The sequence below is a fragment of the Macadamia integrifolia genome, chromosome 10, assembly GCF_013358625.1.
Source record: "Macadamia integrifolia cultivar HAES 741 chromosome 10, SCU_Mint_v3, whole genome shotgun sequence".
Taxonomy (NCBI): Eukaryota; Viridiplantae; Streptophyta; class Magnoliopsida; order Proteales; family Proteaceae; genus Macadamia; species Macadamia integrifolia.
This window is the reverse complement of record NC_056566.1, coordinates 24,957,114-25,029,202: the sequence shown is the minus strand read 5'-3', so window position 1 is coordinate 25,029,202 and position 72,089 is coordinate 24,957,114. Positions and strand designations below refer to the sequence as shown.

The following is a 72,089-nucleotide window of genomic DNA, read 5'->3' as shown; positions in this document are numbered from 1 at the left end:
TTGTGAGTCATGTTTATGAAATCTATCACTATTGAGGCAACATCATTGGCCCATGCAGGTTTGCCAAACTTTTCCCAACATTTTTCAGAAATGTGATTGGTTCTATCACAATAAATACCTAGACGGTTTACCAGAGGGTTGGTTGTTCAACCTCTACTGCAACCTCCCCCTGAATCTCGAACCCAACCCCAAGAGGTGGCCCCTCTAGCACAACCAGCTGTAAAGACAAGAGCATAATTCCCCTTAAAATTTTCTGACGTGGGAGTAGTAGATAAGAGAACATCAACATGTTTCAGTCTAGCAATATGCATTGCTCATAGAAGGAAAGTTATAACTTATCAACATCTGTGATTTCTCACTCATTTGAACACAGAATTCAGTCCAGAGAGGAATTTAGCATTCAAAAATAAGCCATTTGCTTCCTGAGAACATCGATATTAGCAGTAAGTGGATGATAATGAATTAGTTCTTCCCACTTGCCTTTTAAAGCACTATAACATTCAGTAAATGATTTATCACCATTTGTCCAGATTTAAATTGTGTTCATTAATCTGGTACACACAAGAAATATTCTGGTCTTGACTAAAACTCTCATGTACAACATCCTAAATCTCTTTAGCAGTTAAATTAAACATAAATTTGGCAATAACAGATTTTTCCATACTATTCCAAAGCCAGCATTTAAGCAAATAATCATCTTTACTATGAGAAGGGTCAAAGCTTGTTCCCACAGTAAGAAATTTTATGAATTTAATTTCATAGAGGTAATCTAAAATGTAATGGCATCACTGAGAATTTTTCCCTCCCTACTATTACCCATCCTTCTAATTCAATCAACAAAAAAGATAAAGCAGAAACAACTCACCATTACGAACTTGCAGATATCAAACAGAAATCTTCTAATACCCAAAACACGCTCTGTCGACAATAACTAGCCACAATCAGCTTCAATGTTACTAAGTTAAAACAGCAAGAAGGGAAGATTGAACAGTTAACGATCATGAATCAATGGATTCGGTTTAAAATATGAGAGAAGAGAGAGAAAAAAAAAATGCACACCAGAACACAAACTAGGGCAGAAACTGAGGAGGAAGAGAGAGACGTGGGACGAGAGAGAGAGAGAGTGACCGATAAGGAGGGAAATCCAACCCTCGCCAATCTGGATTCTGTTTAGATATCTATTTCACTTACACAAAAATTCAGATGACAATTATGCCCCTATGTAAATTGGAACTGATTCTCTACTTCTCACTTCCCTGCAAGGTAATATAGCTCATGGAAAGGATTCCCAAAAAGGCGTTGTGGTTCTTATGCTAATATTGAGCCAATGGGACCATGCCCTGATGCATTAATAGTTGTAGGATTTCCATCTTTTTCATGAAGGGTTGGGCTATCATTTCTCCCTCCCTTATGTTGCCTTTTCCGCTTCTCTTTCCCTATAACTCACTCAACATGATCCAAATATGTTTGAATAGTGATTCATTGTTTCTCAACAAGCCAAAATAACTACGAGCAAATGATCATTGCCTGATCATGTAGCCTTGCAACAACATGAGGGAGAATGAGAGCACACAGGGCATCAATATGGACGGAATATTTTATTTCATGAGAGGTGGAATGATAATTTCACTTGCCCCTATGTTTGTATCTGGGTGCAAGAGCCTTTTTTTCCTTTTTCTTTTTGTTAATCAAAGTGTCAAGAAAGTTTGAAATTAGTGCAAGAGCAACTTGATCAGGCAACCCTTCCCCCCCCCCCTAACTATAAGTGAAAAAAAATGCTACTCGACAATATCCATCCATTGTGACCTCTCACGTGGAGGCATTAAAATGACCACCCTACCCCTCCACTTAGATGGCGCCCTTCCATTCTCCCATTGGCGCCTTCGTGTTAGAAGAGGGCCATGCAACCTAGCAACAAACTGAATGTTTTTCCACTATTAAACACGACCTAAATGTAAACTATCAAAGAAATCCAAATGCAAAATCATAATGATACCAAGCTCCTCTAGCTTAATTGTCATGGAGACTTTCATATTTGGTTGAAAATTTTGTATTTCACAAGGGTAGAGTTGTCATTTTGCCTCTTTCTGTGTTTCGACTTAGGGCCATGTGGCCAGGTAGTATTCTTTTCCCTTTACAAACAATTCCAAAAATGTATTCCAAACTCAGCTTTATTCTATTCATTAATCGCTATAGAAGATGAACAGAGATGACATCAATGTTGAAAAACAAATAAAACTCAGTTTTCAGTCTTCACCCCATGATTTTTAAGAATTGGAGTGGGATCGGCTTAATCGAATTGGCAGAGATTGACACCTGGTTTATACATCTAGGCCAGAGGTAGGGTCGAACCAGGTTTGGGTTGATGTCTCAGACTGAGCCTGTCCGGTTTTATGTATATATAATTATAGGAGAAAAGAAGTCTACCACTCTAGTATTCCCTATGTTTAGACATGATTGGGTGTGAAAAGACCTGACTACCCCTTGTATCTAGGTGTGCAATGCTAGACTCGCAAGGTTTTCATGCCCATAAATATATAATGGAATTGAGTTTGCTATAAGGCTATTTAGAGTACACTAGCATCTCCTTGTGTCTATCTTTCTCCTCTCACAATAAGGGCAAATATGTCATTTCAAGTTGAGAAGAAGAGATAGACATAGAGAGGTGTTAGTATACTTTTTTTTTTTTTTTTGCTAATGATGGGTATCCAAGCTTTAGGCCTGATTAGTCCTGTGAACCCATACTAACCCCACAACTGCATGGACCAAGTCATACTGGGGTTGAATGAGAGTCATTCATCCATTCAACTTTCATTGAAAGCAGTGAAGAACCCTAAACACCCCCGTGTGAGTGGCTTAAGATGTACATAGTGGGAGTCAAACTCAAGATGTCCAAGTTTACAGCTAGCATACATTTACACAGCCTATCAGCTTCGTTTTTCCCTATATATAATTATCATCCATATAGTCAAGCAAATAGGGCTATTATGAATTGCAAAATTAAATTGTCAAGGTCAATCCGAGCCCATCAAGGTCAATCATAACCAAGCTAAGCTTAGGCTATGATATTCCAACCCAACCTCGTGCAAGGCCAAGTCTAGGTCAAATGTAAAAAACCCGGCCCATCCACGTCAGATTGCACCCTAACAACTAGGTATTGGTTAGCGTGGGGCTATTATATATTGACAACCAACTCCCAACAAAAAAATATAAAGTTTATAGGTTTCAACTCCCCTTTCACCGTGCTTTCCTCTCCACTCTACATAGACTTTTGAGGTGACTGACCTCTACATAAACAAATTGAAGTTTGAAAATTTTTGAGATAGATCCAAAAGAAAGAGAGAGAGAGAGAGAGAGTTATTGATTCCTTGCAATTGACTGTGTTATAAAGGACTGACCCCATCTCCACCCTTTATTAGAGGATTCTTGGATTTGTTCCTTCTTCGTCTTTTCCTTATAGTGGAGAATAATTATTATACACAACTTTTCTTTATGGGGTCATAATAGAATAGACTTAATGTTCATGGTCCACCTGTATAGGACGATAGAAAATACCCCCAAGTTTCATGTAAATATGTCAAATGGTCGGTTTGGTTTGATTGGGTTTTGATCATTATTTCTTTTAGGTTTTACTGGATTAGAATAAAATTGGACCAAATATTTGTTCTATGAAACTAAAATGAACCATGAAAATTTCTTTTAATGGTCTTATCAATTTATTATTGGTGCAGTCTTGACTTATTATATATTAAAAAAAAACATAAATAATATATTGATTTTTTTTTTTTGGGATTTTTTTTTAATTACTATCAAACAATTGATTTTGGTCATTCTTATTGGTCAATATAATCGATTTTAATCTTTTAATGGTTTTTAAAAAGAAAAAGACGAACTTATAAGAGTACAATCAATCAATTTTAATTCAGTTCAAATTAAAGTTGATTTAATCGTGTTAGTATTCTTTTTGACACCCATAAAAGTAACGATCATTTACCAATAATGTTTTACCACTTTTGATCAGGTTACATGATTATTTTTCTCTTTTGATAAGACTAATATCATTCATCATAAAAGGAAACGTGAATAAGAAATCGCCCCTAGTAGAACAAAGTTAAGCCAAGGGTCATTACATAAAAATTCAATTACAATAGACGAATATAGGGCTCTGTGTAAAAGGTAGTGAACAATATTTTTTGTTCGTTAGTCACTAAAATAGAAGTTGCACTCCACAAAATAGCTCCAGAAAAGAGAGAAAGATGTCCATCATTATGGGTAAAGGCAATTTTCCTTTACCAACAATTCCATCATAGATATCTATCATTGTCAAGACCCCTTAGGATGGATGTCAAAAGGTAGGAAAAGTTATTTTTGTTAAAGATGAATCTCTGAAACTTGCTCAATTTTGCCTAATGGCAGAACCCAGTTATATACAATTACACCTAACCCGTATAATAGATCAGTATTGGGAATAGAAAACATAGGTATGTGTCATATTATCAATTCCAAAAAAAGACAAGATTTCAAAACTAACACAAAATGGAAAACCCAAAGAGAGAACTTAGTTTACAACCCTCTATATCTTAAAATTAAGAAATCGCGAGTTCAACTCTCTTTGTAAATATCAAAAAAATATATATATATATATATTGAAAAAAATTATTTTTTATTTTAAATTTATATTATTATTATTTCAGGGTCTACAACAACACAAATGGGCATTGGATCTATTGGACCATGGAATAAAGATGACTTAGGAAAGTAGAGGTCCTACACTTTTTTAATGGATGATATTTTAAAAAACTCTTCCCTGGCCCTTTCTTTAAGAAGCTAGCATTGCCCTTGTTTTAATTATCTTAAAATTAAAGAAGAACCTAATGACCTGGGAAGCAAAGCATAAATTAAAAGGCAAATGTCCCATCTCAAGCAACATGATTTTGAAGTTAGAACCCTTCTCTCATCTATATTCTCTCTGTACCTTATAAAGAAAGAGAATAAAAAAAAAATCAGAAAGAATCTTTTGAATTGGTCATCTATAATCCTTTCCTTAGTACTTTAAATAAAAAAATAAAAAATGAGATTACCTTTGGATTTGCTTTAGGTAAAGAATAATTTTAAATTTTAATATTCTTAAAATAAATTAAAGAAATAATCAAATTGGGACATGTTCTAATGTTCCTATTATGGAAATTATTATGGAAAACAGGTGGATTATCATGAAATGCCTCATGAATGAGGACATGTTGTTAATAGTTATTGCTACTCACACATATCTTAAAGTACCTAAAGACATATCTTAGACAGAATAACTTGCACTGTGGATTTTTTTATTTTCAATAATTAAATCTATAGTGCATAGGTTAGGAGACTAAATGTCTAAGATCTGGAGAGAAAATGCATGTTTATCCTAGGACTCAAATGTTTTTTTTTTTGGTAAGGATCCTAGGACTAAAATGATTACAAGAGAAGCGAGGATTTTTAATAGAGCTAATTGGAGAAAAAGAATCCATGTAATCAATCTCATTTAGTTAAAATATGATTGAATTGAGTACTTTGTATTATTAATAATTAAAAAAAAATTAAATATTATTATTATTATTATTATTATTTTGTAACCATGGTATCCTAGTCAGCTTACGCGCACCTCGAATAAATTATTTTATTGTAAATATTGCAAATAACTTCGAATAAGGGAGAAAATTGTCCACATCTAATCTAGGGTTTTAAGAATCAAAATCAATCGTTTGATCTAATGTCGATCTAGACTAATCCTAGTCGAATGCAATTTGATCTTATCCCAATTCCTTGTTTCAAAACACATAAGCAAGGTTTCAGGTATCAGGGTTGGATTGGCCATTTCGATATGACCATGATCGACACCAATATAAATAGAATTGAACAAAATGTGATTTTTTTTTAAAAAATTTACAACCTATTCAAACCTATAATATGTATCTAAGGTTTCAAAATACAGAATAAAGAATCAAATTGATCACTATCAATTCTAATCCAAATCAAATCGAAATCAAAATCAACCGAGAACGTAGCAGAATTGGTGCATTGATAACAACTGCTTCACTTATTCTTAATAGTATGTAGGAATCAGTATGATATGGTCAGACGTATAAAAATCATTTGCGATGAAGCAATGAACGGCAATTAGAATCTAACGACTGAATTGCTGGGGCCTTTTCAACCGTTGGATCTTACTATCACTCACCGCGTAGGATTTTAACTCATGTCCATACACAGTTGGGTCTGCATGAGAAAAAGACAAGAAAACAAAAGCCCAATATAGTTGGGAATTTGACAGAAATATCCTTCCTCGATAATAGGACAATGAAAAAAGTTAAATAGCTTGTAGGTCATTTTAGGCAATTCAGTTAGGTAGGTGGAAGGTAGGATCCTTTATTAGGCGCCTTTTATCAGAAGGGCCTAACGTAACATGAATCATCAGGATATCTTCCAAACGTCAAATTGGAATCTGAAAGTTTCTTGTGGGGCCCATATGTGGATAAAGCATCCAAATCATTATAACGTCGTTAGGAAGCGGTGAGCGAAAGATGAGACGACAAGATCAAAGTAAACGGAAAAAAAACGATTTCCGTTAAAAAAAAGAAAAAGCCGCGTGGACCACAACAGCAGTGGAAGACTCAGTCAGGTCGTTCCATCCTATGGTCCTACGAGGCGGCACACGGTCATCCTTCTCTGTCCACTCTGTGTCTCCGACTTCTCTTATCTTTATTTTATGGAAAAATTACGTTCCTTCTCTTATAATTTACTAAAATTACACATAGATCCAAAGATTTAAACAAATTATGTTATATTCTCCTAGATTTTATAAAATTATTACAATTAAATCCAATCCGTTAATCTCTATTAAATTGGGACTGTTAGTTGGTGATATCACCTAATAGCATAACATTTAATATCCAAAATGCCCTTACTATGTTGAGATTACCTCTATACCCTTTTGATTAAAAGGGAAGGGTGGGAGCCAAACTTGGGGTCGACTATACGATCTCACTCCCTCAGGCTCCGAGCTTCGGAGCAAGGTGGAGCCACGGGAGAAGCTTCGGTGCTCTCTCCAAAAACATGATGATGAATGTGTTCGGGAGGAGTTACGATTTCAAGAAGGGTGGAGACGTGGTTGAACTTGAGAAACTCATCAATGAAGGTTATGAATTGCTTGGGATCTTTAAACTGGAATGGATTAGACCCTTCTTGAGCATTTAAGGGTTTTAATTGTTTGATTGTTTATCATTTACCCCATTGATTGAATATATCCTTTCTGCAATTTTTTTCTTTGAGATAGTATTAAGAGGGACCGGTACAGTAGCCATTCTTCTGGAGTAGATTATTGTAAGAATGGTGCTGCACTCAGAAAGAACAAAATAGAACACCGCAATCAATCTTATAATTGAAAAAAATTAACGATCTCGAAATCCAAACTTCAGTTTCGAAAAATTAAATTTCCCACCAAATCAAAAGCAAATAAACAAAATCCCACACTCAATCAGAGTCTCCGACTAATAACCCAAAATATGAATTCGTACATTCCACCCAACACAGCTTCTAATTTTGAAAATCATACTCAGAAAAGAGAAGCTGAACAAAACCCATTAGAGATAAAGAAGGGGACTCTTCCAAGGCCTGCAAACTCGGAACCTAAATCGAGGTTCTGCAAAACCACTTGAGTACCAAAACTTAGTATTAGGGACCCTTCTGAGGCCTGCTATCCACAACAACGATCTCTCATGGAGCGAATCTTCAACCTTATCCGAACTTGAAACTGTTGAATCTTCAACCCTAACTATACGCTTAGAACATAGAGACGTTCTAGCCTCCAATGCAACACCTGAAGCCCTCTTTGAGCTGAGGTTGGAAAGGGATGTGGCTAGGGTTGAAACCCTGATGACCATGGCAACTAGTTCAAGAAATGCCACCCTCGCTCTCCCACAGGACTTCAGTAGCTCCATTGTCAGTGCCAAGGTCCAGGGTTTTGGGGTATTTAGGTAGAAGAAGAGCAAACGGTTAAAATAGTTTTTCAACGTTTAGTCTTTAGGTTAAATGGTAAAATAATCATTTCATTTTTTAAATTAACAGCAGGCTAACACCGTCAGACGCAGGGAGGGGGACGTAATTCCTTTAGATTCACGTTTAATTTCAGCAAACTATAGGGAGGGCACGTAATTTTCCCTTATTTTATTATTCCTCAACGACCTTTTATTCTTCTCCTCTTCCCTATAAAACCTCGGCGTCGGAGCATCCCGGAAACCTAACTTGCAGAGCGAAGAAAGTAAAGAGAAATCACGTTTCAATTCATCTTTAGTTTTTAGATTTTTTATAACGAGATGGGAACGGAGGTTTTGCATCCTCAACATTGGCTAACCGAACGGATGAGAGTAGGTCCGGCGGTTTTTCCTCGCCGGAAGTCTTACTACGGCGGTAACCCTAAGCCTTCCCGGAAACAGGTTACTCGTCCTGAACCTAGAAAGCGTTCTCCCTCACAATCAGAGCCTTCGGTTTCTAGAAAATGGTCCGGAAACGGAAACGGAAACGGAAACGGAGGCGGAAACAGCTCCGATGATTCTTCGAAATCATCCTCTAAGAATTTCTTCACGGGACAGGTGACCATCTTAAAGCGCGGTGAGTCTCTCGATTCTTCGAAGAGATCGTGGACGAGGAACAACAACCACAACGCCGCTTCTTCTTCTTCTTCTTCTTCTTCTAATTCAACTAGTGTGGATCTGATTGTCTCAGGCACGGAGCGACTGGGACCAGATCCTGAGATGGTTCCCAAGCAGATCCGGGTAGCGGATCTCAAGGTGATTCTATCTCCCGTGGCCGTACGGTCCGACATGTATGCCGGAGCTGCTTTCTCTCTTTCCCCTTCTCCTAGTAGCCTCCCGCTGCCGTCGTTTTCGATGAAGAAAGATGGTCTGGCGATCGTCGATTACTCCGCCACCAAAGATCTGAGGCGTCTGCTCCGTCTTGATTAGAAATGAATTAATTATTCCGATATTAAACTGGTGTAGAATATAGATCTAGATCTGGATCTAGGTCTAAAAGAGTTCTGCTTTTCTCGGTTTCGTCTCTCTCTCTTCTCATAGTTCTTCAAATCTGTTCTCCATGGCCTATTTTTTTCGTGCACATGAGATGAAGATCCGAATTATGAGATCAAAAGTAAGGGCGAAGCAGAAATATAGTACATCTCTCTATCATCTATCTTATCTTCAGAAACATTTGGGCTATGTGGATTGGTCAAAAGTAAGGAATGTGTAGTTCTTGGGGGTTGAGTATTGAATGTGAATCTTCTGCTATGCTGTTAGGGTCTGTAATCTTCTTCTGTAATTATCTTTAAAGTTATAAAGGAGGGAGATAAACTGGGGAGGGTCTATCCTCAGTTTATCCTTTGTATTAGCTTATAATTAGCTTTTAGATTCTGTAATAACTGGGTTTCGTTGGCTGATAGAATTTGTAAGCTTTTCTTTTGATTTCTGGATTCTGGAAAGAGGTGAAGTTATAGAAGAATCGTCTCTGACAGATCCCTTTTTTAGATTTTTGTGGTTGTAATAGCATAGACGTAATCGAACTGTAACTGTAGATGTTTATGCTATAGAACTATAGATCTTCATTTCTGTTGACTTCTCTTCTTTCCTGTATTTGTGTGGTTGGATGGATTTGATTATTTGAAGTTGCAGACTCTCTTCATCAACTTCCAGAAAAACAGTGATTTTCATGCGTTGGGTTCGACTCCATGTCCAGGTAGGTCGCGAGCTGTACAAGCTCTACCATGGCGGCTTAATCTCTGATCTTGATATGAAAATTTCCCTTGGTTTGAATTTCAGCATAGATTTGGAATTTGGAGTTCTTGTGAAGAACTCCAGTTGTGGAGACGAATTATAGAAACCAACCAACACTAACACTGATATCTCTCCTCCGGAGAAATTGAGCTTCTTATAATATCGCTCTATGCTTCCAGTGGTGACACAGTCAACATAGCGTGCGTTGGGCCAGAGCTTGAGCAAGATCCTGTTCCATTGCTTTGCTTCAAGGATAGCTCGAATTGGATTAGAAAGATGAGGTTTTGCTGAATCATGTTAGATTATTTTTTTGTGTTGTATCAAAGCAAAGTTCAGTATATCATCACTGGGGAAAAGTCATACATCGTGTGAGGAACTTTTGCTCACATATGGGGTTTGCTATCGCAAGGTTTTCTGGTATTGTAGAGATAGATTTTTCTCTTTTGGTATAGATCTTGCAAGTTCTAGCAAAGATAAACTATGATCAGCTTTGTTGAGATTGATGTGGGCGCAAAGGGTAGAGATCGGGTAAATTGAATGAGGTGAAGGATTCAAGCTTCCTATGGAACGTTTTAATGGCCATTTTGTGGCAACAATTAGTGAAGAAATCATGTTTTTACACGGGAAGGGACAATCAAGGTTCTTAGGAAGAAATTAAATATGTTGGAAAGACAGAAGAAAGATGAGTGGCTAGAGTTGAAGGATTTAAAAAACAATACAATCCAGTTATAAAGGCCTTGTCCTCATCAATCTTTGACACATCTAGATCCTACAATTCCATCAATATCATGTTGAATTCATCCAAATCCATCTCAAATTTTGCTCCCTTTAGTCCAAGGGGTGTCAAGTATATGCCTACTCCTTAGGCCAACATAGGGTCGGATAGGGAAAGCATAAAACCAGCCTGACCCATTCATTAAACGTGGGGTTCAATCTTGGCCCAATTAACATTTGGTGGTTCTCGATTCAAGTGTGCTATCCGATTGGGATTGACCAATTAATAATTCGACTAAGCCTGAACTGTTTAGAGCCCACTTAAAAGTTGGATTTCTTAGCCCGACATGTTTAAAGCTAAATGTTTCATGTTTACTTTAGCTTGATTAAAGACTAGTACCCTATCGACAAATAATAAATGGGGCCATCTCTAGCCTATAAGGACCAATTACTTAAATGGACCGGTCACGATGCAGGGTCTTAAAGTGGTGGACCGATTAGACCCGATTGAAACTAGCTTAGTCCGACTGATTGACACTCCTACCTCTAGAAGTCATATAAATGCTTCTTAAAAAACAATTGATTTGTAAATAGCCTAGACTTGTACCTCGCTCTCTAGCTTTGCCTAGACTTCTTCTGGATCTACCAAAATTGATGGTCTCACGAAGAGTGTTATTCACAAAATTCTTTTGTTGGCTTGTTTACTTTCTTCATTTGATTGTATTATGACCATAGTTAGCAAATTCGGATTCGGGAATTATTCGGACGGAGAATTATTCGGAATAATTCGGACGATTAATTTAAGGATTCGGTCAAAAAAGCGGTCAAAAAATCTTATTGGGGTTTTTTTTTAAAAAAAATTGTTTTTTTTTTTTTTTTTTTATTTTTTATTTTTGGTTTTTTTTTTAAAATAATGTTTAAATGGACCGAATAATTCGGTTTAATTCGGATTCGGTCCGAATTATTCGCGAATTATATTCATTTTTGAAAAAGTCGCGAATTTTAAAGAATTTTATTTTTAATTCGGATTCGGTCCGAATTTTTGATAAAATTCTTTAAAATTCGGTTCGGCCGAATAATTCGCGAATTATTCGGCCGAATTGCTAACTATGGTCTCAATCAATAAAAGGTCAGCATGTTAAAGATTGAGTTGAGCAGCTTATGGTCAATGGTGGAGCAATGAGGTCAGCAAGCACTATGGCCCACCCTATGAAGTCAGCAACCAATATTGATTTGTCCTAGGTTTGTTACAAGGTCTCTGTTGAATTGGAAAAATACAACTTGCATCAATAATGGACACAAGCCTCTCTATTAATGATGAAATAAACCCTTAAGGGGGGCTTAAGGGTCCGTTTGGATAATACCCCTAAAACCCACTATTACAATAATCAATTATTCAAACACTCTCCCTCAAGTTGGTGCATGAATATAACACATGCCCAACTTGCTCAAAATAAAATGAAAAACTTTACTGCTAAGACCCTTTGTGAGTATATTAGCTAACTGATCTTCACTACGCACAAAAGGACGGCATATAAGCCCTTGCTCCAACTTCTCCTTGATGTAATGCATATCAATCTCGACATGCTTAGTATGATCATGCTGAACTGGAATATGGGCAATAATGATGGCTGACTTATTGTCACAATATAACATCATAGGCAACTGAACATCTACACCCAAGTCTTGAAGGAGACCTCTAAGCCATAACAGGTCACAAATACAATGAGCCATTGCACGGAACTCAGCCTCAACACTAGACCTAGCAACCGTTGTCTGCTTCTTACTATGCCATATAATCAAGTACAAATGCACAGTAGCCTGAAGTAGATCGACGATCATCTAGAAAACCAGTCCAATTAGCATCAATATAGGCATCTATCCTCGTGTGTTATTGTGTTATGAAGGGGAGAATAAGATACCATTTCCTAGAGTAGTCTTCAAATAACGAAGAATACGAAACACAGGTTCCATATGAGAGGATTGAGGATCATGCATATATTAACTCACAAGGCTCACTACATGAGCTATGTCAGGTCGAGTGTGAGACAGATAGATCAATCTCCCAACTAACCTCTAATATCAACCCTTATCAGCTGGTTCACCTTCCTTGTTCTTGAGATGGGAATTTCCCTCAATAGGTGCATCTGAAGGCTTACACCCTAACATGCCAATCTCTAAAAGAAGTTCCAAGGTGTATTTCCTCTGAGACAGAACAACACCCTTGGTAGACCGAGCCACCTCAATCACAAACTCGAGTCTTCCAAAGTCTTTAATCTCAAACTCCTTACCAAAATAGACCTTAAGCTTAGAGATCTCAGCATATCATCCACAGTAGTAACAATGTCGTCCATATAAACAATTAGAACAGTAACCCAAGCAACCACCCTTTTAATGAATTGGGCATGATTAGTTTTACTCTGAGTAAAGCCAGCTGCAACCATAGCTTTTGGAAACCGACCAAACCAGGCCCTTGGAGACTACTACAACCCATATAGTGCCTTTTTTAGTTTGCGGACCTTCCCTTGAGTTTTTGAGTTGGAATAACCTGGTGGAACATCCATATACACCTCCTCAGTCAGCTCACCGTGAAAAAAAAATGCGTTCTTGACATCAAACTATTGTAGCTTCCAGCCATGGTTTACTGCACAAGAGATAATCATCCTGATTGTACTCATCTTTGCAACAAAAGCAAAGGTCTCCTGGTAATCAATCCCATAGGCCTGAGTAAAACCCCTAGCCCCAGTCTTGCTTTGCATCTGTATATAGTCTCATCTACATTTTGTCTGACTGGAACACCCACTTATAACCTATTAAATGATTCCGCCGAGGAAGGTCAACCAAGTCCCGTGTACCATTTTTATAGAGTGCCCCCTCATCTCCTCATTCATTGCATATACATTTTATTTGACTGGAACACCCACTTACAACCTATTAAATGATTCTGCCGAGAAAGGTCAACCAAGTCCCATGTACCATTTTTATAGAGTGCCCTCATCTCCTCATTCATTGCATCCTTCCACCTAGGTTTTGCAATCACCTCCTGCCATGTTTGAGACAGAAACAAAAGACAAGGAAGAACAAAGGCATGATAGGAAGGAGATAAAGCACTATATGACACAACATTTGAAATATGATGTTGAGTACAAGGCCTACTTCCTTTCCTACAAGCAATAGGGACACCAAGGGACTGATAAAAAGAAAGGGGAAACTGGATATTGGAAGGGTAGACTCAAGATCAGAGGGCAGTAGTGAAGTAGTGATAATGCGAGTGGTGGTGCCCATTCTCCATTTCTTGCGAGAGAATACATGTAATTTGGGACCCTACATTTTCTGTTGTTGAACATATGGCTTCCCCTGAATAGGTTCTTCTGCAACCCTATCACATCAGTATCCACAGGTTCTAAAGAAACATCAAATAAAGGAATCAATGGAACCTCTTCACATCTAGAAGACTCTCCCTGAAGATGTGAGTAATAAGGCTCCGTCTCACGGAAAAATCACATCCATGGAAACAAACAAATGTCTGGAAGGGGGTGATACCACTTGTAGTCCTTCTGTGTGGGAGAATAATCTATAAAGATACACCGGAGACCCCTAAGGTCAAGCTTGGTCTACATATGATGATTCTAAACAAAGCAACATAACCAAACACCTTAGGGGGAACAACATAGCTATGATCACCACAAAGCATCTCAACGGGATACTGAAATTCCAGCATATGAGACGGCATCCTATTGATAAGATAGGCAACAGTAAGTACAGGTCTCACTCCAATAGGGAGCAGGAACATCCATCTCAAACATAAGCAAACGGGCAACCTCTAACAAATGTTTGTTCCCACGTTCTGCAACTCCATTCTGTTCTGGTGTAACTTCACAGCTGGTCTAATGAACAATCCCATAGTCTACAAGGTAGGATTGGAAAAAAAAAACCCTCCATGTATTACTTATCATTGTCAGAACGCAAGATTTTAACCTTAGCATCATATTGAGTTCGAACCAGACAATGAAAATCCTTGAAATAGTTAAACACCTCATTCTTATAATGCAATAAGTAAACCCAAGTAAGACAAGTATAGCAATCAGTAAATTTAACAAACCATCTATAGCCGGAAACAAAAGCATGACTGGTAGGGCCCCAAACATCAGAGTGAATCACAGAAAAATGAATAATACTTCTATGATCAGAAGTAGGACAAATTCCATGTTTGTTTAAAAAAAAAAAAAAAAAAAAAAAAAAATCTTATTACATTGTTTAACTAAAGCTGGAAATAATCGAGATAAAGCCCCCCAGGAAGGATGTCTTAAGCGGCAATGCCAATTGTAAAGCTCTGAAAGGGCTATCTCTGAAGCTGTATGATAAGCCTGTGTAGATCCACCATCCAGGTAATAAAGACCACCACTTATTCTATCACTGTCAACCGTTGCCCCCATCACCAAGTCATGAAACACATAGGAAAAAAAGTAACTTCGCAGTTGAGATCCTTAGTAATAGTACCAATTGATAACAAATTAGTAGAGAACTAAGGAACAGGGAGGAAAAGCACTAAATGGTACACATCCCTGCAATAGGAGAGAGGGACTTGTCAACAACTTGAACCTTTGTTTTACCTGATGATGGATAATATGTAGAAATGGAGGTGTGTGACCCAGTCATATGATCAATGGCCCCGAGTCAATGATCCAAGTCTGAGGGGGAAAAGAACTATGACCACAAAAAAACAGTACCTAACTAAGTAGAGTGGGAGGAAGATGCAGAGGAGGATCCCATCTGAGTCATCATCCAATGAAGCTTAGCCATATCAGTAGAGCAGGATCCTATAGTACTAGAGCAATCAGAGTTGTTTGTTGTCTTAGATTGATTATCCTAAGTTTTCTTTTCACAACCCTGATTACCTCCACCAGACTTGGTTAGGCGCCCATGAAGCTTCCAACAAGTCTCCCTAGTGCGATGCTCCTTACCACAATACTCACAATTGACAATTGGCCTATTTATGAGGTCACAGTAGGCTGAACTAATGGATAGACCAACAAAACCCTAAGCAGAGATTAGGGCAGAGCGATCCTGAGAAGTAAGCTGAAACATCTCAGATAGACATTTCTCTTCTACATAAATCAAAGAAAGGCCTGCTCCAGGGTGGGAAACAATTCACGATTAAGCACTCTGGCCCTAATCGGATCAAAATTCACATTCAGGCCTGCAAGAAAATCATATACACGGAGCTCTTCCTCTCGCTTCTTAAAACCTACAACATCAATATCACAAACAGGTTAATAGGTCTCATAATAATCAATTTTGTTCCACATTCCTTACAGTTCAAAATAATATTATGAAGTTTCTTTCTCAGTTCAAAGCACTGGGCACTCTTGCCCACCTGAGAATACGCTCCCTACATGGCTTCCCAGATCTTGGCAACAGAATCAATCAACAAATATGCCCTAACAATAGAAGGGAACATAGAGTTGATAAAGTAGGGCACTACCATATAATTGGCAGTGTCCCATTTATCTTGAGGGGAACCAGCAGTAGTGGGGTGTACTGAAGTACCTGCGAGAAGTCCAGCATAACCACAGCCAACAATAGACAGGTAGTAGGAAAGAGACCATACCAGATAGTTGCTCCCATCCAACTTAATGGAGCTAGTAGGGAAGGTAGGGTAGCTGCTATTAGGGGGACGACTCCCTCCCTCTTGGCGAACTGATGTCTCAGAGTCTTCAAACACTATAAGTGCTAATCCTAATCAAATGATAAATTGATGGAGCTAATAGGGATTTGGGAAAAGATAGGGTTCCAGATGAGGAGAAACCCCCGGTGGGAAGAAACTCATCACCAAGGGAAGATCCCTAGGTGAACGACTCTCTGCAGGAGAAGACTGAGTTTAGTAAGCATCTAGATGGGAATGCGGTCACAAGTGAGTTTATCTCTGAGGAGGAGGACCAAAGTCGGACAGTAGAGAGAACTCGACGTGAGGCTATTCTCAAAGATAATCCTGTGGATGCACCTATGGAGGGTGATCATTTTGAGATGTTGAAGAGGGGAACCAAAACAAGGAGAAACTCTCCCTAGGAGAAAGGAAGAGAGAAAACTGTGAGAAGAGAGAGAGAGAGAGAAAGAGAGAGAACCACAGGAAGGAGAAGCCACGAGAGGAGGAAGGAGGCGCAAGGAGAAAGGGTCCCGTGAAGACAGAAAGAAGCGAGAAAGGAGAGAGGAGAGAGAGAGAGGCGCAAGTGGGTGGTGCCGTGGTGGTCCGTGGAGGCAACGGTGGTCGACGGCTTAGGCTAGGGAAGATGGCGGTTCTCATAAAAGGAGAGAGGCGGCAGTGGTGGTGAGGCGCGAGTGAGAGAGAGGAAGAGAGGTTAGGGAGACAGGCTCTGATACCATGTTAAAATGGGAAAATATGACTTGTGTTATGGACACAAGTCTCTCTATTTATAATGAAATAAAACCCTAAAGTGGGCTTAAGAGTTTGTTTGTATAATACCCCTAAAACCCATTATTACAATAATCAATTATTCCAACAGTCTCTTTGCTGGACAGAAGCTATTGAAGATGTAGGTTAAAGAAAAAGAAAAAAAGAGAGCAGATTTCTGGTTTTGATACAAAACAACAGCAGTAGAGATAATAACTCAATAGCAAGGCTCCATGGTTGATGAGTCAGCAAGCCCTTCTTGAAATCCCACGCAGAGAGGGGACTGATCTACGACCACCCTTGGTCGGGAGGACAGCCCCCATTCTGTATAAAAGAGAATAAGTAGTGGCACGGGTTGATGTTCAGATTGAGGTGCAATAAGTGTGTAGAGCATATGGAAGCATGTTGTGCCAGTCCTTGTATGTCACTACCATTTTTTTTATAATCCTCTCTAAGTTCTTATTTGCAGCTTCAACAGCACCATTCATTTTTGGGCCATATGGAGGAGTTGCGGTGAGTGATTTTGAACTGTTCACAAATCTCCCTCATTTGCTTGTTCTTCAAATATATCGCATTATCTGTGATTATTTCATTGGGGAGGCTGTATTGGCAGATGATGTTATGCTTTATGAATTTCTGCACGTGCGTGATGTTGGCCTATGATGCTGCCTCTACCCATTTTGTGAAAGAATCTATCGCCGCTAGAATGAAAGGGTGTCCGTTGGAAGTGTTAGGAGTGATCGGCCCAATGACGTCTATACCCCATACCGAAAAGGGCAATGGAGTAGTGATATAATGTAGCTCGATGGCAGGAGCATTGATCTTATCTGGTAAATTTGACATAAATGAAACTTCCGGACATGTTGGCAGCAGTCGTTTCCCATTGTTGACCAATCCAATAGAAGCCCATACGCAGAACACCATTAAGTCGGAATTTTATCTGAAGGAGTTTCAGTTGTTCTCTATGCATGAACAGTCCCCAACATGATGAGGTGGCAGAAATAAAAGATCATTATACGCAAGATACAAGGGAATTTTACAGAAAATGATTTTCAAGGCCATGTGTCAACATCCTATTAGTTTCTACTGTTCAATAGGAGTTTAAGAAGTATAAATCTTATTGGATCTCTTTCTTGCGTGAACAGGTACTGCCTGAGTACGGTAGAAAAAAAACAGGGAATTTCAGATTTGAGCCCAAGATAAAATAAGAAGTTGTAGTCCAAGATTTCCTTTGAAAGATATTGTACGGATATCAAAGAAGTCGGCTACCAACTTACCTTCTCGAGTTGGAAAAATAGAGGGCTGTACATACATTAAAAAAAAAAAATGGGAGCAGAATCATGTTGTACCTCTCCAAGCCGCAACTGAGAGAAGAAATTGCAGATGAGAAAGGGGTGCGAAATTGAGATAAAAGGAGGGTTACTGCCCCCAAGAAAATGAAGGGCAAAGAGAGAAGAAGAAGAAGAAGATGTTTATGTATTGCATTCCTATGCTTCCTTGAGTGTGTACTCTACTGCTCTATCCAAGGTTCGAAATCTCGTTTCGTTTCTCTGTTTCGGTGGGTTCAGAAACATCAACTCAGCGAGATCTCGACCGAGTTCGTGTATTTTTTTTTCTTCTTTCGGTTGACTATTTCGGTGGTCAAACGACCATATTTTGACTTAAAACTTGGTGGGTAGTTTATTCTAAGGTTAATAAACATGCTTAGAACATAAAAATGCAAAAATATTAGAACATGACATTGTTTTAGAGTTGCACCTTTGTTTGGCAGCAACCGTCGAACTGTTCTGGAGATTTTACCTGCTTCATTGCTAGAATAAGATATAGTACCAAAACACTTTAATATTAATCTCCCATTTTTATTTTATTTTAAAAATCAAAACAGAATATTTTTTCCTATTTTTAAAATTATTTTCAATTATTGATCTATTTGTCATATTTTTCGAAAATTAAAATAAATAATTACCGGCTGAAAAAAATTTTCATTCCGATAGAGTCATAGAATAGCCATTGGTGACTAACATATATATAGTCATAGTTTTTAAGGCACTGCTAAGGCGTCGCCTTACTAGCGCCTTGTCGCTGATGCAGTCTAGAGATGGTAAGGCAGTGCTCCGCCTTATGTGAAGTGGCGCCTTATGGGTTTTTTTTTTTTAAACATATTTTAAAATTACTTGATGAAGATTCCAAATATAGATTTTTTATTGGTAGGTGTATGGTTTTGTTAACACTTGAGATGTATGGGATCAACTTTACTCCACCAAAAATAACCAAAACCAACAAATCAAAAACACGATTCACAAATAGGGTTTAGATTTTGTCAATGGTTTTAAGAAAGGGCTTTGAGAAGAAATCAAGGAACAAGAAAGAACCACTGATCTAGGCGACCATTTTGCTCTGGCAGCAGTGAGCTTACTCCGGCAGCGGTGAGCTTTCATTCTTCTTTGACAGGAGTAAAAATATAGTAGATGACCTTAGGGCTTAGGCGTTTCCATGTTGGTTTAGGCTATTAAAATTCTGGGGGGAGAATATTCGAAATCCAAGTAACAGGTAGAAAGACCAGTTTACCGGGCGAGGTGTGTGCCTAACACCTTCCCACTCTCGTAACTTAACATGGACCTGTATCCCTGATAAGCAGACCATATGAAGTCAAACTCGGGGATTTGATCTCTCAATTGGAATCAAACCCTTAATCTGATCTTGATCCCCTAGCCGGAATTGGGCTCCACAGCAGGGTCCTACACCCTAAAGACTAATGAAGACTCCAAAAATTATGCTCTCTCCATCCCCCGTAGTCGCCAGAAAGGTTTGTAGACATCACCCTACAAGGCAGACAGCTGAGAGGAAATAAACAAGAACATAACATTCCCAGGAACCCTAGGGAATGAAGAAGAAAAGGGGGGAGGGTAACCTCTCTCTCTCTCCATCCAATCCCATCCGTCCCCCTTACACCTGCATTACAAGGTCAAATAGATCTCACCTAAGAAATTCCATTTGGATTTTTAAAGATGTCAGAAGAATGAGAAATATATGATGATATGCATAAAAATGAACATCAACTCAGGCAGAGAGTGAAAATTTTGTGATGTAATCCAACAATTCATCACAATCCACTCAATGGGTTGAAGTGTTGTGGACCTGTGGTGATGTTTAACAATTCATCATAATACACTCAAAGAGTTAAGAGATATGATGATAGTCTAACTAATCATCATGTCCACTCAAAACTAAAATAGATGTGATAATGTATAACTACTCATCATGTCTAACTACCCAATAAGGGGAAGAAGAAAACCAAAAGAGGAGTGGTGATGTCTAACAACATGCCATACTAAATTGGTTGAAAAAGAAAATTGAAAGGGAGTTGATCTTAATTATTGATGCGATATAGTGTAACGATCTTCGTATCTATTTTCCCAACAAGGGGAAACTCACTTTTCATTATCTTAAGGGGAGTTTGAAGCCGAACAAAGTTTTAAACTCTTAAATAGTAATTCTTGTCATATTTTGTATGCCAACATTTTGCAAGAAATCTCACATTGAGGGGGAACTATTGCTTCTCACATCATCATGTTTTATCATCTTCGAAAAAGAGTTACTGAACTCAAAAGGTTCTATATTTTGACTACGTGTTTTGGATATGAAAACCTTGACTGATGTGTGTTTGGGTATTCTAACATGTTTAATGTCATATAAGAAAGAAAGAACTCAATGCACTAAGGTGGACCTATGAAGACAGAGAAAGAATGTTGCGTGTTGATGGAGAATTGCTGATGAGCGACAGTCGATTGTGACCACGAGAGACAAAGAACTTCAAAGAAGATCGGATTATTTGTGCTTGTAATCTTGATGTATGGATCTCCACAAGATTGGAAAGCCCATAAGAGATAAAGGGACCTAAAAGGAAACGCAAAGAACTACTGACTTAGAAAACTTGAATGGCCTTGTTGTTCATGGTCTTCCGTGATAAGCTGCAGTCGTCCATGTTTCAATGAGATATTATAAGTAAAACCCAACGAACTCATAGACAATCTTCTATTAAAAACAGAAGTAGTGAGTTTTCGGGTCCTTTGTTTCACAGTTCTCCGTGGTGGTGCGCAAACTTCCGTGACATAAACATTTAATGATCTAAACTCAGCAAATTGTAATCATTTATTGATCTTTGAATGCAAGACTTCGACTCTAACCAACTATGATGAACTGTATGCATCTCAATTGGTGTTAATGAGCTCCAAACGGTTAGTTCTTCTTGGAACTTAGGAAAGCCTTGGTTATAGAGAATAATTAACACTTTGCATTATCGGTTTGAACTCAAAATTTGAATATCTTAAGTAAAACCAAGTTTGACTCTAAACAGCTAGTTTGTTGCCTATAAGAAGGCTTGAGTCATTCAAACGAGGCAATACTACATAGAGGTAGTATTCTTTCACAAGAGGTGGTCATAATGAAGATATATTTTTTAAAGAGGGCAAAGGAAAGTTCTTGTGAGATTCAGATAAGCTTCAATAGTACAGTTCCAGACTTGTAAGAAAGTCAAAAGTTCCAAAGTAGTGTGAGCTTAGAGTGAGTATACTTGGTGTACAATGAAGGAAATTCTTGGCCATGGTGGTCTAGATGCTCAATCCGAAGGAGAGTGATTGAGTTGAAGGAAATCCTTGGCCAAAGTGGTCTAAGGTGGTGTCAACCTGAAGGACTGTAGTTGGTTGCCAATCCGAAGGACTAAGACTATTGTAACTCAAGGCGTTGGAGGGTTGCCTAAGCGCTTAGGTGACATGCAACGCAATAAGGCGACAGTCGCCTAGGCCCCAAGCAAACCGCCTGAACGCCAAGTCGGTGCCTTGGCAACTATGTCCATTGCCAGGTTCAGATTGCATAGGTTCTTCCCAGCTTGTGTGTTGATTATTGAACCAGTCTTTGGGGAGGATTCAATATGCCTGAGGGTTGGGAAGTTATTCCTAGAACCCTGGTTCAACCGTTCAAGGTGGTCCTTAGGTGAGAGATCTCTCCTTCCCACAAGAGAGCTCACCTCCGCTAAAACTTCTTGTGAAGAGGTTGAAGACCTGACTTCTTGGGTTTAATTCCTTTTTTTCTTTACTTCCCAATATGCCCCTCTTTAATCCCTTAATTCCCTCCTACCCTTTATTTTTTTATTTCAAGACTGTACCTTACCTTTAAATGCTAATTACCTCCATATCCCTCTCTTATATTAGCCACCTAATCTATCTCTTCTTAATCAGAAATGCTCTACTTGCCATATTGCTTGTTTGTTCCTAAAACCCCCTTTAAAATTCTCATCATTTACACTTTTACCATTCCATTCAATTGTCGAACCAAGTGATAATTGGGTGGGCCCATAAGCGATCCGAATCAAGTTTTGGAACATCACTACCCTTTTTAGTTGCTTTATTTATTAGCATTGAATGCTTACCTTTCTTTGCAAGTAGTTGATTACTGAGAGCCAAGCAAGATTAGTTGGAAGAACCCCAAGGGGGAAGCTCAGTTGGCAAAGACCAACTCCTCACAATAAAGAGGTCAAGAGCTCAACTCTCCCAGGGGCCCATCTATCAAAAAAAAAAAGATTAGTTGGAATACATTCAATCCGAAATCAACACCTTCCATTGGTTGTGAGTTTGATCCCTCAAAAGTGTTTGAGTTCCACCCCCCCTTGGGTTTTGCCATTCGATCCAACATTTCTACATCTCTATCTCTTTGTTTTTGTTTATACCTTGCATCCATCGGTTGGGTTGGGTTTATGTTTTTAATTAGAAAGCTTTAATTTCATATTACCCAATTCACCACACTCTTAGGTTGCCACTGGTCTTACAAATCCCACCAGTTGGCTCCAGTTACTTTATGAAACATCAAATGTCTATACTAAAAAAAAAAAAACATCAATACATTTCAATTCCAAATTTAACTGCAGAATAGCCTTCTTTATTTCTGTAGAGATTTGAGAACCAAAATCAAAGAAGAGGAAAGAAGAGAAAGACAAAGGAATTGGGGAGTGAGGTTTGTGCAATTGATTGTTTGATAAATCACAATCTACCGCCAGCCACTCTTTTTATATTAATTATGAATTAATTACATACTTTGAGTATGACTCTAAAGACAATATAAGTAGGACTCTAAAGCCTAATCATCACAAGGAACTTACTTAGACTAGGAAACTAACTCCTCCTAACTCAAGTAAACTAGGACTCATTCCACAATGGGGACAGCCCCCTATCGTGGACTCATATTCCAACACTCCCCCTCAAGCTGGAGTATACATGTATCAAAAGAAAGACTCCAGCTTGGACTAACAAGAATAGAAAATCAAATGCATCACTAGTCTTGAATAGTAGTTGTTGACTCCAATGAACAGTAGGAACTTCAATCAACCACCATAAAATCGACAATAATATCAACTCAGGCACAACAATCATCAGCAGCATCAGTAGATGAAAAAAGTCATGTTGAACAATCAACAACGAACAAAATAAATGGTAGATAATCACCAATATGAGCAGTACTTGATCTTCAAGAGGAGGAGACTTCTCAAAATCTGAGGAAGACTCAATCTCCAATAGGAAGAACAAAAGTCACAGAAATGGTAGATATCATCAACCGCAATCCAAAATACCATAGCAGCAGACGGTAACAATGACATGACAGATGCTCTCTTATAATTGCGGAACTTGATTTCCAATACGGGAAGACACGATCTTCTATATAAGGGAAGAACTCGATCTTCAAAGAAAAGAATCAATTCAATTGCACAAGGTGGATAGCCAATCTTCAAAAACACCATATCATGCTTTAAAAAAGGTAAAGATGGAGGGCAGCAACTTTTTTTTTTTGGATGAATAAATAATTCATTACCAAGAGAGAAATAATATACAAGGGAAAAGGAGGGGAGGCTTAAGCCAACCCAAGGGGAACAAAGGATAAACAAAACCTTACACAGAACCATCACGGACCAAAAGAGAGAGGGAGGGAGGGGAAAGGGCTACAAGCAGTCAGGGGGGATGGAAGAGGGCAATCTGAAGGTTCCAAGAGGTAATGATATGGGAATTTCTGGGGGAGCTAGGGACGAGGCGGTTGAGACGGGAAAGGAGGGCCTGGGCTTTGGAAGCAACATCAAAGGAGATAGCTTTGCAAATCTTATCTGGGGAACAAGATTTTGCAGTCCATCTCCGAATGTTGCGCTCCATCCAGAGGTGGTTTATAGTAACACAAAAATCCAATTTACCAACAGTGTCACAGAAGGTCGGACCAGAGAAGGACATGTCTACCCAAATACATTCTCTGTCAAAAGGGAGGATTGGTCTTCTGGAAGGCCAGCATTAGGAAAGGACATATTTCCAGATATGGCAGGAAAAGGGGCAAGAGAAGAAGAGGTGGGGAATATCCTCAATACCCGAGGGGCATAAGCAGCAGGAAGGATTTGCAGGGATATAGCGGTGAATGAGAAAGGATTGGGTGGGAAGACAGTTGGATAGGCAACGCCAGAGAGTGAAACTTTGACAGGGAATATGCCCTTTAAACCAAACCATCTTATGCAAGGGCACTAGCGAGGAAAAGGAATGAACGAAGTACCAAGCAGAGGCAGAAGAGAAAATCCGATTGGAAGAGGGGAGCCTGCCAAAGGTCCTTCCACAGAGAGATAGACTGACCATTTCCTATAGGAAATGGCAGTGAGAGCCAGGGGCCTATGCTCAAGGATTTTCCTCCAAATCCAGGAAGCATCTGAAATGGAAGGGGCCATCCAAAGAGAGTTGTGTTTGAGTAAACCAGAGAGGATCCAATCGACCCAAATGTTTTTCTTCTTGGAGACAATCTTCTAGATGAGTTTTAGGACTCCCACAGAATTGGCATCTTTGATTCTTCTGATGCCTAATCCTCCCTCAGATTTAGGGAGGCAGACCTTCTTCCAGCTAAGAGGTCTTAGGAATTTAGAAGTCAGAGCCTTTCCAAAGGAAGGAGCACAGAAGACCTTTGAAAGACTTGATGACAGAGGCAGGGAGGATGAAAGTGCCAGACCAATAAAGGTACATGGACTAGAGGACCGATCTAATCAAGGTTAAGCGGCCAGCGAAGGACAGAAGTTTCCCCTTCCAAAGCTGAAGCTTTTTCTTAAGATGGTCGAGCAGAGGGGCATAATGATGGGAGGAGAGCCTTATGGTAATGAGCGGGAGGCCCAAATATCTAACAAGCAAAGAACCCAACGGAATACCAGAGATACCAGAGAGAGTCGCATGGGCCTCAAGGGAGATACCAGAAAGAAAGATATTGGATTTGAAGAGGTTAATTTTGAGACCCGAAAGGGATTCGAAGAATTGAAGGGTGGATAAGATATTAGAGATGGATGTGGGATCAGCTTTGGAGAAGATCATGATATCATCAGCGAAAGGTAGATGAGAGAGAAGGGATTTGCATTTCGGGATGGGAGAGATGAGGTGGAGGTCAGTGGCTGATTGGATAGAGCGGGAGAGGATTTCCAAGGAGATGGAGAAGAGAAGTTGAGAGAGAGGGCATCCTTAACGGTTATCTCGACTTGAGGGAAAGTAGCCAGCCGGGCTACCGTTGACAAGGACAGAGAATCGGGGGGAAGAGATACAGAACGGATCCAGTGCACGAAAGAGGCCGGAAAGGAGATTTAAAGGACATTGGAAACGAAGTCCCAACTAATCGTGTCAAATGTTTTATGAATGTCAATCTTAAGGAGAATAGCCAGAGTGTGAGACTTGCGATAAAAAACCACGGACTATTTCATGACAGAGGATGATATTATCCGAGATGCTTCTACCAACGTTGAAAGCAGATTGATTGGGATTGACAAGAGTCAATAACTTTTTGAATCCTATTAGCCAGGATTTTTGCAATGAACTTGTATAGGAGGTTGCAGAGAGAAATGGGTCTAAAATCATTCATAGAGACCGCACCTTCTTTTTTGGGGATTAGGCAAAGGAAGGTGTGGTTGATCCCGCCAATTTACGATTGTAGAAAAACTACGCACCGCCAGGATGAGATCGTTGCAGATGATATTCCAACAGGCCGAAAAGAAGCCCCTACTAAGGCCATCGGGGTAGGGGAAGGGACCTTGTTAGCTTCATAAGAAAGAATGGCAGAGAGAATTTCTTCCTCACTGGGGATGGACTGAAGGAGGGGATAAGATCATCAGCGGCAAACTTGTTAAGAAGATTGGGAGGGATGGGGGGAAGGGGAGGGTGGAGGGTTGAGCCTTTGGAAGTGAGAGACAGCCTCAGACTTGATGAGATTGGGGGAGAAGAGCTCAATCCCGAAGGAAGAGATGAGCTTAGGTATGATGTTGGCATTGTTTCTAGCTCTGAGAGAGCAATGGAAGTAGGCCGAGTTTGAGTCCCCAAAATCAAGCCATTTGATAAGGGATTTCTGATGAAGGAAGCTTTCTTCCTGGTCCAAAAGCAAGGAGAGATCGATTACAGCAACTATTTCTTCCTCATCCAGGATAGGGTTGAGAAGATCAAGCTAGAGCCTGGATTGGATGGAGAGGAGTTTCTCCCGGCCCACAGAAACCTAGGTAGAGATATTCCCAAAAGAGGTGGAGTTCCACAGCTTTAAGGTGGATTTAACATTCTTAAGCTTCTTGGCGAAAGCAAGGAGGGGGGACAGTGAGCAGGGGATGGGGATGTTCCAGGCAGACTGGACAAGAGGCTAGAAGTCAAGGTGGGATATCCACATGTCAAAGAATTTGAATTGTTTAGGACCGAAGGAGCGAAAGGGAAAGACATGGAGAGAGATTGGGCTACGGTCCGAGATCCCAGGAAGACCAAAGCCAATATGAGAAGAAGGGAAAGCATCTAACCATGCTTCATTTACAAGGGCCCTGTCGAGCTTAAAAGCCACTCTCTGAGTGCCAACTATTCTGTTGTGCTAAGTAAGCTTGACACCCGACCATCTGAGGTCAGTGAGATTGAGGTCATCAATACAATCGTTAAATGAGTCAACCTGAGAATCGATGAGGTTACCCCCATGTTTTTCATGGCTGTAACAAATGACATTGAAGTCTTCAGCAATCCTCCAAGGGCTGGGACCTGCAGAGGGGGCTAGGGAAATCAGGTGTCAGACTATAATGGAATTCTGAGGGAAGCTTGATTGTGGGCATAGACAATGGAGAGAAAGCAAATGAAAGGCCCAAAAGTATGAGATGGAGATATGGGTGACTTGGGCAGAGGAGAAAAGGCAAGAGATGGATAGGTAGGAGTGGTCCCATAAGATCCAAATCCTACCATTAAAATCCCCATGGATAGGTAGGAGGGCAGCAACTTAGATCCTTAAGAGATCACCTCATCTTAAGATATCACATCATTATTATATTGCCCTTCAAAAACTAAAATGGTCACTGAATACACGAGCTAATAAATATTCACTGATAAAAATCTCCAATTGATGAATTGTGCAGAGCAGATAAAATCTCCAATCTCCCCCTCACATGTAACATTACACGTGAACAAATAATTCCATAACCAACATCCCGAATAAACTCTTAACCAAAAGCATAAAATAATGTCTAATCTCCCCTTCGCGGAAGCAATGCTGAACAATCTCCAATTACTATGGCATGCCAATGCCAATGCCAAAAAACACTGTAAATCCTAAAGATGTGATTTTGGGCCAACTAAAGCAACAAAATGACTCCCTCTTCGGACTGTCAAGCCGGATTGCCGATAGCCACCAGCCTTTAGCCCCCATCCCCAAATCTATCCTTCCATCTTTGCTTCCCCTTCCTTCTGTCGTGTCTTCTCTGAAATCCTTTCCATCGAGCCCTAACATCCCCAACCCATTATATTCCTCCACATCAAACCAAACCACTCTTGAACCGGCCTTTATCCCTTTGAACCAATTCCTTCTAGTCCAACTCTTAAACAAATTTTCGAAATTCCCTTCACCTATTATATCCGAGAACCTTTATAGCCCGACCCACACCTTCGCCCAACCAACCCTATCCAACATTCGCCCTGACCCGACCCATCAAACCTCCACCTTCCTAACCCGACACCGATGTCTTCTCCACCTGTCGCCACCCCCTCTGGGTCACTCTCTGCCACTTGTTGTCAGCGCCCATCGATGACGTCAACGATCTTTGCCACTGTGAATCCCTCGTCCTCAACTGCCATTGCTACGTCGACGATCTCAACCCCTGCTGACGTTCCTATCACCATCTTATGTTCGCCTGCCGCTACTACTTCATCAGTTGCTAGTCTAATCTCTGCCACTGATCCTTTGCTAGCCTTCAAAGGCCCCTACTCCTCATCCGACCTTGGAAGGTCTCCCTGCCCTCAGCTTCAACTCTGAAGACCTCGTTGCATCCCCTTTGCCCGTGATGGATCTCCATGCCCCTGCTGAAGACCCTCAAGCCTTCGACCCCTCGCTGGAAGGCTACCCTGATCTCCATTTTGATGTTGGCCCCCACCCTATACATGCACTGGCCTCTGCTAGGCCCCAGCACCCTTGCAATGATCTCGCTACCAATGGAATCCCTATCAGTTCTGGATTGTTAAGTGCCCAAGATATTCGCTCAGCCCCTCTGGTTGAACTTTTGGATGAGGTCCCTGTTGAGGTTACTGTTAACCCCCAACCTATCTTAATTCCCACTTCTTGCACCCTTCCCTCCTCTTCCAACTTTGTCCTCTCCTCCACCTGCAAAAAGCAAACCAAAAAATCCTCTTCCGCCACTTTAGCTTCTACCAATGCCTTGGCCTCCCCTGTTATAGGCTACAACCGTCACCCCCTCCAAGACCCCCGCAGCTCATCCACGTGTCCGATGCCCTCCACCTCTTGTCCCCAATGATCCTTTGGACAATTTGGAACGTCTGAGGCCCTAATTCCTCAGCAAAACAGGCTGAGATCCATTCCCTTATCCGATCCTCCCAGTCCAACCTTTACTATCTTTTGGAAACTCGGGTTCTTGAGGCCAATACCTCCCGTATAGCTTCTTCTATTGCCCTCGATTGTCCTTTGAATCCAACTACCTTCAAAGTCCCAATGGTCGGATTTGGATCCTTTGGGACCCATTCTCCCTGTCTATCTCCTGTCTCTCCTCTTCTTCCCAAGTCATGCACATCTCCATCTCCCATCACTCTGGTCCCTTCATCTGCTTGCTTTCTATTGTCTATGCTCATAATAGAGCTTTCCTTAGGCAGCCCCTTTGGATTGCCCTCATCTCCTTATCCCCTTCCTCCGGTTCTAGGCCTTGGGGGATTGTTGGCAACTTCGATGTAATTCGTTTCAGCCACGAAAAGCACGAGGGAAACCTCATCGATTCTCAGGTTGTTGTATCCTTTTACGATTGCATTAATGATCTCAATCTCACTAACCTTAGATGGTCAGGTGCCAAATTCACCTGGCACAATAGAAGAGCTGGTACTCATCGGGTAGCTTGCAAGCTTGACAGAACCCTGGTTAATGAAGCTTGGCTGGACTCTTACCCTTCCTCTCATGCTTGCTTTAATCTCCCTGGGATTTCTGATCATAGCCCCATTTCCCTCCATGTTCTCCCTTTTCCGCTCGTTCGGGCCTAAGCCTTTTAAATTCTTTGACATGTGGATCTCACCCAGACTTCCATCAGTTAGTTTATAGTGCCTGGAACATACCCATCTCCCGCTCTCTCTCTTCCGTCCTTGCTTTTTCCAAAAAGCTCAAGAATGTTAAAGCCACCCTCAAGCTCTAAAATGCTTCCACCTTTGGGAACATCTCCCGAGTTGCCATTGGTCAAGATAAGCTTCTCTCCATTCAATCCAGACTCCAGCAGGATATCCTCAACCCTGTCCTGGCTGAGGAAGAAAAATTGGCAGCTTCTAACCTCTCCTTGCTCCTAGAGCAAGAGGAAAGCTTTCTCCACCAAAAAGCCCGTATTAAATGGCTCGAGCTTGGAGACTCCAATACGGCTTACTTCCACCGCTCCATTAAAGCTCGGATTAATGCCAACTCCATCCCCATGCTCATTTCTTCCACTGGGAGTGATCTCTACTCTCCTGACCTCATCAAGACCAAGGCTATTTCCCATTTCCAGAGAATCTCCAATCCCCCTTCCCCCCCCCCCATCCCTCTTAACCTCATAAACAAGTTTGTCCCTGAGGAGCTCCTTCCCTTTCTCCAATCCATCCCCAGTGAGGAAGAAATCCTTTCGGCCATCCTCTCATAAGACCCATATAGCCCCAGGTCCGGATGGCTTCAGCATAGGATTCTTCTCTTCTTGTTGAAATACCATATGTAATGACCTCATTCTTGCGGTGCGAAGCTTCTTCCTCAACCCAAACCAAATCAGTGGGATCAATAACACCTTCCTCTGCCTTGTCCCTAAAAGGGAAGGAGTGGTCTCCATGAATGATTTCAGACCCATCTCTCTCTGCAATCTTCTCTATAAATTATTGCCAAAATTCTTGCCAATGGGATTCAGAAAGTCATTGATTCTCGTGTCAGTCCCAAGCAATCTGCCTTTATAGTCAGCAGCAGCATTGTTGACAATATTATCCTATGTCATGAGGTTGTTCGGGGTTTTGATCGTAAGACTCACTCCCCAGGCTATCCTCCTCAAGATTGATATTCACAAAGCTTTTGACACGATTAGTTGGGACTTCATTTCGAACGTTCTGCTCCAAATGGCATTCCCAGCCTCCTTTGTCCACTGGATCCGTACTTGCATTTCCTCCCCACGCTTCTCTGTCCTTGTTAATGGTAGCTCGACTGGCTACTTCCCCTTGGGCCGTGGCATTCGCCAAGGATGCCCCCTTTCCCCTCTCCTTTTCTCCCTTTCCTTAGAAATTCATTTCCATTCTATCCAATCTGCCACAAACATCCATCTCATCTCCCCTAGCCCCAAGTGCAAAGCTCTCCTCATCTCCCATTCAGCTTTTGCTGATGACATCATGATTTTCACCAAGGTTGATCCCCTTTCCATCACCACCATCATGTCTACCCTTCACAACTTTGAAACACTTTAGGGTCTCAAACTCAACCTCCTTAAATCCAATATCTTCCTCTCAGGTATCTCTTCTGAGGCCAAGGAAGTCCTTTGTGGCATCTCTGGCTTCCCTCTAGGCTCCCTCCCTATTAAATACCTAGGCCTCTCCCTTATTTCTTCCAGGCTATCTGCCCATCAGTGCACCCCCTTGCTCGATCATCTTAGGAAAAAACTCCAGCTTTGGAAAGGCAAGCTCCTCTATTTTGCCTGCCGCCTTACCCTGAGCAAAACGATTCTCCAATCTATGTATCATTATTAGTCTAGTACCTTCATCCTCCCTGCTTCGGCGATTAAGTCTTTTAAGGGTCTTCTTTGCTCCTTCCTATAGAAAGGCACGGAGTCTTCCAGGTTCCTCAGGCCCCTCAGCTAGAGGAAGGTCTAACTCCCCAAAGCTGAAGGAGGTCTAGGAATTCGTAAAATTAAGGAAGCCAATTCGTTGGTGTCCTTAAGCTTATCTGAAAAATTGTGTCCAAACACAAAAGCATTTGGTTTGATTGGATCCTCTCTGGTCTTCTCAAACACAATTCCCTTTAGACTGCCGCCTCCACCCCCGCCTTGTCCCTATTTCCACAAAAAATTCCCACATCATTACTTCTTGGAACCTGCAAATTGACCTCATCCATCCTGCTTGAGGAAGCTTGAGCAAGTTGGTCTCCCCCACCCTTTTTGTTCCTGTTGTAGCTTAGTGTTATTTGTTGTTAGTTATTGTGGTCCCCTCGGGTTGGCTTCTCCTTGTTGGCTTAAGCCCTGCCCCCCCCCCTCTAATGTAGGAATGGATTTGACAAGTCAAACCAGCCCCAAACTGCAGGAACTTTTAAACTAAGAACAACCAAAACCAATAGCAAACTTATAGCAGAAAATCAGACTTCAGCCACAAACCAGAATTGATAAACGATCTCAATGAACAGTAACCAGAAGCGAAATAAATCAGCAGCAGTCTTAGGATTAAACCAGAAATTTTAATAACAATATAACACCTCCAGTAGGTTCAGATCACAGATGCTAATAGTCCAGAATGTCACAGTAACACAGAACAGAAAACAGAATCTAAATCTGTGCAGGTTTTGACAATCGACCAGAATTGCTTGACAGTTCACTTCAGCAGATCCAGTGGTCTGATTGACCCCAAAATTGGATCGATCCTTCCTCTGGATAGGATTATCCTTCAGTCAAAATATGGAGGCCATCGGATGGCTGGTTCTCCAAAAAAAACTAGGCCGATAGGAAGGAACACAGAAAAAACCAACCCAGAAATTTCTGCAGAAAAATTCAGATTACTTGCCTGTACTGCTGAAGAAGATAATCCAATAAGAGAACCAGAAAAGAAAAGACCCACCCGGACTTCTCGCCGCAGAGTGTCGATCGGATCACACACCAATCCCTAACCCTTGATCAAACACAAAGGTATAGCCATGGAGAAAACCCAGCGGCAGCAGCATAAAGCTTCTTCTTTTTTTAATTGTAAAAATCGTGGCTCATTAAAGGAGCCATAGCTTTATTTATAATAGTGATAGGGGTTACATAAAATAGAAACTAACTTTAGTTTCCAAAAACTGAAATAGGAAACTAAAAATTAGAAACTCAACTAGTTACTAAATCTGAAAATAGAAACTTACAAAATAGAAAGTCTTGTGACTGAAAATTAGAAACTAATTTAAGACTGAAAATTAGAAACTAAATAACCCCATCTAAAAAGGAAACTAAAGAAAAAGGAAACAAATCATTGAATCCCGTATGCAACCTTAGAACCCCTAGTTTAGACCCATAAAAGTAGCCCAATATACTCCAAACCACATGGACTGAAGGCCCAACACGTATACAACCCAACCCTAAGCTTATTTCTAATAAAACAAGCCTAGTTTGGTGAAGAATCTGCATCAACTCTCCCCGGCTTGGAAACATTCGACTCCGACGAATGGATAAGGGACATGTAACGCTCATACAAGTCGGGATCAAGTCTCTTGAAATCATCAGCATGAATCCAAGTACAGTCACTACGGGGACGACCTTTCCACTTGACAAGAAAAGTGTGATAACCGGTGCCACGGCGGGAGGTCTTGTAATTATCATCCAAGACGTCTTCAATAACTTCAGAAGTGGGTGGCTTCAATTGAGGCAACCTCAGCATTTGCTCCGAGTCTCCATCATCTGAATGATGCCCAACATAAAGGTGAAGATCAGCCACATTAAACACGTTGCTTATGGTCATGTCATCAGGCAACTCAAGCACATAAGCATTAGGTCCTATACGTTTCAGCACCTTGTAGGGACCCATCTTTCGTGGATGTAGCTTGGTATTGACACCTGTCTGAAACCGTTCAGGATTTACTCGAATCATCACCATGTCCCCGGGTTTGAACTCCACATAACGCCGATGACGATCAGCAGAAGCCTTATACACCTCATTGTTCAAGGCAATATGTCGTCGGACGTTGGCATGCACCTCAGTGATATGACGTAAGAACTCATCAGCTTCAATACTAACTCGAGCCTGGGGTGGGAGTGACATAAGGTCAATAGGCCGCTTAGGTTGGACTCCAAGCAAGATCTCAAAAGGAGTACGACCTGTTGTCCTATTCACTGAGCTGTTGTAGGCAAATTCTGCAATGTCAAGAATAGAAGGCCATGTCTTCTCATAGTCTCGAACCAAACACCTCAACAAGTTTCCCAAACTACGGTTCACCACCTCTGTCTGTCCGTCTGTCTGTGGATGAAATGCAGTTGAAAAGTTCAGCTTTGTATTTGTCTTCAACCACAATGTCTTCCAAAAATAACTCATGAACTTAACATCACGGTCAGACACAATACTAGTTGGCAGCCCATGTAGTCGTACTACTTCCTTGAAGAAGAGCTTTGCAACCTGATAAGCATCAAAAGTCTTACGACAAGGTATAAAATGAGCCATCTTAGAGAAACGATCCACAACCACCATAATGGAATCATATCGTTCTCTAGTAGGGGGTAGTCCAAGAACAAAATCCATGCTAACATCAAGCCACGGTGCATGAGGAACAGGTAGTGGAGAGTATAAACCTGTGTTCTGTTTTCCCCCTTTTGCCAACTGACATACACGGCATCTCTTAATCACATGATCGACATCCTTTGTAATGCATGGCCAATAATATCGATCAGTCACCTGTGCAAGAGTCTTATCTTTCCCAAAATGTCCCCCTAATCCTCCTCCATGTAACTCTCGTATGATGTGATGACGTAGGGAAGAGTTTGGGATACAAAGCCGCGTGCCAAAGAACAAGTACCCATCATGAATAGAGTACTTTAAGTGCTGCCCACCTTGTTGTAACTCCATAAAGACAGTGCTGAAATCAGAATCAGATNAAACCTGTGTTCTATTTTCCCCCTTTTGCCAACTGACATACACGGCATCTCTTGATCACATGATCGACATCCTTTGCAATGCATGGCCAATAATATCGATCAGTCACCTGTGCAAGAGTCTTATCTTTCCCAAAATGTCCCCCTAATCCTCCTCCATATAACTCTCGTATGATGTGATGACGTAGGGAAGAGTTTGGGATACAAAGCCGTGTGCCAAAGAACAAGTACCCATCATGAATAGAGTACTTTAGGTGTTGCCCACCTTGTTGTAACTCCATAAAGACAGTGCTGAAATCAGAATCAGATATATACTCACCTCGTATCTGATCTATGTTAACAACATGTGCTGAAAATGTGTTAAGTGTGAGCACTTTCCGGCTAAGTGCATCAGCCACTGTATTCTCTTTTCCCGCCTTGTACTTCATAGCAAATACAAACTCCTGCAAGTAGGCTACCCATTTGGCATGTCTATGGCTAATCGATTTCTGTGAGTGAAGGTGCTTCAAGGCCTCATGATCAGTGTACAAAATGAACTCCTTACCAATGAGGTAGTGCCTCCAATGGCGTAGCACTTGGACGACTGCATACAACTCCAGATCATAAGTCGAATAGCGCTTCTTGGCCTCATTCAATTTTTCGCTATAAAAAGCGATGGGGTGTCCTCCTTGCATTATCACACCTCCTAGCCCAACATGTGAAGCATCTGTAGCTACCTCAAATACTTTGTCAAAATCTGGTAGGCGTAGGATGGGTGCCTCGGTCATCTTCCTCTTCACAAGAGCGAAGGCTTTGGTCGCTGCAGCTGTCCATTCAAACTTCCCTTTACTCGACTTCATACATTCAGTGATGGGTGCCATTACTGCACTGAAGTTCCGGATAAATCTCCTATAGAAGGAAGCCAACCCATGGAAGCTACGGACTTCTGTTAGAGTCTTAGGTGTGGGCCAATCAGTGATGCTCTTGATCTTCTCTGGATCAGCTTCAACCCCCTTTGATGACACTATAAATCCAAGGAATACAACCTTGGGCAGCATGAAGGAACACTTCTTGAGATTAATGTATAACTTCTCAGCACGGAGTACTCTCAAGACTTGCCTCAAGTGATCCTTATGCTCTTCTTGGTTCTTACTGTATACCAGAATGTCATCAAAATAAACAACCAAAAAGCGACCAATGAAGGGACGAAGGACCTGTGTCATCACCCTCATAAAAGTACTAGGTGCATTTGTCAGACCGAACGGCATGACTTTCCACTCATATAAGCCATCCTTGGTCTTAAAGGCGGTCTTCCACTCATCCCCAAAACGGATGCGAATCTGATGATAGTCACTCCTCAGATCTAGCTTGGAAAACCTTTGCCCCGGACAGCATATCCAACATATCATCTAGTCGTGGTATAGGAAACCTATACTTGACTGTTATCTTGTTGATAGCACGGTTGTCCACACACTTACGCCAAGAACCATCCTTCTTTGGCGTGAGTAAAGCTGGTACTGCACAAGGACTTAAGCTCTCCTCAATGAAGCCCTTCTGTAGTAACCCATCCACTTGCCGTTTCAGCTCGGCGTGCTCAGCAGGACTAAGTCTGTAAGCAGGAAGGTTGGGTAAAACCGAACTAGGTACCAAGTCAATGGCATGCTGTATGTCTCTTATGGGAGGCAACTCATCTGGGAGATCATTAGGGACTAAGTCAGAAAAATCAGACAGGAGCTCTCTGATAGGTGCACTATACGTTACCTCAGGTTGGGGGGTGACTTCCCTAGTAACAAGTGCCATAACCATTCCAATCTCATGACTTGTGCGTAAGAACTGTTTATGGGAAATAGTTAGCAACTCCTTTATGGGCAGAGCTAATACCTTCTTCTCATTGTCAATGCCCTTCTGATTTGACCTTAATGATCTCTTCCGCCGTATTTCAGCCGGCACATTTACCGGATAGAAAGTTGTAGGAACTCCCTTCCACATGAAAGTACACAGATTCTTCTTCCCTCCAACCATGGCATCATTGTCATACATCCAGGGACGACCAAGCAATACATCTGTGAGTTTCATTGGGATCACATCACACCAAACTTTCTCTTCATATCGGTAAAGTTTCAAAGGAACTGAGCACCTCTTATTCACCTCTAAGGTATTACCATTCAGCAAGGATACCTTATAAGGCTGAGGATGTGGGTCAGCTTTCAAGGTTGCTTTCTTCACAAAGGCTTCAGAAACAACGTTGACACAACTGCCACTATCAATGATAATCTGACAAGTATGCTCACCTGACTTTATACGACTGTAGAATATGCAGATACGTCGCCAATCCTCTCCTTTGGTTTCAGCCACCAATATGCGAGTAACAATATTTATTCCCTGGGTATCATCCTCATTAGTGTTTTCCATATCATAGTCATATCCACCATCATCATCATCATCTAATGGGTAGGGATAAAGAGCTGACTCATCCTCCTCATTGGAATCTTCAACCTCAGCTACTGCATTAACCCTCTGCTTATGCGGACAAGACTTAGCAAAATGTCCTATCTCTTGACAATGGAAAAACACTGTACCTTATTACTACCTGTCATGGGTGCCTTTCCTTTATGATCAGCTCGTGGAGGAAAAGTGGATTTTGGAGGTGCTGAGCTACTAGGTTTAGTGGCTGGAAAATTCTTCTTTACCTTCCCAGCTTGGAAACCAAACCTTTTAACTGGCTGTGCTAGAAGCTCCTCTGCTCGTAGGGCCTTGTCAAAACAATCCCTCACTGAGTGCACTTCAACAACTCCGATACCCCTGTTGATTTCAACTCGTAATCCCAGCCGAAACCGAGATAACAGTTGCCTTTCATTCTCCCTTATGCTTGTACGAGAATAAAGTGCGTCAAACTTGTTCATGTACTCGGCAACAGTCATAGACCCTTGACGAAGAGAGTTCAGCTGGTCTTGTATGCGAGCTCTGAAGTTGCGTTGACAAGTATTTATCTGATAACTCAAGCTTCATCTCTTCCCAACTAGTAGATTCTCTACCACGGTCTTCCAACTCTAGCTCATAGGTCCTCCACCACTCACGAGCAGCCCCAACTAGCTTAGCACGAGCTAGTTTCATCTTCCGTTCCTCAGGTAACTCATAATAGTCAAAATAGTCGTCTAGTGCCACTACCCAATCATAGAACAATTGGGGGTCATATCTCCCATCAAACTCCTTCAGATCGAGTTTGACCTTCTGTGAATCTCCAGAATACCTCTGTTGCACGGGACGCTCAGTCTCAAAATATCCTCTTACATGCTCTTCAAAAGTAGGTTGTGCTACCGGAACCCTCTGTGGTGCTTTCAGATTAGGGTTTTCTCTCCTATTAGTCAACTGAGTAACCACATTCATTGGAGTGTCCACTTCGGGTGTTGTACGTGAACTGCCAGTAGGTTGTTGGGGTGGGGTCTCTTCATTCAACAACCTGGCATCCAATTCAGCCTTCAACTCAGCCTTCAATTCAGTCCGTAAGGTTTGCTGTTCAGCCCTCATCTCAGTCCTCATAGTCTGTAGCATCTCCATAAGAGAAGCTAGGGTAGGGGTGTTGTTCCCAGCCATGCTCTGATACCACTTAATGTAGGGATGGATTTGACAACCAAACCAGTCCCAAAACTGCAGGAACTTTTAAACTAAGAACAACCAAGAATAGCCAAAGTAAGGCAGCAATATAACAGATCAGAATTAAGGAAGAAACAGATTTTTGTAAATCAGAATTTCGATCCCAGAAACTGGAGTCTATGAGTTCAGACTATAAACCAGATAATAGGCCTAACCAAAAGTAGGAATAGAAGCCTAACAGTTCACAGACCAGAATAAACATCCACAGAAACAGAAGACGACAAATCAGACCTATCGGTTCTGGTTCCTGTTCTGTAAGGTCACTACAGGACATAATTCAAGAGAATTTTAATATCTTAAAATTGGCTGGCCAGAATCAGCCCAAACCAAGGTCGAGTCTCTCTTGGGTAGGGAGGAAAGATTGACCAAAATTATAGCTCAAACCAATGGCTGGAAGTGCTTCAGGTAGCAGAGAGCCGATTGTGAAATCTAAGGCAAATCTGGGCAGAATTGGAATTTAAATACCTGGTTCGTTGAACAGCAATAAACTCCTTGAAAAAAGAAAACCTGGAAGGAGAAAAAGGAGCACTTGAAGATGAACCTCTTGGACTTCTCGCCGCAAAGAGTCGTCGGATCGAACACCAACCCAATACCTTGATCAAACACAAGGAAGTTCTCTCGCAGAGAAAACAGCAGCAGCAGCCATGTAGTTTGTAAAAATCGTAGCTCATTAAAAGAGCCATCATCTTTATTTATAACAGTGATAGGGGTTACATAAAATAGAAACTAACTTTAGTTTCCAAAAACTGAAATAGGAAACTAAAAATTAGAAACTCAACTAGTTACTAAAACTGAAAATAGAAACTTACAAAATAGAAAGTCCTTTAGTTGCTAAACTGGAAATAGAAACTAATTTATGACTGAAAATTAGAAACTAAATAACCCCATCTAAAAAGGAAACTAAAGAAAAAGGAAACAAACCACTGAATCCCGTATGCAACCTTAGAACCCCTAGTTTAGACCCATAAAAGTAGCCCAATATACTCCGAACCACATGGACTGAAGGCCCAACACGTATACAACCCAACCCTAAGCTTATTCCTAATAAAACAAGCCTAGTTTGGTGAAGAATCTGCATCACTGTAAGCAAATTTTAGTGACGCGTGAACAGTTGTTAATTTGATATGGCCTATAAAATTATGGAAAGAGTAATTGATCTAAAAAGAGAGCAATATTTAGAAGAAAATCTGTATACATATACCAATTTATTTGTTTCATTGGACTGACAGCACATGGGCCATTTGATCTGATAAATTCAGATTCTGACCAACAGTGAAAAAAGTTTCTGAGCAGACGGGTGATTGTGAGGGAGAGAATATGACAGGGCACAAGTGATCTGAGTGCAGACTGAGTTGGCATCTAGATCTCTGTAAATATTTGATCTCATTTACTTATTATGGAACAACAGCTTCGAAAAATAATGGAATAGGATGGTGAAAAATGTAGCTGAGGCACAGTAGACATGTGTTACTCATGGATTTTTGGAAGGTATATTGTTGAAATAACTGTATATTATTTAGAATTCTATGTCTCAATATTTGTTTGTATTTTCTATCTTATTTATAAAATTTGTTGGAGATGTTCCAAGGAGCAATCTTAATATTATTTTATAGTGATTCGTCAAAACAAATTAATATTTATGCGTCATAGAAAAAGGCATATCTTTCTGACTTTTCTTTCTTCTGCACTTCCAGGGTGTATATTTCTTCAAATTCTGGTGCTGATTCAGAAACAAAAGCTTGTGTCACTAAGGAAACTGCAGTGTCCATTCCTACAGTGCCAAAACATGCCCTTCAGGCATTCGTGTTGCTGAAAGAGAGTTCTGCAGCCCAGGTTCCAACTTACTTCCCCTTATTATCTTCAAATAGGGGATCATCATCTATTGCATGGTGTCTTCTTTTTCTTTCTTATAATCGTTAAATCGTAACAATATTTGGGTGAATGGACTTAAAACCTTAACTGTTAACCTTTTGGGTCTGGAGTTCACATGTGCTGTCATATTTCTGCTGAATAATGCTTACCCCCCACTCCAAAAAAAAAAAAAGAAAAAGAAAAAAAAAAAAAGAAAAAAGAAAAAAAAATTTGAAAGCATTGTTAACATATATCTTTTCTCAGCACATTGCATCAAGAACTTATTTAACATTATGGCTACTTAGAGCTGATATGGATTCACTCTTTTCCAACACCATTAAGTTGGGAAAAGGCTTTGATGTTGTTGTATGGTTTCACTCTTTGGTGACATTGAATGTGGTACAGTATTTTGGGCTTCTGTTCTTAATATTATTTTTCCTAGGGTATTTTGGGCTTCTGTTCTTAATATTATTTTTTGTGGTATTCTATTCAAATATTAAAAAAAGGGGGCAAGTGTCCGGCAGTGTGGCTCCTATGTCTATGCAAGACCCAATTAGAGTCCCCTTTTGGTTCAACCTTTGAGGGGCAGGGAAGGTCAGTTATAGGGAGGAGGAGAGACAGACAGAAGGCTGTGGGCATGGGAGCCATGCTCCCAGACAGGAAACTTTCTTCCAAAAAAATTGTACTTTCTTCGAGAACCCAAAATCTCAGATACAGATAGGTTCCCAGACTAATTTTAACCAGAATGTGAGGTAGATCAGGTCTGTTCTAGCACTGCAATAGGCAACAGAATGAGAGAAAATAACCTTGCTTCAGTACCTGCAACACTTCACAGAAAAGGGAGAAAACCAGAGTATCGCAAGGAAGAGAAAACAGAAAAATAAGAGAGTGAAAGGGGGTTCAGTGGAAGGAAAATAGAAGGGGGAAAGCCACAGGAATAGTGGAGAATATTGTAGGAGGAAAGAGAAGAAAAAAAAAAGGAATCGTGGGGAGAGTAAAATATAGAACCGTGCTGGAGGAAGAGAGAATCCAATCTCAATTTTAAACAAAATAATCTTGTTTCATTCCATTCGATTGGTGGTTGGGGGAGACTACATCTCTTCAAAAAAAAAAAAAAAAAGACTTCCACCTATTGTTGAGCCAAAATATTGTGTTTCTTACTTTAGTTCATATAAGTTCTCAAGTTCTATTTATTCCTTCCCTTCAATTTTTTCTGATTTGTCTCCTCCTATCAATTTCTATACTTTCTGTTAGTATCTAATCTTCTGTTATTTATTCCCTCCCAGAAATCCTTCCACTCTGTCTCCTCCTGTCAGTTTCTATTCTCTGTTAATATTCAATATTCTGTTAACAGCTACTGGTCAGATCTGCAAACTTGACCAGTTGCCTTTTATAGGTAGCTGAGAAATTTTAGTGGATGTTGAATTTCTCCTTTTACAATAAATTGACGACTTGTTATTCTCTGATTTATCCATCAATTCTGTTATGCAATAGTGTTTCAGTTTAGTCCCTATTTCTTTTTTTCCAGGTCATTGTTCGGGGCTTTTAATCAGCATCTTCTTTGATCCAAATTCCAATCATAGGATTAGGGTTTAGCGGCTGCATCTCTCTCTCTCTCTCTTTCTCTCTCTGAAAGCATGCTTCCTTCATTTCCTCTATTCTTTATGAAGTTAATAGTGCATGGGTATGGTTGTCTTGTTGTTGGAGGCGGATCCAAAAGGAAGGGATTCAAGTAGGAGGGCTGGACTGTTTTGTTGAAAAAAATTCGGTGGCTATGTCATCCAAATGGCATTGAGCGAACTTGAATGGTTACAGCAGGGATGAACTGAAATTTGTTAGCTCACGGCTAAGGGCAGTGATGTTGCACTTTAATGGTTGGACTGTCTGTTTTGACCCAGTTTGGAAACCCAGGTCCAAACTTGGCTTATGGTCCAGTAGGGGTAGATAGTGGTTATTTTTTTGATATTTATTTCTATGTTTAGCCGTTGTTGAGAGCCAATTAGTTTTGAGCTTTGTTTTCAGTTCAGTTTCAGATTATGATTAGGACATGTCTTTTAGTTTCTTTATATATGGATGTAATCCATCCGGTTTTACAGATTGGAGTGAATTAAAGAAATTATTTGAGTTCCTTATACTGTGCTGAGGCTACATGATTGGGTTCCTCTCCTTTTCTCTTTTGTTGAGTCCCAGAACAACTCCTTTCTCAGGTCTGTTTTTCATCATTCTATTTATTATCTTCTACTGTCTTTCTTTTTCTTGTTTCTGTTCGTCTCCCATCCATATATCTTCCTTTTATTTGGTTGAGTTATCTTGGTGTTGGGATTACTCCCAGTTGGCATTACTGTTGGGACTGAAACAATACACTAGTGGATCCTTCATACCAGTCCTGTTGAAGCTAAGATTCTGGTCCTCGGTTGCGAGCAACCCAAATCTAGGATTTCTACTCCTAAGTTCCTTTTCTGTTAGATATTTCCCTGGTACAAGATCAGAGTTCTACCCTACCACCTGGGATTTGAGCAATTTTTACGCTTGATACTTGGGCGCCGTTTGATAACGTTTCTGATGTTTCTGTGTCTAGAAACAACATAAACGATTTTTCATGTTTCTGGGAACAGAAACGAATTTTTTGGTGTTTGATAAACTTGTTTCTCGGATCGTCCGCACCGAGATCTACAACACCGACAATGGCGTCAAGGACAACCTTCCTTCAAGGATTTTTTGGTGTTTGATAAACGAGTTGCCTTTTGATTGACTTTTTATCAGGCCTTTCCCCAATATTTTGGCCTTAACTTGTTTCTAAAAACAGCGAAACAAGTATAACATGTTTCGTCATTCACGTTCCTTGTATCATAAATTGCCATAAATTTCTATTTACATTTCTAAAAACGGGTGTGGAACGAAACGGATCTATCAAACATTTCTAAGGCCGTTTTTCCATTTCTCGGCATAGAAAACACACAGAAACACGTTTCTAGGAACGTTATCAAACGGTGCCTTGGTATGCTACTAGTTGGGTTCAAGAGAGTTGCAGATTGCAAGCCTGATCCTACATTACAAGGGTTTTGAAGCCTTGGTTGAAGCCCTGGTATTATCACAATGGAGGGAGGTGTTCTGAAGAACAGGTTTAAGAGTAGAGAGAGAAGACAGCATGTTCTGTTATTCACACTGAAGGCCAGATTCTTTGGTTAATTATTAAAGGCCCTTCACTCTTAAATGGCTTCGATTTTATCCCTAGACTTAATTGAAATTCCTGATTAGTCCTTTCCTTTAAGTTTTATTCTCGTTTCATCCCTGATTTTGTTTCGTACTCTAAAGTGGTTTCGAATTTGTTTCAGAAAATTAAGAAACTATCGCTACTTTAAATTTGAGTTTTTTCATTCGTGGTGGTCCTGTAACGGTTCAAATTTAGGGTTTTGTAATCCGGAGTTGCATTACAGAGTTGTCTTGTTGAGAAGATAGTTTAGGTCATGGTGCGTATTATGTGGAAATTGAATGTGGAAAATGTCTTTCCAAAGCATTATATGTAAATGATAAGTGAACCACTAAGAGGTAAATGCATCTTATCTTCTTGGATATTTGTTGGTATCAAACTTCATTGAACTTTAAAGGGGTTCATAGGATGGGTTTTTGAGAGTATAAGCAGTCCATCAGGCTGCCGTGTCTGCATGATGTGATCTAGACCGCCATCTGAGATCCTTCGCTGTGTTTTGTGGATACATATGCCATTTGCATCCAAATGGATGTACGTTTGCTCTTCAATAGTTACTTAATGGCAATGCCAACTATATCAAACTTCCGTCTTTTGATAGCATTAATCCCACTTGTTAGCCCATTTTTCTGATCTTGTTTTTTGTTTACCTAGAGCGTTGTCTCTGCTCTTGTGGCTGACAAAAATGTCTGGGATGCCGTGATGCAAAATGAGAAAGTTATGGAGTTCTTCCAATCTCAGCAGACAAGTAAGATTATTTTCATTTTGCTAGTTGTACAATTCTCTCGCCGGACCTTTTGAAAGTGGAATGCGACTTCCTGATTACTCCCTTTGTTTTCCAGCTGGTATGGATTTCAATGACAAGGAATCATGTGTGGATAATGAATTTAATGATCAGGAATCAGTAAAGATCATTGATGATGAGTATGATGGTAAATCTTCTGAAAGCGGCTTCATGGGCTTTATAGAGAATGTCAAGATTAAGGTGGCAGAGATGGTGAAGAACATGTCTGATTTCATCCAGAACCTTTTTGGGGGTTCAATAGCAGGAAACAAATCGATGGATGAAAAGGGTAGTGCCAGTGGAATGCTCCCGGACAAGTCAATTGCAGCATCGTTCATGGGATTGGCTATATTAGTAATTATGGTGGTGGTGATGAAGCGATCATAAATTAGTCGACATTACAAATGTGATCCATATATATATTTTTTCTGAGACTAACTTGCTATACATATGCTCTGGCTGTTGGGATATTTTATGATGACTACAAATTCAGGTTTGCTGTACAGTACACAAAATCTACTTGTTTTTTCAGTAGTACTGCGCCATAAAATCGTCATGCCTTCCTTGATTGTCATTACCCTTCTTGGATTTTTACTTCTGTGTTCATTACTATTAATCTCTTATATTTACCCAATATTTACTCTCAGGAAAGCAAGCTTTAACTCTCATTCTTCCCTGATAATTCAAAATTCCTAAATTACCACAGGTACCTTCATTCTCCGCTTTTCCTTTCTTATATTGGGAAAGAGGGGTCACCCCACCGTCTCCTTTCCCTACTTCCCCACTTCTGTAACGAGTGAAAACAGAGGCATCTTCTCCACCTTCTCTGGTACTTGTACTTTTACACAAAAAGTGCAAAATGGTGTCCAGGTTTCATTTCTTATAACTATTTTAGGGATAAAAAGATGCATCCCCAGAGAATCTGACCTTTGAGGAGGGGACCTTGAGTTTGAAAATTCGAATTTGTCTAGAAAAGCCATTCCATTTCAGCAAAAGGAGGATTGTTTTTGACCAAGAAGGAGCATTTGGCGTGTTGGAGAGGATCCTGTACTCTCGTGCAATGGCTTCCTCTACCAGAGTACATCATCAACTAGCGACCACATGGTGATTTTGATGGTTCTCTGGTAGAGTCTGATCGTATCCAATGTGCTCAGTGCCCTAATGCAAATCGAAGGGCTGAGAGTATTCAAACACGAACTCAGATCCGTATTGTGACAGTATTTTACCACCTCAGTCCCAACATTTTGATTACTTTCGGACTTTCTAGCAGGTTGGAAAACTACGTACATGGCAGTGCATACGGCTCACAAACTACATGATTTCCAGCTCAAGGCCCATTCACCGTACAAAAACTAAAAGATACTAAATGGGCTCCCCAAAAAAGCCAAGCATACGTTCCAAAGGCTCTAAGGAAACGAATTTGGCCCATCAAGACCATTACCAAAAAAATCCGGAACCTCATCAGGCGAGCTTGTGCGCAAGGTCTCCGGCCCAATGGGTGGAGAAACAATTAAGCAGGCAAAGACAGAGATCCATATTCTTTTTTTTTTGGGTAGAAGACAGAGATCCCTATTCAGTCCACTTGTCTTGGATCCCTTGTCTAAATATTGAGAAACTACTGACCACCCTCTCCTCTATTACCCCTTCTTAAGAGCCGCGTCATTTGGTAATTGGTAACCCTATATTTTTTCGACTTGGAAACTTGAGAGGCTATGTTTGTTCACAAGGAAAATTCATACAAATGGTAAGTGAAAATTTTAAATTTAAAAAATAAATTTTGTTAATCATTACTTAATGTGATTATATAAATTAATTTAATTTATTATCATATTTAGTAATCAACATTTTACATGTAAATTTTATTTTACATTTTATAGCAAAAGATTTTGGATGCAAAGTAAAGTAAAATTTGTAACCAAATATGAAATATTGACATGATTTGGAATTAGTAATATAATCACATCCGATAATGATTACAATAATTTACTTATCTTCCCTTTAATTACCCTTGCAACCAATTTGAGCCTCCAAGTTGATCCAAGAGCAAAAAAATTAAGCAAGAAAAATCTATTTAAGGGGCATAGAACTCATTGGCCTCCCAAGTATCATTTGCTAGTATTTGGCCCATGTTCATTGTTTTATAGCAGTGTTTGGAACAGCTATTGATCATCCCTAAAACCGCTATGATATCAGAATGGATCGATATCAAATCACTTGTATCAGACAAAAATACACCTACTTTACCTTAAAGATGATTTTTTGACTTTATTACCCTTGGTTAGTACCGTTCAACCGATATGATATTAGCCAAGTATCGGCCAAATATCAGATCGAACATTTGCTAAACTGATATGGATCACCCGTTTTAATACGATAACGATACTTGAAAACCATCCCCATAATACTATCTGAAAAACAAGTGACAAAAATGACTGAGACACACTGATCTAGATCGATATCAACAAGACCGATATCGAGAACTAAATCCATGCATGATATTCCCACAATCTAAATTTTTCCTCTTGGAACAACCCATAACATGGACAAAATGAAATTCCAACTCAAAAAAAAGAAAAAAAAAGGTGGGGTAGAGATAAAAATGTGGAGCGGTAAATAATCAATGAACAGCTAAGAAAAGCTGAACACATACAGATAAAGAACTAAGATGACTGACTAAAAAGAAAAAGAAACATGAAGCTCATGTTTATCTGTCTTCTTTATACAGTGGGATAGGATATGAAGTTTTCCCTTAAATGAGACCCCAAAAGCTGCAACTGCTATGGTCAGTTGTCACACTCTGGAGGTGCAACAGTGAACCTCGAAGAATCCATGCAATAATCGTAAACAAGATGATTAGCTCGAACCCACATGAGTTGATGGCTTTGATGCAAACTCAGCTCCGACATCACTGGATTATCCCACCAGTAACCCTTATCACTTGCACTACACCTCTTCACATTCTCCTCCACAGCCGCAGTAACGGGGCACTCACAGGCATCAATCTGGAACCCCTTGTAAGAAGCCACAAAGGGAGCATGTGTCCAGTCCGTCTTCACTCTCCCTCCCTGTGTTGCCCAATCGTCGGCATTCCATATAGAGCTGTACACACCCATGGCTTGATCTTTAGGGAACGCCACCCCTTGTCTCTCCTTGTTTGTGAAAACCCGTATCGGTGTCTCGTCTACTAGGAAAACCACTTGACGCTGGTTCCAGAGAAGGGAGTAAGAATGGAAGTCTTTGGTGGGATCGAACCAGAGGTTCAAACGTTGCTCTCTGTTGCCCACACCGTTCACGTATATGTTCGTCTGAACCAGGTATGGTTCACCGGTCGTGTTTCCCAGGAATTCGAAGTCGAATTCGTTGTGATTTGGACCATCTGATGACATCTGCGTGTACCCAAATGGAAACAATTAGGAATTGGGCTCAGAGATTGAGAAATTTCTTGAATCCATTCTCTAATACGAGTTTAAGTTCTTACATAGAATGCTGTTACAGTTCCTGCAGAGTCTCCTTCAATGAGTTTGATCTGAAGTGTTGTCTTCCCAAACATGTATTTGCTCTTTGACGTAAACCCAGCACCTAATTCCAAAAATCAGAATCAGAGCAAGAAACCAGACACAGAAAAATCTATGGCAGAGCAGGACCAATAGTTCAGATGAAAATGGTTCAAACACAGATCAAACCAAAAACCCAGATGAAAAGTTGATTAGAAAGAATCAATATGGGAAAAAAATCGAAGAAGTACTGAAATTAAAGGGGTAATGCCAACGAAGAACACCTGAAAAACAGAGAATATGAGCTAAACAAAACAGAGACCGCCCAAAATTAGTAGAACAAGGCCATCAGTAAGCAAATAGCAACAATGGGGGAAGCAGAGTCACTGGAATTCCAAGAACATTAAATGGCGTTGAAAAGAATACGGAACTAACCAGAATAATTGTCAAGCTTGAGCTGAAGCTGTTCTCCTTCGTAAATGAAATGGTCCAGTGCCCAGCTCGGTTGGAAGAGCTCATCAAACTTTGATGGGCTCACTAACCCAAACAAAACGAACCCGGACAAACTAAACAACAAGAGCTTGCTTGACGAAAGAGTAGGAGAAACCGCCATTGGAGTTCTAGAAAGCTATCTTCTCCAATCCTTACCCCTGAATCTCTGAACCTTCTACTGCTACAGTTATGGAAGATGGAGCAGCATTTATAGACCCACGTCGGGGCTTCCCGACAAGCCAATCGTGAATCCACACAGACCAATTCACCTAATCTGTATAACAAAATGACATTTTATTGGCCACATAGGATTTCAGAGCTCTCAAACAAAAATGCAAAAATATCAGGAAGCCATTGCCACGTCCACTTAGCTGGCCATGGCTGGCCTTGTAGGGTTGGGCGTCTGTATTCTGTACGACCTGTCCTTGTTTTAAAAAGCCGAGTGTCCTATATGAAACCAATAGAAATGAAGGAAATAGAATAATACAGCTGTTATAGGATAGTACAGTTGGCAGATGGGCAATAAGGTGGAGTAAGGACAATAGGTGTTAAAATGGAGGACCGTTGCAAATGGGAAGGGTATGTGATGACAGTAGGGGAAGGAAAGCTCTTTACCCAGGATGAGGAGTTCACAGTTCCATTTCAAACTTTGCTGATGTCATAAGTCAGTTGGCAATGGCATGGGATTCATATTTTATTCTCTCCTTTTTACTCTCATCATTTTGATTTTATTGATTTTGTGTTATTTTTCAAACGTCATTACATGTCTCATACGCAAAATTCTCCTATGCAGTAAGTGTGGATGTGCAATGAGTATCGCATGGTCAAGAAGACCTCGGGGCACATGTACAGATCGGCCATCCAAGATGCTCACTGCATTATCACACTCATTGCAAAAGATAATCACTTGTCTTATTTTGTGGGGGAGTGCGATTCTTATGCATGTGTGAATGAGAACTAATGGGAACATACAAAGAAGCATCAACATTTTATATATAAGTGGAACACGTGTTGGCACTTGAAACATATTTTTAAGTAAATGTATGCATAAGGGATCTCTAACTCTGATTAGTCTAATCAACTTGAGAACAAGAAACCTCTCTATGACTAGAGGCATCAAGTAATAACCTGCATTGGTTAGCTCGGTGGATGAAGATTGAGATTGGCTCAATTTCTAAGGTAAATGTGTTGGGTTAGAGGATTGGCGGACTAATATTCGATCATTCCCGATGCAAGTGAGCAAACTGAAACACCTGACAGGTATTGACATAATTAAATAAACTTTATATAAATACATAAGGCGTTTCCTGCTTGGTAGGAGAGTCTATGCAGGTAGACAATAGTCAGTGAGGGCCCTGTTGGTTCAATCAATAGGGTAGAGAAGTCATTTCATAGGGGGAGGAGCGAGAAAAATAGGGGGTGCAAGTGAAAGTTAAGCCTTGTGTAGGAAACATTCTATCTAAAAATATATATAATTTACGGGCAAATGTTTTTGGTTCGAGAGCGACCTTGCCCAGACACAGTGGTGTGCGCCTCTATGAGGAGCATGGTGGTCATTGCGCCTCCTTGTGTTTGTTGCATAGGGACATAAAACTTTGCCCCATAATTTATGGGGCAAAAGAATACTCCTTGGTCACGTAGGCCTTGAGCCATTGCGGGGGCCAATGAGGGGCACATATGAGCATCAATAGGGATAGGGGCCATGCGACCAAGGAGCATTCATTCCCTTAATTTATGGTATACAATATGGGAGAGTGATCTATGTATTGAAGTTGTATAATTAGACTAGGAAACATCTGTTTTGGTGGGTGTGAGAGTGTACAACAGGGACGTACAAGTATTAGAGATGAGTTTTCTTTTAGAGACTCACCATGGATGGTATCCCCTCCAAGGGCACCCTACAAAAATAGATGAATATAAATACTTGTGGTTTCTGTCACAATGAGCAGGAAACCTCTTTTCATATTTGCTTTACTTGTGAATTTTCAAAGAGGATTTGGGTGGCTGGACCTTTGGGGTTGGGTTTGCACTCAATCCCCTTTGCTTCCATTTCCACCTTAATAACGTATTTGTTTAACTCTTGTAACCTTTGCCATAATGAATTGACCGGTTTGTTTTCCACTTTGATTATCACATGCTATTTTTTGTGGACACAGAAATTTGGTTATTATGGGAGCTCGAATCCCCAACCCCGCATTCGTTATGTCACAGGTAAAGTTTGGGTTGTCCAAAACACAAATCTTTGGCTTCACCAAGCCCAAGGGGTTGGACAAGGAACAGTGGTGTGTTATAGGAAAACCAATGCCTTATTTTACTTTGTTCTTTCTTGTCAAAGCAGTTTCTAATGCATCTTGTAGTGTGTTAAGTTTGTCTCGAATTCTTGACCCGTTTTGAAGATTGACCCGATCCGACATATTTTGGTGGCGACCTGAATGGGGAATTTTTTCTGAGACTTGTGATGGAAGCAGAGGGCTTTGGCCGATGGGCCCAAGCCCGGAGCCCATCATTGATCTTGTATGGGGGTGCGGGGGCGTAGCCCCCGCGGTATGGTTCGACCGGATAGACCGTGACCCGATGGGTCGAACCGCTATTTGGAGTATATATATAATGTACTGTTGCTTGTTGAGAGTCATTGTATTCTAGGGTTTTCACGAAGCTAGGGTTTCTTCCTCGCCGCTGTTAGGTTGTAATCCTTCTTCTACATAGTGAATCATCTTCTTCTTCGCCCGAGGACGTAGCACACCACCCTGGTGTGTGAACCTCGTTAAATCTCTGTGTCGTACGGATCTCTATTGTCTCTCTTTATTCGTGTTTCTTGGTGTTTGATCTAACATAGTGTTTTCGGGTGGGCTATTGTTCTTTTTTCTAAATGTAAATGCTTATTTTCTCTTGCTCATTATGTTATGACAGAAGAGGATTCTAATGCGGCAGCAATGGGATTGTTAATCAGGTTGCAGGAAATCATTAGCCAAAGAGGGAGGGTGAACAGAATTTGGACTGACATAAATGGTATTGAAAAGTTATGGTTGGACGATAATTTTTTGAAATGGCCATGAGCAACCTTTTCTTAGACTCGAACTAGGTTATCTATTAACTAAATTTTTTGTGTACAAAGCAATGATATGACTCTAGGAAAGCTTAAGCTAGGGGCCTATAAGGCTATGCAAGACAAATCTCGTATAGTAAATTTTATTTAATCGTATGAAGTTTTCTTTTTTAGATAATCAATTTCCCTTTTTGACTCATCCATATCCTCAAAAAAAGGGTCTTGGGTCTGGAACAGTCTTACATCCATTTTACCAATCCTTAAGTGTATGGTTTCTGTGCCAATTGGTTCTAGAACGTTTACGTTTTTTTGGGTTGATCCTTGGGTCCCCACCCTATCAATCTTTTCGGTATCTGGCTCCCCAGCTGAATCTCACTCCTTTTTTTGGGTCAATGACTTTATTTGTGATGGTCGATGGAATACCCAGGTTTTACTCAATACTATGCCTCCTAATGTGTGTTTCCATATTTGCCAAATTCCTATATCTTCCCGCCCCGATGTGTGGAAGTGTTGGGCCTCCTCTACAAGAATCTTTTCAACAAACATGCTTATTGATTTCTTCATGCTCTGCAAGTTTGCCCCTCTTAGGGATCTACCCATTCCGCATACCAATCGCTCTCTCCACGTTGGTGGATTTTTTTTCTGGAAAATGGATTTACACCCTAAATTTAAAATTTTCTTCTGGCGATTATTACTGAATGATATCCCTATTCGGGAATGGCTAAGTAAATGGATGATGCTTGATGTCTCATGTGCGTTTTGTAATTCTAACATTGAATCCATTACCCATCTTTTTTTTATTATTGTGACTTCAATAAGAGGATTTGGGTTGCTTGCTCACTTGGTCTTCATTTAGGTAGATTATGTTGTTCCTCTGTGATCGAGTTTGTTTGATTCTTCTTTCTTAATCCATGCTTCTCCATTCATGAGAAATGTCATTTTTTTAGCATGGTGGCCATTGTGATTTACCTTATCTGGGCCCACAGAAATGATGTCGTGGTTCACCATTTAGATCCGAATCCTACCACCCTTGTTCGGAATATTTTCTGATGGCTTGCTGACCTTCAATTAAACATTAAATATGGATACTAACTTATCCAATCTTTCTTTCTTTGTTACAGATCATTCAAAGATCGTCTTGAGCAGGGATTTCTCTCTACTCATTTTGACTTCTAATATATTAGTATGTCTTGACTTTACTAACTCTTTGAGATTAGACTCTTTTTGGATATGCGGTATTTCTCTTGCAAGGTGTAGGTTTTTTTCCAATAAAAAAAAAAAGATGAGAAAGGAGAGAGAACATATGATAGGGCATATACAGAAGGTGTCGCATATTCATCACATTATTAAAACATTTTAAAATTGAATATGTATCGAAAGGATAGGCCAAGTCTCTCTCTCTCTCTCTCTCTCTCTCTCTCTCTCTCTCTCTCTCTCTCTAATCATGATATCATGACATGTGAGCTCTATTGTATCTGAACTGTGCGACACCCTCTCCCGTGCTCCATTTGGCTTGGCATAGGAAATTTTATTCCACACCAATAATGTCCATCCTTGCCATTTCACAATAATGATTGACCACTCATGTATTCACATAATAATCATTAATCATGTGCTAATTTTAAGTTTCTTTGATACTCTATATTTGTTAATGAAATATTTCAAAATTTGTTTTAAAAATTAATTCTATTTGAGAAACTCAAATAGTTGAATAAATGAAGGGTAATTTATAACGCCACCCCTTGGAGAATGCTAGTATTATAGGAACACCCCCTCTCTTTCATTAAATTAGATTTAGACCCCTTACCATCAGTCTCTGTTACAAAATATACTAAGAATGCTGACATTGGCCGTTCAATATTTTTTTTTTTTAAATATCATGTTGCCCTTAAAAATAATGAAGTACTGAAATCACCCTCAATACTTGTAGTCCCCAAATCCATTTCACCACAACCCTTCCGGCGACGGCGACTACGGCGAAAGAATGTTTCTCAGGGATCCTCAACTCTTGATGATGTTTTATATAAGAAATGGATGGATTTATCCATCTTTGATTCCGATCAGCTCCTCGACGGCAACATCAGCGACCACGGCAGCAGAGATTCCTTCATCTCAGCTCTGATTCCGATCATCTCCATGAACATTGCTGTGATCGAACGGGGAAGGGGAAGGGGAAGGGGAAGAGAGAAGAAAACTGAATCTTGCCTCCAAGATCACAAACTTGAAGCGAAAAGCTAGCATTACAAAACATCGTCTATGCCTCGAAATCGAATAAAATTTAAAACATGATGATTAACTACGTACCTTTGGACAGCCCAGTGACACATATAACCAGACCCGTGAAAGGACCGCTGGCTCGAACGTCTATCTGAGACATAACAGAGGAAGTTGGGGACATTGGCTAGAAGGTTTGCAACCCATGGAAAGAAGAGGAAATCCCAACAAAATAGCCTCAAGCAACCATTTTTGTTGATTACTTCAACTTTATTGCCAGCCATGATTAATTCTCAAAGCTCCACCGGAACTTTGCGCGTAAATTATGTAGAAAGACTGAGCCATTTCCAAAAACAAAATCTCTCCCTTCAACATCTCATTAAGCAGCTATGAAAAATCAAATCCAACAGATTTTCAATTTTCAATGCATGAAACAAATAGCACAATAACAGAGAACAAGGAGAGAAAAGACAGATTTCGTTCATGCGGATGCAGGTAAGTCAATTGAGACTGGGAATCGGAGCGTGGAATCCCCAGCAGAACACTTACAATTCGAATTTGATCAAGCACATGTACGATAGCAGCGGAATGCCTCTGCACTCGAAAATGACCTCGAGCGTCTTCATATACGAACTATTCAACGAGAACCAAAGGGCACAGCAGACGACGGAGGCTAATTGGGGGCTTTTCTATAGGAACGGAATGACGGTTTACCTGCTGTAATTTTTGGGCAGTGGGAATTTCTTGGGGAATGATACGACGAACCAGACTTACTGTGTGGCCATGGATAGAGTGGATAAAAAGACATTGCAGACGGCGCTAGATTGGGCGTGTGGACCTGGGAAGGCGAATTGCTCGGAGATACAACCTGGGCAGGACTGTTACAACCCCAACAATGTGAAGAGCCACGTTTCTTATGCCTTCGATAGCTATTATCAGAAAGAAGGGAAAGCTCAAGGCTCCTGCGATTTCAAGGGCATCGCCATGATCACCACCTCTGACCCCAGTAAGCAGCAACTCAATCTCAATCCCAACCTCAAAACTTTGTATTATTTACACTCAGATCAGAAGGGTTGGGGGCCGGGGGAAGGGGACACAATTGAACTCTTTACTATCGCCTTGATAGGGTGGCATGAAGAAGAATCTGAAGAAGTTGCCTGAACTCGTCGGAATCTCAAGTTGCAGGTAGGGAGAGAATAAAATGGTATACAGGTGAAGAGGGGTAATTTTAGGATAATAAGATAAAGGGTATTTTACTCATAGGGGCTAAAATATCATTTCATGACATCACTTAACAGTGACTGACGGCAGGGGTCTGAGTCTAATTTGGTGAAAGAGAGGGGGTGTTCCTATAATACTGACATTCTCCAGGGAGTGGCGCTGTATGAAAGTGCCCCACACATCAAAAGCATGCATTTTTTTTTTTTTGCTAACGACGGTTCTCAACTTTCACTGAAAATAGTGAAGAGCACTAAACACCTCTGTGTGAGTGGCCCAATGTGTGCTTAGTGGGAGTCGAACTTAGGACATCCGAGTTTATAGCTCGTATCAAGTTCGTTGCTCACCAACTGCGCTACCTCCTTGGGTTTTTTAAAAGGGAAAACACATCAAGAACACGCATATGTCTCAAATGAGTCACAATATTCGACATTTGGCCTCCCAGAGATTTAACTCCAATAGTTGAATGATTAGATAATTCAACATGTTGGTCATCGGTTCGGAATTTTAAAATAACCTCTCTTACAAAGTAAGGGGTAAGACTGTATATATTTGTCCCTCTCTTACATGTGGTAGCCTTGTGCATTTAGTTCTTTTTAGTTGAATGATCAGACAATGAACATTAGAGCAAATGATAGACATTGATCCATAGTCACAAACCATTGTCCTTCTTTTTATTTTTTGTTTTTCTTAATTAATTGACTAGACCTTAAATCAAATTGACCTTCTTTTATTTATGTCTTTATTATAAACTAATATTCCTCATTAATTGGGCTAACCAGGCTAAAACCCTAACAGATGGCCACATTATTAAAAAAAAAACACACGCGCGCACACACACACACACATCCCTCAAACCAAAGCCCTACACCAGCACCCTTCTCTGTTTCCATTTCCATTTTTCGCTCTGAAAGTTTTGGGTGAAGCAGGATGGCTTCTCTCTTTAGTCTCCTATACCGCAACTTCTGCACTACAACACCTGCAACAACCGTGGGTTCGACAACTCTCAAAGCCATTGTTGGCGACATTTTCAAAGAACGTAACTTCAAAACCCTTGTCGAAAAGTTCAAAAAGTCCTCCGAGTCCTACCGGTTTCGCTGCAAGCACCGCATATACGAGGTTACAGTTCGGCGCCTTGCCTCGGCTAAACGATTCTCAGACATCGAAGAAATCCTGGAAGACCAGAAGAAGTATAATGACATCTCCAAAGAAGGCTTCGCGGTACGGCTTATCAGTCTTTATGGAAAATCGGGCATGTTTGATAAAGCATCTCAAACGTTCGACCAATTGCCCGAACTAAAGTGCGAGCGCACTGTGAAGTCCTTCAATGCCCTCCTCACGGCTTGCGTCGATACGAAGAATTTTGATAAGGTGGAACCCCTTTTCCGCGAGCTCCTTTCCAGCTTGTCCATTCAACCGGATATTTATTCGTACAATATCATGATTCACGCTTACTGTGAGATGGGTTCACTCGATTCTGCACTTAAGTTTCTAGATGAGATGGAGAAGAATGGTGTGACCCCAAACTTGGTCACTTTTAATACGCTTCTGAATACGTTTTATGAGAAAAACAGATTTTCTGATGGCGAGAAGATTTGGGTTAGAATGGAGAACAACGATTGCGTTCCTGATATTAGAAGTTTTAATGCCAAGCTGCGCGGCCTTGTTCTTGGGGGTGAGACAACTGAGTTGGTTAAGTTAGTTGAAGAATTAGCGACAAAGGGACCAAAACCTGATATACATACTTTCAACGCATTGATTAAAGGACTTTGCAATGATGGGCAGTTAGAGGCAGCCACAAGGATTTATAGTGAATTAGCCAAAAATGATCTCACGCCAAACCGATCGACCTTTCAGGCACTTGTCCCTTGCCTTTGTGAGAAAGGGGATTTTGATCGCGCTCTTGAGCTCTGCAAGGAGAGTTTGAACCGACGATGCTTCCTGGATGTCGGGTTGTTGCAAACTGTGGTGGATGGCTTAGTCAAGGATTCAAAGTTTGATGGAGCAAAGGAGCTTGTGGAGCTTGGGAAGGAAAGATGTTATGGTAAATCTGGCTTGAAAATGCCTTGTGATGGGGAATGAATTCGCAATTCGCTGATGCGTAAGTTTAGTTCATCATCTTCGGTTTAATTAATCTCTCTCTCAAATCTGATGATATAACCGGTTTATCATGCATTTACTTATAGTTGTCATTACGAAGTGACTCTCATTTGAAACTTCTGTCCTTTTGGGCTCGGTATATTGACCTGAACCAATCACAGATTGTGTCACCCTTTTCCTTTTTGTTACATTTGAAAAAGCAAAAGAAGGGTATGTGTTTGTTTTTTTAATTGCTTTATTTGCTTTATCTTATCATTCTTTTATCCACTATTTTTCTTTCTTCAGTTGATAGTAAAAGTATAGATTCAATTTTATGTTTACAGACAAGGAAAGGAGGTCTATTAACATTGGAATTAGAAGATCCTGGATTTGCTTTAGTTTTAATATGAACTAATGGAGTTGCATTATCTGGGAAGGAGGTCTATTAAACATCGGGTCAGATAAGTGTTTTGTATGTGTATATAAAACCTAAGCAATAGAATTTATGATTCCTTGAAGTAACTCATAATTATTCGCTTGGGTAACGTGATAAAATTCATCTAAAAGGTAATGAACGAAACACTTATCAATTTCCAAATAAAAGAAGGTGTCTGGAACAAGAACCTGACAATGTAATAATTTCAAAGGGGCTTCTAAACAATGTTTCTTTTTTCTTGACAGAATTACAGTAATGGCTCTTTCTGTACATTCAATAGCTATTCCATTGGTAAATGTGTATGGGAAATTATGGTTTTACCCACAATAGGCACAAGAATGTCTTTGAGGTTCATACTTCACTTATGTTGTGCATGGAAGGAAGTTGTTGTTGCTCACCAATAGGTCTTAATGAAGATAACTACTAAAGACAACCTCATCTTTGCATAAAGGTCACAACTACTTGATAAGGCACGCCCATACCCTGAACCCCATACCCAGAACCCATTTCATAATGCTCTTATCAAGTGCCATGTGATAGTTCGGTTGGGGCTCACATTTGGTTGATATGTAGTCTACATCATCTTATTTCTATCATCAAAATTTCTGACCAATCTAACATCCCCATGTCATTATAGAGGCTTAAAAAGGTTAGAAATTCTAGGAAGTGAACTCCACATGAACTCAATAGGATCCATTGAAAAATTAAGGGCAAAAAAATCCGTACATTGTAGGACACCAGATTTAACCAGATTTAACAGGTGGCATATTGGCAGTACCAAATCCATCCAATGGTCAGCCTTCCAATTCATCAGTCCACATGGTTGAGAAGTGGCAGGCGTGATACAACATTTTTCCCTTTTGATCATTCTATCATTTGAACAGTCAAGAAAGAGTAGAATACATGTGGATAGGAAAAAAGGATATAGTTGAGAGATGGCTTATCAATGGATTTGGAAATTAAGGGGGAGTTCATTAGTTTCACACCAGTAGACCAAAGGTTTGCTAAGTTGTTGCCTGGATTTTATTTTGAACTTGATGTGGGTCGTTCAAAGTTCTCTAAAATATCTGGAAAAGGTCCATGCTGTAAGTCCTTGTAAGCACTGCCCGCATGGAGCCATCATTGCTCCAGCAACTGCACTGCAGAGGGGGGGGGGCTTAAAGAGGGTGGGTGTCTTGGGGTGTTAGGTGGAATAGTTGCAGATTTGTAGTGTTCTATGGAAAACTGTAGGGGGGACTAATTAAATTTTGAGGGAGTACAGAACGCTTGCTAAACCGTTATGATTCTCCCCTTTTACATTTTTTTTTTTTTTCCTTTTCAAATTACAATTTTATTAACCAAAGAGAAAGAATAGGGTAGAATTCAAACTCCTACTGGGAGAAATGGTTGACTGTTCCAACTTAGGAATTACAAAAAACTTGAGAAACTTATAGAAACATCTTACAGAGGAATTCTCATCCTTTGAGGATGAAGTTGTTGTTCATTGGCTGAACTTGGCATTTATTGAAACAAGAAAATTCTAATGGGATGCAAGGGACTGTTGTTTCTAATAAGATGAGAGAATCCACTGTTCATTGGATTAAGCATTCATTCATTCATTCAATTACATTCAGAACCCCATTCTACTGTCACAATTGAAATCCCCTTCCTTGCAAGTTTTCTTCAAGCCAAACTGTAATATGTACCTATTGAAATTCGATTTCATCTTCTAATAACTCCTCCATACTCACAACAGCCTTTTTGGGGTGGGGTGGGGTGGGGTGGGGTGGGGGGGGGTGTCTGTACTATAGAGGAGAGACTTTGTCAAGAATCCATTTGATTCATCGTTGTGCACGTGCTGATTAATATACCACCTTAATTTTAATGTTGTCAATCACCATCTACATGTCCCCAAGTACCCTGGCAGTCTACAAATTAGCTACTAAAAATTTTTCAGGATAGCCAAGGAAGCTACTATGTTAGTATTGGGAAATAGTGTTTTAGTTGGGGCTTACCTGGAGCCTCTGATGGGCGTAGTGGATCACACTAATGGGAACAGGAGGTCTAATAGGTGTGTTTGGAATGATAAGACTATCCAACTCTGTGTTTTGAATTTATTTGATTTCTTAAATTTGGGGTTTATATGGAATTTTGGGTTTAACATTTATGCCTGGTCTCAGAATTGAGTTTATTCAGTTTCATTTCTGGTTATCAGTTTTAGCAACTACTTGATGTTTTAACTGCTCTTGCGGTCAATGGTGTATCTTGTTGGCTCAACTTAGAAATTGCGTGGGCAAAAGAGCTTGACAATTCGAGCCATTTGTCATTGTAGCTGTTGTATTGGTAAATTGTATTGTTGTTTATATAAATTCAGGAGCCTTTTCTTTGAAATTAAAATATTAATTGAGGATCATAATGTGGTACAGCATATGGTTGATGTGAAATGATATTCATTCATAAATCCAAGTGACTCAGGTCGCATTTCTGGCCTTCTTAAGAACACCTTTGAACCGCTCAACAGAAGCCTTTGGGATCCTTGTGAGGTTGTTCCTGTAGTCAATGAAGTAGAGTCCAAAGCAGATGGTGCATAGTTTTTAAGGCGCTGGTAAGGCGACGCCTTAGCAACGCCTTGGCGCTGATGCGGTTTAGAGATGGTAAGGCAGTGCTCCACCTTATGTGAAGTGGCGTCTTATGGTTTTTTTTTTTAAAACACATTTTAAAATTACTTGATGAAGATTCCAAATATAGATTTTTTATTGGTAGGTGTATAGTTTTGTTAACACTTGAGATGTATGGGATCAACTTTACTCCATCAAAAATAACCAAAACAAACAAAACAAAAACACAATTCACAAACAGGGTTTGGATTTTGTCAAGGGTTTTAAGAAAGGGCTTTGAGAAGGAATCAAGGAACAAGGAAGAACCATTGATCCAGGCCACCATTTTGCTCCGGCAGCGGTGAGCTTCATTCTTCTTTGACGGGAGTAGAAATATACTGGATGACCTTAGGACTTAGACACTCATTTTGGCATCATAGAGGTAAGTATAATAAATACTTGTATTTTTTATGTCTTCTTTTCTTTATATTTATAATTTTGTTTCATAATTATGTATTTATATTATATGTTAATATGTTATGATGATTGATGATTGATGATTGATGATTTATGATTAATGATTGATGATTGATGAAGATGAACTTAGTTTATTCACTTTATTGATTTGTTTTCTTGATGAATATCTTACATTGGTATAAATATGAACATTTAATATTTATTTAATATATGAGTAATAGGATTCAACTAGGATTTGAGCCAAATAGATTGGTTTTATAAAAAAATTACACAGGAACGCTTTAGTCGATAAGGCGACGCTTTATGCCCGCCTTATCGCTAAGGCGCTCTGAAAGACCCTCAAACGCCTCCGTCGCCTTACCGCCTTAAAAACTATGGGATGGTGTAGCCTAAGTTCCATTCCCAGTTGTCAAATAATGACCACATCAAGTAACCATGCATATCATGGCTGTCTTGCCTGCTTTTATTCCCTTTTTTTGTTATGTTTGGTATTAAGAGTTTTAGAGCTCGACTTTGAGTGCCCGATTCTTTACTGTAGCTTTCAAAAATGGCATAACACCAAGACTTAAACACCATACCAAGGGGATAGAAGAGATTTGATGGTACCTTATAGCAGTAGATAAGTTAGAGAGATAGTCCCTGTGGTAGCTTATCCTCTTGTTGTCTTGTAAAGCTATGCTTAAGGACACAAAAGGTTGGTTTGAATCATCCATACCTGCATCCATGAACCTTAGCAATATAAAGAGTTTTAGTCCCTGAGGTAAGATTTCTCACCATTTTCTGTTATAATGCCTGGTGGATTCCCATATTTATCCTTAACATAAATAGCCAATTTCCGGAAACCCATGGAACAATGTGCAGCCAGCAGGAGGCAGCCTGAAGGAGGAGCCAGGACAATCTTCAGTTAGTAGCTTTTGTCTACATGATGGGCCACAGTTTCTAATTACAGTTTGGAACATACTGTTTCTCCGATTGTGACTCCACCCATGGAAGCTATACGTTGAAGACATGTAAGACCAATGTTGTGACTCAACGTGTCCTTTGAATGCTAATTCTACTTTGAGGGGATTACTTTGTGACTCCCATATCTCTCAAAATCAGAACATCAGGAGGGATGGTTAGATCCCGCCTAACAGGTTGCAAACCAAAGTGTGCATTTTTTGTTGCTGCTTTAACCATCTGATCTTTGCACTATTTTGAAGCTTTCTATGTCTCTTCTGATTTCCTTTTCATGGTTCACATGTTTATAGAGACCATATACTGATAGGATCCTTAATCATATGATCAGGCTGATCACCTTTACTCTGGTAATTCTCTTAGTTAGGGCTCTCCCAAATCTGGAGCCTCACTCGGTTATCATGAGATATATGGTGTCATAAGGGCCCCAGACCGTTCTACAGCTTCTGTAGCCCCAAACTGTATACTGGAAGATTTGTCACCTTGAAGTGGAGCTGGTAGGAATGAAAAGCAGCAGCATGGGATGAGAGAATATTGTGGGCAACAACATATGTTTCTGTCGATGATTTTCTCTTCTTGCAGAAGAGATGGCCAAGAATGGAGCACCTCCTTGGAGCTTGAAGCCCTGTGTCATAACCTTGGATTGGAAATCCATGAGGCTTATTGAAGGTGATCCAGCGCTTAGCTTCTCTGAAAAGTTCGAAGCAGGGGAAAGCATAACACACAAAGTCTTGTCTGCAGGAGATGGATCCTCCCTACTTTAACTTGCATTTACCCAAAATATTTCTGTCAGTAATTATATTAGAGATTATGCTTACACTATCTGTTCACTAGATCATCTTTCATATCTATCTTCAAGTGCCTGTGGAAGATCCCAGTAATACAGAGACAAAGGTTGGATTCCTGGTAGAAAGAACTACTGAGACTTCAATAAAATTTTAGAGGTAGAGGAGTGTTGGTTGAATGAGAGAACCTTTCTCAAGTGGAGCATCTATGAGGCTGTTGTAGTAGTTATAACCCTCAGGATTAGGTTCTCTAGTACCATCTGTATAGGATAAAAGTTCAAATATAGAAGACAATGAAGAACAGGGAGAAGAAACAGATTGTCGAAGTCATGTTTGTTATTAAGGGTGTTAATCAGTTCGGTTTCGATTTAAACGGTGTGGATCGGTTTGGTTCACATTTATTTGACTAAAACCATAACTGCACCATTTGCTAAACGGTTTTACTTTCTGAAACCGTGGCCGTTTAGTAAACGGTTTCGGTTTTCACGATTTTTAAACGGTATCGGTGTCACGGTTTTAAACAGTTTTGGTTTCGGTTTATTCCATACAGTTTGTAAAAAGGTTCACAGTCGGTTTGTTATAACTTGCAATCATCTCTAAACTGAAGATCATAAGCTTTTCCAAAAATAATTGGCAACCACAAATAAGAGATTCTATATTAACGATGGTATGTCTTAATTTGATAATCAAGTGATATTTCATTGCATGGTCATTCTCAAACATATAGAATTAATATCATACAACATTCAAATCCAGCATTTTGCAGCATAAAATATTAAAATGACAGGTGGTTCAGCCAAAAACTCCATCTGTGGTAACAAATAGTAACATATATGGATTATAAGTTCATGATCTAAAGCCTAAACTTGAACTGAATTGCAATAAATCATACCAAAGCAGGATGGACATGTAATTTAATTGTTAATTATTATACCGATTATTGCCCCAACTTTATTTAATTGTTATGCGGATTAATTGGATCGGTTTAAACAGTTTTAAAGGGTTCGGTTTAAACAGTTTCAATTCTATTTGAAACCAATGGGTTTCGTGGTTAAAACCAACCCGACCCATTTAGCTAATCAGCGTGAAACTTGAAACCATAATCGCACAATTTACTAAACGATTTTACGGTTTCAGTGTAAACGGATCAATTCGATTTTGATAAACGGTTTCAATTACAAATTCATATCCTTACTTGGGAAGATCCATACCTAAGTCTTTTATCAAGTCTACTTACGGGTGCACACCCCTGGAAAAGCATGCATGCATTCAGATATTTTTGATGTCATAAATAGTGGTATATACATATGACATCTGCCAATGACTAATGTATGTCTGTATGCATTAGGATCTAGTATATACATATGATGTCACTTGTCAGCAGTTGATTAAGTATATCTGTAATTGTCGTTGTGTACTGCTGAAATAGGGATACATGGTTTTGCTCTTTCAACAATCTCCCCCTCCATGCAAGAGCAATCGAGATTTTCTCCGTCTCACTTTCGATGTGAGATTATTACTTCCGCCTTTTGCGTGGAACCCAATAAATCTCCCCCTCCATGCAGTAGCAATTGAGATTTTCCTCATTTAGCCCACCATGCTGAAGCACCTCGGAGGCACACTAAGTTCCCATGCCATGATTCTGCCAGAATCTTGGCGCTGCCATACAACTTGGCTTTGATATTACTTGTTAGGAGCAGATGCACTACCACGAGGAAGGAATCAAGCAAACAATCACACAACATGAGAAATTTAATATGGTCTGGCACAATTTGGGTACATCCACTTGAGAGAATCAGAAATTTTCCACTGAACGTGAAAAATACTCGACGCCACTCTCCACTTCACAAAGTGATCCCCTCTTGCTTGTGTGTAGGATTTTCCCACAAAGACGATATATAGGGAACCCAAAAACCCTAATCCATAGATAATTACAATTCTACCCTTACATGAATAGACCCAAAACCCTAATCCTTACACAATTACAATTCTACCCCGTACATGTAATATGCCAAAGACCTAATTCTTATAAATTGCAATTCATTTTCCATTTCATCACTCCATTTCTCTAGGTAGGAAGTTGTATTGAGGTTGGGTGTGTCTTGTATTCTATGGATCCAGATTATTATTATTGGGCTACAATTCTAATTACAATTCCTTTTCCATCTCATCAATCAATTTCTCTATGTAGAACTTTGTTGCATGATGAGATGGAAAAAGAATTGTAATTGTGCAAGGATTGGGGTTTTTTGGTCTATTACATCTAATCCTTTTTCCTTGTCTATCTTGAATCTTATCCGATCCTTCACCATTGCTTGATCGGTAGCTCTAACTAGCACAAGATTCAGATAAAGATTGTTTATTGTGACGAGATTTTTTGATTTTGATTAGTCTTAATCTGAAATGCAAACAAGTGCGAAAAGGGAGGGCGTAGTACTTTGATTAATATAGAGGAAGGAAGTGCAGTATGGAGAAGTCCATATCTTGATAATGGCGATGTGATGATGTGTTCTTCCTCCTCACCCCCACCCACTGCAACCTCTTTTTGTCCTATAAACAAACCAAGTTCAACTCACCCCACGTACCCCTCAAATCAGCTCAACATTGCATTGTTCCTCTGAACCCACAAATGGTGAACACCGTATTTCTGAACAAGGAAGATGTTTCTGGGTGATATCACCCCTTTAGGATATCAGCCATGCACTTATCTCCAACATCCCCTTTGATATCACTTGGAATTGAAGGCAAAGTTGGCAAAGTTCATTTTATTTCTGAAGACTCGAAAATTTCTCTCTTTCCAAATGTGGGTAATCGTGGCGTGCAATGTTTCTAATTACTCAATCTTCCTTAAAATTCTTCCCAATGAACATTGCTTTACAAAAAGATGTCTGCTCTAGGTCTTCTAGAAGTATAACACATATTCAATATATCCTTCCACGTTTATTTATTTATTCTTATGTGAAAGAGCACTTAAACAATAAGTGGTCTATATTCTTTATACTAGTGTATCAGAAAAATGCATGCATGCAATATGTAGAAGCCTAAACCTTGCATCCTTTGTGACTATACGGCGTTGTCATTGAGTGCCACATATGTCCTTTTCATTTGCAAGAACGACCCTTTTGTGTTTTAAATGATAGTAGGCGTGGGACATGTGTCCACCGTTGAATTAGAAGATGTTTCTGAGTGATTTCACCCCCTTAGGGATATCAGCCGTGAACTTATCTCTAATATCCCCTTTGATATCACTTAGAATTGAAGGCAAAGTTGACAAAATGTTTTCGTTTTATTTTTGAAAACTTGAAAATTTCTCTCTTTCCAAATGTGGGGAATCATGGTGCGCAAAACGCCAACTTTACAATGTTTCTAATTACTGAATCTTCCTTGAAATTCTTCCCAATGGACATTGTTTTCCAAAAGGATGTCTGCTCCAGGCCTTCTAAAAGTATAACACATATTCAATATATCTCATTTTTTTTTTTTTTTGGTGGAGTACTCAAAAAATAAGTGGTCCATATTCTTTATACTAGTCTATTGAAAAAAATAAATGCATGCATGCAACATGGAGAAGCCTAGACCTTGAGTTTTAAGAATCTAATCCTTTGTGAGTATACATCATCGTCTTGAGTGACACATACGTCCTTTTCATTTGGAAGAATGACCCTTTTGTGTCTTAAATGATAGTAGGCTTGGGACATGTGTCCGCCATCGAATTGGACTAAGGCACATATTAATTAATTCATCCATATCGATCCAATGATACAATATCAGCTAAGAATCAAGATCAAAGATTTAGTTCTTGGTAACGAAACCAGTATTGATCTATATATTAAAAGAGAATTATTAAATTTTGTTCTTTATATAAGCCTACTCCACTGGGGGAGGAAAACTTTGAGGATTGTAGGTTTGAATAGTCAACAGCATATCAAAATTAAAGATATGAACCAAATCAATCCCTTAGATTAACAAATTACTATCGTCTGATAAGGAGGGCCCATCTTGCTAGTAGGCTGTAGCAATATAGACCTAGCCCAGCAGCCTGGAAATTTTGGGCTAAATCACATTACGGCACATTTAATATCATTGGGTTTTCCCTGAGCTTGGGGGCCGGCCCGTGAAAGTTATGATTGTTGCACCATTTGTAGGACTCTTCATTCAAGGCCTGTAAGTAGATGAGCTTGGACCAAACTAAGGGCGTTAAGCGATTCGGTTTCAGTTTAAATGGTTTGGTTTAGTTTGGTTCACATAGGTTTTGGCTGAAACCAAAACCCCACCATTTACTAAACGATTGCACTTTCTGAAACCGCAACCATTTAGTAAATAGTTTCGGTTTTCACGGTTTTTTAATGGTTTCAGTTTCACGGTTTTAAATTGTTTCGATTTTGGTTTATTCCATACGGTTTCTAAACGATTAGCAATCGATTTGCTGATTTATTCGCATGTTTACTAAAATTTGCTTTTGGTAATAAACGATTCAATCTTGAGAATGTAAAATGCAAACCATTATGTTTTGTTAAAACAACCAAACAACTAAGCAAAAGAAAATATTTTGATAGAAAATAGCCTCAAGCGCATCTAACAAGTTAGTAAGTAATGCTTACAGTAGGGATTTTCTTCTTCTCCCTCCCCACCCCCCAAATAACGTGTTGTAATATTAGAAAATATATATTTAATATGCCATGGTGTAAGCAAAAATTGCATTTTTATCAGTATACATTCTACCTAGTGCATTGGATTAATTTAATCAGCATTCCAAACTGTAAAGTTTGTTTCGAATTCTTGACCCGTTTTGAAGATTGACCCGATCCGACATATTTTGGCGGCGACCCGAATGAAAAAATTTCTGAGATCTGTGATGGAAGCAGAGGGGTTGGGCTGATGGGTCGACCCGCGATTTGGAGTATATATAATGTACTATTGCTTGTTGAGAAAGTCATTGTATTTTGGGATTTTTCGGAGCTAGGGTTTCAGGGCGAGTTTTTTCTCGCCGCTGCTAGGGTGTAATTTCTCTTCTGCATAGTGAATCATCTTCTTCTTTGCCCGAGGACGTAGCACACCACCCTGGTGTGTGAACCTCGTTAAATCTTTGTGTCGTACGGATCTATTGTCTCTTTATTATTCTTGTTTCTTGGTATTTGATCTTACACAAACAATGAGCAACCTACCTTTAGAATTAGTTGCAGGCTTGCAACACTCAATCTTTGAATCAAATGAGATACTAATGATATTTTACAACCACCTTATTTAATCTTTAAACGGGTTAATTGGATCGGTTTTGAAGGTTTAAATGGTTCGATTTTCACGGTTTCAATTAGGTTTGAAATCAAATGGGTTAAACGGCTTGGTTCGGTTTCAGCTCGTTTAGCTAATCAACATGAAACTTGAAACCAGAACTGAACCATTTATTAAACGGTTTTACAGTTTCGATGTAAACGGCTCGGTTTTGTTTTGATAAACGGTTTCGATTTCAAATTCACATCTATGGACCAAACATGTACCAACTTAATGTGGTCGTGACATTTAGAAAACGGTCCACAAGGAGTCCATGTAGCTCTTGATACATAAGCCTCAATCCAAATGCCATTACAATGTTTTAAAAAATGGTAGAAAAGTCAGCATTGAGCACTGATTTATGTGGTTCGACAAGATTACCTATATCTCCTTCAAGGTCAATTAGGGTCAAGTTGGGTTGGTATGAATTCAATAGGGTTAGGCCTAGGCATGAGTTCGTCAAGATTGAGTTGGGCCTAATTGAGATTTGGAGACCTAGGATTAGGTTAGGGTTTTAAAAAACCCAACTCTGTTTCACCCCTATGAGAGATCATCCCACCCCACATACTCCATTTTAGGGCATGAACGACTTTGTTAGGAAATAACATTTATGACCTTGTATTTCTTTCAAAGTAAGCGGCGCAAAACTTTGTCCAAAAGCAATCTCTAGTCCTAGATTTTGATCCTCAAGATAGCGGTTGAGGGGCCTTGTTGTTGGCACTGCTGAAGGTGGGGTCTCATTTCTGCTTTGTGGTTGTAATTGTTTAATTTACCTAATTATTAATCCTTGCACCTATTTTTGTATCTTTCCCACCTGTTAACGAGGAGAAAGGAAAGACCGATAACCACTTCATTGCCAAAAACAGGGACTGAACACGTGAAGCCACAGAAGTAGACCAAACAGGGAACAGAAAATTAGGAAGGAATGGCATGCATGCACAAAATCGTAAGAAAACACAACACATTCAAAATAGAAGATCACATCAATGTCAACTCTCCTTTTTCAGAAGGTCATTCGTATTACACCCCCTAACAAAGGATTGTTTGTGTTGCAAAAGTAGTGGTGATGTGTATAAGGAAATGGCTTTTAACCATTCATTTTACATCATTTGATTAGAAATGTTATGGAATGGCTCTTAACCATTTATGCTGTTTGCCAGTTGTTGGGGCCCTTCTGGGGGGGGGGGGTTGTGGTCCTTCAGTTCCTTGGGTGTAGCTTCTTGACCTGTCCTTTTTAAGGTCTTATCTTGGTTCGTTTCGAAAGTCTGATTGCTTCTAGGGATTGATTGCTGGTCTGGGGTCCTATTTGGCTAGCGGCGTGTAGGGTGGTGAGTGGTGACTTTTCTAGGTTAACCACTTCTGATTCAAATCAGAATTGGCAACACTTGATCTTGATTCTATCCTCTTTTTTTTTTTTTTTTCGTTGTTATTATTGTTTTCTTTTCATTGGTAAAATAGTGTAAAATTAGTAAAACTTATCTCTTGTAGGAAGATTCCAAAGTCTATTAAATAAAAAACTCCGAAGAATCAGATATTTTGAGAAACTTATGATTCTTCTTCTTGATTTGATCTATAGGGTTTCAACGAAGTTTGATAGATTTTGATCCAACTAGAAATTAAAATTGGTGGAATCTGATCTATCCCATACTCTTGAATCTTGATCTTGAATAGCATGTGATGCATTCTCATTATTTCTTACTCTAGTATGAATTGTTATCCTCAAAATATAGATTCAGTGCTTTATTCTAAGAAATACTTTTTTAAAGAAATTTTCTAAATAATATAATAAGCAATGGGCTGAGTTTCAATTCACTTACAGTGAAAGGATACTCTACCTTCATTGTCGTTGGATGGAACTCTTGGAGCCTTTTTATTTAGAGGAGTTTGTATGGGATAGAAAAGTTGTATTTACTTTCTCAAAAATTTGAAAAAAATAAAGTGTTTGCTTAGGTAGAATGGGAAAATTTTCATATAACATTGAGAGTTGAGCTTTTCTTATCTATTGACATAGCATCCACCGCATCTCAATTGGGTGGGACTGTCACTGTTATTTGGTAGAACATTGTAACAACTCGTGCTTCTCTCTCCCTGTTGGGTTGACTCCATCTATGAGTATTGAGTCCTTAGGAAGATGTGGATAATAAGTCTGATTCTAATGTTGATTACAAAACTCTTAACAATAAAAACCCCATTTAAGTAGCATAAAATTGAAGCCTATCTTCTTGTGGAAAGAGAGTATTGAAGCGATGTGGTGAGAGAATTAGATTTGTTATTGAAAAAGGAAGCTCATAATACACAATTTGTGTGTGTACCCACATATAATACACTCACATACACACTATTACTCTCATACAAATTTAATGATGATGACATTTCACACTCAAATAGTCACTTTACCTCATGCTTATTTCTCACTCTCACAATCACTTATTATTTCACTCTTTACTTATTGCTTCACACACGTACACACACACACACACACACACACCCACCTCATACTTGTGCTTTGCACTTTAGGACACATACTTGCACTTAGGCTTAGGACTTGCACATTTTTGGACACACCCTCACATGAGAGGATCCGGCTCCTCTTCTGAGCTCCCATCACCCAGGTCTTGCCCATAGCTACCTGGGTGAGGGCCACGTGTCCAGGCAAGGATCCAACGGTTCTCACCGGGTTGCTTTTCGTGCCTTTTTTCAAAGCATTGGATATTCACCTAGATACATGGCGCTCGCCCAGGTAGCTATGGGCCGACCTGGGCGATTGGCTCTTAGGAGAAGAGCCGAATCCCAGATGAGAGGCCTACCCTCTTTATATAGGATTGGTAGGTTGGTTGTGCTTACGCCCCTTTGGAGTTCTAGAGAATAGGAGAGTCTAAAGGAAAAACTTCTAGAGTGAGATAGAGAGATAGTTCTAGAGAGAGAAAGGGAGACTTTCATATATCATACTATCATACTACTATTAAAAAGTATGTACTCCCTGTCTTTGGTATACTTTTTCAAAAAGACAAAAAGGACAATCAATCTCTACATAAAAAACTTTCCAATGGACAAAAAAACCCCACCAAATGGAAGAGAAAAAAAATAATAATAAAGAAAAAAATTCGAGCAGAAAGGGGGAACTAATTATTAAGTATTAAAAGAGGAGAAAAAATTATTAATAATTAGGAATCGTGGGCACAAAAAAGGGAAGGTGGAGGTAATTGGGGATTTTATTTTAAATAAATTCCTAATAATTAGGAATTAAATCTTGGGCACATAATAACACACAAAATGTGGAGGTTAAAAAAAATCCCTAATAATTAGGGATCAGAACATGAGAGTATTATTTGAAGATGGAGAAATAATAGGGAGGTTTAAAAGGAAATAAATAAATCTCTTAATGTTTTTCTTTTAGTGAAGATTACCATCTTAAATTAAGGAGAGTAATGGGTCCCACCACCATGCCCATATCCATGTGACTTGTATCTTATTCCATTAACCCTTTTTTCGACGGTTATGAAAGCTAAATCTCTTAGTGCTTTTTTGTTAGTGAAGATTACTATCTTAAATTAAGGAGGGTAATGGATCCCACCACCATGCCCATGTCCATGTGACTTGTATCTAATTCCATTAGGCTTTTTTTTTTCCCCGATAATGAAAGCGTTAATCCCTCTTGCCATGTCACCTCATAGTTACCCCTCATATCGATGGTGTTCCGTTGTGTGCTTTATTTTTGAAAATATTTTATTATTACTTTTTATATGTAAACTAAATATTTAATTTTCATGTTAACAATAGTAGAAAAAGTGCAAATATTCGATTTTAATTTGTCCCTTAATTTGATATTATTATAACCATAAATCAATCTCATCTATTTCTATCTATTTTTGCTTTCTCTAAATGTAACAATCGAAAATTTTCAAATATTAAATGCAGAAGAGGGGATCTTAAACAGAGAAAACGCAAGGTTTTGTCGATAAAGAGCTATCTCCCTTCCTTGCAGCCCTTGACTATATATACCATAGAGAAGACAAAACAGCAACTACAGATTCACTAGCATAATTCTTATCAATTTAAAATACTTCACATCAGAGGGAATCTCCATGCAAGGTCATACTTTACTCCTTACCTATCTATTTTTTCTAGAATCTCTTTTGTTTTTTATTTTATTTTCTATGTAATTCATTTTTTGATTTTCAGTGCCTTACTGTGATTTGCAATTCTTCTTGTGCTCCGACCATTTGATGATTATGAATAACTACATTGTTCGATGGGTGCACGAGTTAAATCTTTTTAAGTCCACATTATGATTTGTAGAATCTCAGGTTCGACATTATTTTGAACCATTGACCTTTTGATCCAAGAGTTGCTATTTCTAACCTTCCTTGATATAATTATCTTATGATCTTATTTGATGGAAGCTTTGACAAGAAATGCCCATGATGAAGAAACATGAGCTCTCGGATAGGGATTAAGGAGTAATGTTGTTGGGGAGGGAATGTAAATGGAGAGGGAGAGTGAGGCGCGGGAAAGGGGGCCTGGTGTCAGGCCCCGTTCCCATAGAACCTAATCGGTGACTGGGTTCCCTCCAGGTAACCCAAAACCACCAGGATCATCTGATACAGTAACTATAGTACATCAAACCACACAAAATCAATGGAGTATAGTAACACAAATACAGCAGAAGTCTTGTCATAGCTGTTAACCTGTAATTCCCATATACTCTTGATACCCAAATTGTTATACATAAAATATTTACATGTGGGCCCGTAGGCATGATATTTACACAAGAAATAACAATTTAAATATCGAGAGCACAAAAAGGAAAATATACAAAAAAGAATAAAAAAGCACATCAAGCAGAATCTGTCACTGTTGCCTAGCAACACAACTCTTACATGGGCAGCCTTCACTGTGATCAAATTGGTGTCAGTGGGACCCGACACGAGCTCCTCTACTGAATAGCCTGCAAAATCATTTAAAAAGGTGTGTACATGAGGAATGAGCTCACTACCTCAGTAAATGAACAGAAAGACGCATGCAAGCAAATGCAAAGAAAATGATACTATATGCATGAGATTCATTTTAGTTCTATTCCACCTAAAAAAATCATTCTAGGTCATAGGTAACATGCTACTCACAACCACAGTGCGCGTATGCCCCTGGTCTGAGACACGTTCTCCATCCCATAGAGTTGTCAGAGAAGGCCCACTGTGAGCACTCAAAAAAGTAAATCATGGCCGAACTACAGCAGAAATGTAAATTGTGACCGAACCACAGCAGAAAAGTAAATCGTGGCCGAACCACAGAAGAAATTAAAAGTAATACGATTGGCCCTCT

At 39.8% G+C, this 72,089-nt stretch overlaps 5 protein-coding genes across 10 annotated transcripts in view; 3 read left to right on the top strand and 2 right to left on the bottom strand.

The window, feature by feature from the left end:
• LOC122090520 (F-box/kelch-repeat protein SKIP30-like) overlaps positions 1-1,148 on the bottom strand; it is a 2,940-nt gene extending 1,792 nt beyond the window's left edge. For all 4 annotated transcript variants that reach the window (XM_042660143.1, XM_042660144.1, XM_042660145.1 and 1 more), the window contains exon 1: positions 866-1,148. The gene's annotated coding sequence lies outside the window, so the exon portion shown is untranslated. The remainder of the gene's footprint in view (positions 1-865) is intronic.
• Positions 1,149-8,238: 7,090 nt separating this feature from the next.
• On the top strand, positions 8,239-9,644 carry LOC122090613 (dachshund homolog 1-like). Its single transcript, XM_042660250.1, has one exon. It carries the CDS (start codon positions 8,352-8,354, stop codon positions 8,997-8,999), a length of 648 nt encoding a protein of 215 aa, XP_042516184.1. The 5' UTR covers positions 8,239-8,351; the 3' UTR covers positions 9,000-9,644.
• Positions 9,645-23,936: 14,292 nt separating this feature from the next.
• Positions 23,937-44,237, top strand: LOC122092319. Its single transcript, XM_042662639.1, has 5 exons — positions 23,937-24,128; positions 28,181-28,510; positions 39,530-39,712; positions 43,593-43,686; positions 43,781-44,237. Exons 1-5 carry the CDS (start codon positions 23,937-23,939, stop codon positions 44,107-44,109), a joined length of 1,128 nt encoding a protein of 375 aa, XP_042518573.1. The 3' UTR covers positions 44,110-44,237.
• A 1,914-nt stretch (positions 44,238-46,151) lies between these two features.
• On the bottom strand, positions 46,152-47,971 carry LOC122090812 (xyloglucan endotransglucosylase/hydrolase protein 9-like). The gene is made up of 3 exons (XM_042660535.1): positions 47,652-47,971; positions 47,201-47,301; positions 46,152-47,108 (listed from the first exon to the last, which is right to left on the bottom strand). Exons 1-3 carry the CDS (start codon positions 47,827-47,829, stop codon positions 46,506-46,508), a joined length of 882 nt encoding a protein of 293 aa, XP_042516469.1. The 5' UTR covers positions 47,830-47,971; the 3' UTR covers positions 46,152-46,505.
• Positions 47,972-55,020: 7,049 nt separating this feature from the next.
• On the top strand, positions 55,021-61,835 carry LOC122091951 (pentatricopeptide repeat-containing protein At1g55890, mitochondrial-like). Of its 3 annotated transcripts, none has more exons than XM_042662214.1 (2): positions 55,021-56,287; positions 61,294-61,835. In XM_042662214.1, exon 1 carries the CDS (start codon positions 55,117-55,119, stop codon positions 56,266-56,268), a length of 1,152 nt encoding a protein of 383 aa, XP_042518148.1. In that variant the 5' UTR covers positions 55,021-55,116; the 3' UTR covers positions 56,269-56,287; positions 61,294-61,835. The 3 variants fall into 3 exon arrangements, with proteins under 3 accessions (XP_042518148.1, XP_042518147.1, XP_042518146.1); XM_042662213.1 differs by having other exon boundaries at positions 61,075-61,835; XM_042662212.1 differs by having other exon boundaries at positions 61,043-61,835.
• The last annotated feature ends 10,254 nt before the right edge of the window (positions 61,836-72,089 follow it).

Bases quoted from the DNA above. Each gene is read 5' to 3' on its own strand.
- LOC122090613 (XM_042660250.1), top strand. From the start codon at position 8,352: ATGGGAACGGAGGTTTTGCATCCTCAACATTGGCTAACCGAACGGATG.
- LOC122092319 (XM_042662639.1), top strand. From the start codon at position 23,937: ATGGAAGAGGGCAATCTGAAGGTTCCAAGAGGTAATGATATGGGAATT. The intron at 39,713-43,592 runs GTTCCAACTTAC...TTGTTTACCTAG, and splicing joins AAGAGAGTTCTGCAGCCCAG to AGCGTTGTCTCTGCTCTTGT. The intron at 43,687-43,780 runs GTAAGATTATTT...TTTGTTTTCCAG, and splicing joins CTTCCAATCTCAGCAGACAA to CTGGTATGGATTTCAATGAC.
- LOC122090812 (XM_042660535.1), bottom strand. From the start codon at position 47,829: ATGGCGGTTTCTCCTACTCTTTCGTCAAGCAAGCTCTTGTTGTTTAGT. The intron at 47,302-47,651 runs GTTAGTTCCGTA...TTTTGGAATTAG, and splicing joins CAAGCTTGACAATTATTCTG to GTGCTGGGTTTACGTCAAAG. The intron at 47,109-47,200 runs GTAAGAACTTAA...GGGTACACGCAG, and splicing joins GAACTGTAACAGCATTCTAT to ATGTCATCAGATGGTCCAAA.
- LOC122091951 (XM_042662214.1), top strand. From the start codon at position 55,117: ATGGCTTCTCTCTTTAGTCTCCTATACCGCAACTTCTGCACTACAACA.